Source organism: Trachurus trachurus (assembly GCF_905171665.1).
Source record: "Trachurus trachurus genome assembly, chromosome: 5".
NCBI classification, from domain to species: Eukaryota; Metazoa; Chordata; class Actinopteri; order Carangiformes; family Carangidae; genus Trachurus; species Trachurus trachurus.
In genome coordinates this window covers 8,488,167-8,560,255 of record NC_139896.1, presented here as the reverse complement: position 1 = coordinate 8,560,255, position 72,089 = coordinate 8,488,167, and the positions used below count along the sequence as shown (strand labels likewise).

Genomic DNA, 72,089 nt, shown 5'->3' with positions numbered 1-72,089 from the left:
ACTGAATGCTGTTTTGAATGCCTCCATAGAGGAAGTGACTTGATGTTTTTTGACACTTGATTATTTGTAGATGGTGATTCAGAGGATTATTGACAGGGATTTAGACCAGAGAATGACAATACTGTCCAGTTTGTTGACCATATTTCAAAATAAAGATATGCAAATAGCATAATTGAGTTCAAGTGGAGCATGTGTTTGGTGTTTGTGTGATAAAAATTCTGGTCCGACCAGTGGCTGACCTTTTCCTGAGGATCTGACATATTCAACAGGAGATCGGAACTAGATGTGAAAAACCTACTACTGCACACAAACCCAAAAGCTTTACACATAATATAGAAAAATACTATATAAACACACAGGATAACTGTAACTGGGAAATGGATGAATTTGGATTTGCCAAAGACGACTCTGCTGGGAAAACCAGCACCAGCTGCCAGTTCATTCTCTGAACGGTCTGTTATGTATTATAAATATATAGGCTACAATGCATCTGTTCTGCACTAGTGCATTAATACATTATTCAGGCCTACAAGGCATTGGAAACAGTTGGTACATTCATGCAAAGTGTCTCTATGCCTTTTTTTTTGCTACAGAATATATAAAGATGAAGAAGATGTGAAACTGTAGATATTTTATTCCAAGTGACTCTCAGGGTGGATTTTCTAATGATTTATTAAAAGCCTAAGAATAACAATTTGAAGGCAAAGTGCTGCAGGGATATCTAATAAATGTAAAACAACATGTCATGTCATGTCATACCAAACACGGTGCTAAGGTATAGCATGACATGTCTGTTATCATGTCACCGACATCATGCATGACCTTGCATGTGTTAATAAGCTTGGACATATGCCATGTTCGGCAACGCTTAATCACCCTCACACACACACACACGCAATCTTGTACCACTGAGGACATTGTGTAGGACTTACAGGAAGTCCCTTCAGGCTGGAGCTGAGGTGGTCGCTGAGCGCACAGGGTTCATGTCATGTTCATGTTCTCCGCCAGTCCACAAGTTTGTGTCGTCTTATGCAAGAAGCTGAAATGCAAGAACAGTGCAAAAGTTTTTATTTTTTTTTAAAGAAATATCCAAATTTAAGTTGCTTTGGAAACTTTGGAAAACAGCATCTGCCACATAAATGTAATGCAATCAGTATCTTAGCACAAACTGCAACTTGTAAACAACTCTGAGCAGATTTCTACCCTCAATGAAAAGAAGCTGCAAGTATAACATATGGTTCAGGCTGCAGATGGAGATGATGCGACTTTTAATAACAAACTCTCTCCATATGAAATATTTCTTTTGATTTACATCCGATTCAGAAGGAAAAATGAAAATGACATACTGTAAGGACTATTTGTTTTCCTCACTGACACCTGATTAAATAGCAGATTAACAGCATTGTAGTGAATGAATATGGTCCATGTGATGTTGGTGATATTACTGAGCTCAATGGGACTGTCTCTTCGAGTCTGTGTGGGATCCCAGCAGAAGTTTTAAACATACTCATTACATAACATGTCTGTGCTGGATTAGCTTCTGAGGTTTGTGCTTTTCATGTTTGTGCCAACTTGATATCCTTTAATGTTGTGCGAAACAGAGTCTGTGTTTGTGTCGATATGTGTGTGTGTGTGCATATACTATGCTTGTGTAGCTCTGTGTCTTTATCTTTCCATCTCTCCTCAGGCATCCTTTCCTCTGTTTTTTTACAAAATGTTGAAAGCTGCTGTATCCCTGAGGGTTTCCCCAACTGTGCGTCTAATGCAAATGAGCCAAATCCAGTTAAAGTGAAATAACCACATTAACAGTGAGAATCAAAACTCTTAAGAGACAATTACTTTTTACTTTTTTTTTTTGCTTTATGTTCTCACAGCGACAACATTTACTACAACTTCTTTTATACTAAAATCCCCATCCTGCTTTTGCAGTGTTGTGTATCTGTATCTGTTTGTTACTTTGCCTGTATGGGAGAACTAACACCAGAGGGACTGTGATTATCACTGAGGACCGAACCTTGGACTCTTGTCTCTCACATTCATAAACACAGACACTCTTTCTCCGAAACACCTACATACAAAACAAGCCAAAGCCTGACTAGAAACCAACACTTTCCTCTGTCAAAAACAAACTATCGAATAATTCTGCAGCTCATATTTTGTTTTTATGTAATTCATGTTAATTCCCAGATATCTGTCCTTCACAATGACAGAAGACATACAGACACACAATCTGTTTTAGTCTCTTTTTCCATGTGTGTGTCACAACAGAAACATGGAGGGGTCAAGAGATTAAGGAAAACAGGATTAAACAAACACACTTGTGGTTCACTATTGTTACAAGGAGATTTTTCTGACTTTATTTGGATATGGGGGGGGGAAAATGCAACTTAGAAAATCAATTTCCATTGTGTAACAAAGGGAGTAAGAAATGTGTAAATGTCAACTCAAAACAGTGTGGGTTTTTTGTGCTGCTGGAATGAATTTGCAGTTTCCTTCATTCCTGTTTTTTTTTTTTTTTGTTTTGTTTTTTTGTATGATACAAGGTCTCTGGTAAAACTCAAGACTTTCACATTTTTTACCACAGTAAAAAAGAGAAAAAAAATAGGCCCCATTCAATTTTGTTGTATGCTAACGAGTGACTAACAAGTACACACCCACACACCCACACACACGCACACACCGCTCACCCATTCATCTTAGTAAACTATCTTTTAATGAGAGGAAAGGCTTCTGTTGAAGAGCTAACCATGCTAACTTAATTAGCATTTTTACTGTCAAATGCTTGTGTATCTTTGTCAGTACTGGGAGTTGGTTTCACCTGGTTTAGTGTTTCCAGTCACCCTATCGTGTTTTGTTTTAACCATTTTTAGCTTATGGTTAGCTAGTATAATGATAATGATATTTATTGGATAGTTTTTCTCTGCTTGTCCTCAAACAGGCTAGCAGGCATGTAGGCTACTGTAATTATGACAGAAACATTGCACAATTCAACATCTGAGGGTAATTTTGGAAATTAAAATGTCTATTTCATGAGTGGCAAAATACTTTTTACAACCTGCAAAATAAAAGGCTTAATCAATATTTCATTTTGAGGATATGATTAGGTTGCTGTAGCTAATTAATGAACATGTGCCTTCTTCTGTTTTAATCTGACCACTGAAGAAAACACACACGATTTTTACAACCAAGACATTTTAACCACAACCAAACCAAACCACCGTGCTCTTCACTGTCATCTTCACCCCGAGTAAAACTCACGGGCAATATTCTCAGTATGAAGTGATAACACGCGACTCTCTCTTACTACAATCTGCATAATGAGGGTTTTTACCCCGTCGCCTGCTGGCAGGTGAAGTGTACAAGCTTCTGAGAATAACATGAACTGTGTTTGATTGATCCTTTGTGTGTGTGTGTGTGTGTGTGTGTGTTGGTTTGACTTTGATGCGAGTCTGAATAAATGGGTTTCTGTAAAAAGATCCTCTGGTGAAGCACAAATAATACACGTTGATTTGACAAACTTATTTGCATAATAGAAAATGTGGGCTTTTATATAATGAGGGGGGGCTTTTTTGTCCCAACCAGGTAGGTGGATGCCACTGTCTGAGAAGATCACGTCTAACAATTAACTTGTGATCGTCTCTGTCTAATTAAGGCCCACATATTGATGACTTGGTGTCCCAATTTAGCTTCTTTTCTACCCAGGGACTCAATTATCAATGTAATTCTATCTCTTGTTTTCCTTTTCTTCTCATGAGGTCACGTCTTCATTTTAAGGTGACATATTGTTATGATATTCGAATAGAAGTGAAGTTACATAACTTTTATAAAAACTTTCAATAAGTGTGATCTTACACTATATTGTTTTATTTATATAGTCTGTGGGTTATACTCAGTTTTGCTGCTGTTATAGATGCAACACAGTGTTACAGCTCTGTGCAACACTTATGAAGCCAAGCGTATATAAACATGAACATCCTCATCCACGTGTCTATTTTAAAGCTACTGTAGTTAGTTAGTTACGCTAACAATATCCCTCTGTACTTTTTATTGTTTTTGTTTTTTTTCTCCTGAGCCCAGACCTTCTCTTCTTGACATATCTGGGGTGAAGAACTGGCAACCAAAACGATCTGAGACAGCAACACCCCATCGTCCCCGACCTCAGTGACCCCTTAAAATAACGCAATATCTTCTCGTGGACCCTTATCACAGTTTACAGCCTGAGCCTGAGCCATGAGTTGTGAGCAATTCAACCAAAGAGGGACTTCCTTTAGTTTACACAATGTCTCTTAGATTGTTTTTTTTTTCTTACTGTCACAATGATGTCTGCAAATGCATTCAGCCTTGTGATTAATTACACCGTGTGTTTGTATTTGTGCTTTTGTTGTTGCAGTGGATTGTTGTATTTTCTTGAGATCATGACATCATCCAACTCTCCGCTGTCTCTGCTGCAGAACTGCAATGATCAAACACACACACACACACACACAACGTGACATACTGTACAGCAGCATACTGGAGTGGAGAATGCAGATTTTTTTTTTGACATCTTCATTTGTAAATGGCAGAAACGGTAATTAACGCTGCGTCTGCTGAGAAAAACCTCGAGCTCACATCTGAAGCTTGGCTGTTGTGTATTTACGCCGTTTGAGAGGCGTTGATGGTACGACACTTCACCACCACCACCGTGCATCAGCATCTTCTTTTCTGTAGACTGTAAATGGAAATCAAATACATTCAAATTTTATTCTGAAACACAGCAAGACACACTCACACACGCTCACATGTGCTCACACACACACACACATAGAGTGAGTGTCTTCGCTTGCAGCCACATTTCTGTGTTTAAAAACTTTTTGAGCTCTGGGGGCACACACCCACACTTCTACAGTATGTGCAGACTTCACAATAAAATTCATGTCTGAACACCCACATACTCTCACTCTCTCTTCCCTCTGTCTTACTCACACACACACACACACACACACACACACATACAGAGTCTTCAACATCTCCATCACAGTGTTTCCATCAAGTTTCTACCCACCCACCCAGACTCTGAGCTCCACTAGAGGTTGCTATTGCTCATGTATTATAGCTACACCTTTGCAGCGTCCTAGATTTCACTGTCATTTTAGCGTTTCTTATTTTTCTTTCAGCCTGATGTGATTTCTTCACCTGCCCTCCCTCCTTTGCAATCACACCAGAATAATACTCGACCTCCGAAAAACAACTTTTCAGCACTTTTTGTGTTTTCCCACACAACTGGAACAGAAGTGTAGCTGAAGCAACGGAGGCAGCTTCACAGTGGCTGAATATCAAAAACAAGCATCCGTTTAAAATTTCATACTATTGTTTAGGTTATTGAAGTGGTACAAGTACAGACAAAGTACAGGGTCATTCAGGGCTGCATAAGGGTGTGTGTGTGTATGTGTTTACGGGGATGAATGTGTGTGTGTGTTGGTATTTTTTCATATTTTAGAAGCTTAGGATCAACTGTTTCAATTTGCAGTAAGAGTGCTTATGTGAAACCGAGTGCTGAAGTTTGCTCGATTCATTTTTGCAAAAGCCAAATCAGCTTTTCAATTTGCATAAATTACCCCCCCAACGACAACGAAGTAACATCATCAAATATGAAGAGTTTCATTTTTGGAAAATAAACAAATTAAATATTTAATGATTTGATACTAAATCTATTTACTGGGATCTGTCACAACTTGGAAGGATTAGTAATTAGTTTCATTGCCAGCAGGGTGTGTATTTCATGTCATAATAGTTTTATAGTTTTAGATAAACCCCTTCAAATTTCATCTCCAGTCACTATTTGTTCTCGCACTACTGTTCTGTGGAGGTTTTCTTTATCTGAATCGAGGCTCGGAGAACAGAAGCGTAGTGTCATGTTGTAGAGATTGTGAAGCCTTCTGAGGTAAATTCTGTGATTTGTGGTTTTGGGGGTTACATAAATAAAAATAAAAATCAAACTGACTTGACATGTAGAGAGATAGTGCTTGTCCGGATGCATTATTTTGTGCAAGTTTCTCGTTTTGGAACATAAAAGTGGCACATAAAAGTTTTATGTTTGAACTCTCCACAAAAAACAGTGTAGTAGAAGTTACTGTTTCTGATGTGGTTGGGTCTTTTTCTTTTTAAGAGTAGTGGCACTGCAGGATGATTATATGAGGAAGTGCATCGCTATACAAGAAGATGGAGTTAATGCTCTTGTTAATTATACATGTAAATCTGGTTCTGGTTTGGTCTGTTGTATCTGGGTTTTTTTTTAATCTATAATGATGTATTTATGAATTATTGGTGAGATGCCGACAGTGTCAAGGTGAGCAGCAACTGATGAGCCGGTCCTCTCACTGGCTAATTTGTATGTGTTTGGCATCAGGGGATTAAGTGAGATGACTGGAGTTATTGATCATCCAGCTCACCATATTGCACCAGTTATTTTTCTCAACCGTGGCACAGAGCACAGCAGGACTGTCTGCATTGATTGGGCCTGTGGTGAGGCTTTTAATAACATCTAAGACACTGGTGGTCGGACTTCATGCAAACACTGAAATTTCTCATGTGAAGCGGCTCAGATGTTAAGAGGGATTGCAGTACTGTAGGATTGGAGCAAGGAGTACTCTCTTGAAATGCTTTGCTATAAAAAGGTGCACATTTTAAACATTATGTGGAACATCAGGATGATTTTTTACTGAATGCAAAACTATAAATATTTTGTGGTTTTTCCTACAAAAAGGCCCAGGATTCGTTTTTCATTCATACAACACACAAAAGTATTCCTGCCTCAGACAACATGCCTGTTTGAATGTACTGTATGCCCCTGTGCCGACAGGAGGAAATGAGTCATATTAACCAAAAATACACATCTTTGAAGTCGGAGTTAGCCTAAGGAAGGAGTAGTATTCCTACGGAGGAGTGCAGTCATGTGTGGGTAAGCACACACAGTGTATCTCATCAATAAGATCTGAAGGGCAACACAAAGAAACGCTGAATTCCTAATATTTCACTTGGGTCTGGGAGAACCATACAGCTCCTGCAGCAGCAGCAGCAGCAGCAGCAGCAGATCAAGACCAAGACCTAGCCTCATTAGGGTTTCTGTTTATGCTACATGCAGATTTGAATCAGCGTCCTTATTTTCAGCACCTCAAATCTCGGGCTTTCATTAGTTGTTTTGCTAGAAATCTCCAAACGCCTCGAGCAAGTTCTTCTCTATCTGGGAGGAAAAAGGTAGCAAGAGTAAATTTAGCTGAGAACACTGAGCTGTCAGATTGACTGTGATCACCACCAGCTGCTTGTCACTGCATTTTACACTGCGAAACATGCTATAAATAAAATGGAAGCAGAGTGGTTGTCTAGAAACACAGGAAACGAAAAACAGGTGATTTAGTATTTACTTATTTACTTGTGTGTGGTTCAACCCTTTTTTTTGTCATTATAAAGAGAATCATCACAACAATGCATCTCATTATGGGACAAAATCTTACATAAGATTTAATTATTATAATTAAAATATGGGGGAAAATCCTTTTCAAAGAAGATATAAACAGAAAATCTAACTTCGCTTGCGTAACTCTACATCATTCCTGTTGTTTTACAAACAAGCAATTTGACAAAAGCAATTCAGAATTCGCATTGCAGTACAACAGACTCTGACTATTGATTATACATAATTGTCTGGATGTAACAAAGGCCTCACTTTGGTGAAAACACATCAGGTTCGTGGCCGGCCACTGAACCACTGTCAATAATTAAAGACTTGCAGAGTGACGGATTAGTGCTGAGACTTAAACTGGCCTACATCTCTGCATGAACAGCACAGCAGGGAGCTGGTGATAACATCTTCTCCATAGGAGCAGGCACAGTCCTGCTGAGGCAGACTTGGAAGTGAAAGGCATTGACTGCATGGAGTGCACTCTACACTTCACACAATAAACTGTGATCAGTGTATAGTGGATGGTTGGGCATGTGAAGTCACAGTCAGGAAATCCACATCTGAATATGTAATCTCCATCCAAAGAAAACAATTTGTGTTGAAGTCCATCTCTGCCTGAAATAAAATAAATATTCCAGTATGATGATTCATTTTTATAATCTATTTAACCTTATGCATACAGTTATTTCTCTTATAAGCTCTCCTGGGCTTTTCTATTCATCTCGCCTGCGAAATCTGTTTTTAAATTCCAGTTTGTTGCCTGGTATTTCTTTAATTGTGCAAATAAATAAGTCCATTAAAAAAATGAATTATTCAAAATCAAGTAAAACACATTAGAAAACACTAAGGCAAGGGTAATAGTTGAAATTTTCAAAATGATTCAGTTCAAATTTGCCTTTTTGATCCAAAATGTTAAAATACATAACAATTCTGAGATTAGTCATTCAGAGATTTTCACTTTACCTTACTTAGAAACGAACCGTAGCATTAGCGGTAGCAACAAGCTGCGCCGCACGGCGGTCGGAGATGATATGATCCAGGTCAGAGGTATAGGTCAACCTACTAGGTAGTAGTAACCTAGACCCCGGATGTTGATAACAGGTCACCCAGGACTCAGAGGGGAATAGCACTAGCATATCATAACAAAATATTAGTGAAATGAACGAGTTTCACGGCGGATAATGTGTTATTTAGAGGCTGCATTGCACTGCCCCATACTCGCATTATACGGATATACGTGGCTCTCGGCTGGATCTAATTTCGTCCGAACAACTTAATGACACCAAAGTTATCTGGGTGAGTAAATTATCGTATTTTATGCTAGAAATAAGGTCCAGATTGTAAAAAACGGTAATTATCCTTTAAGAAATATAAAGTGAAACTATTTGTTTTTCTACATCAGAGTTTGAGTTTGCCCCTTTCAAGCTTTAAAAAGGATGTAACAGTGATAAACAAAGCAAATTCCAGTTAGGCCAAACACAACATGCGAGAGTCTGGGAGAAAAAAACAAAATACATCTTTCAAAGTGAAAGAAAACATGGAAATTAGTTGGAAGCATTCAAGATATAATGATGCATCTGGAGGCCAAGTGTCTCTTACACACTCATCTTTGTTAGATAAAAAGCACTTAAATCGTGTTTATGGTCCCTCTTGCAACAGCTCCACTGCGACCTGTACGGTTCCTCTCTCATACTTAACACGGCAGCACGTTCAATCTACGTGACGTCGTTATCAAAGCGCGTGAGCCCACAGCGGTGTAAAGAGAAACTTGTGATCATGAGAAATGTTGCAGAACACATACTATAATCCATGCAATGATGATGCAGTCTGAACAAGACAGCCTTGTAACTCCTGGGGCTGCTTGACCCAAATTCAGAGCTCCATTTTGTGTGTGACGGGTGGAAGGCAGGCACACTGGGCACACAGCGAGAACAGGGTCGGGCTGTGCATGAGATAGTACACAGCTATATTTATTCAAAAGAGGTGACCTCGAGCAACCTCTATCACCAGCCGATCTCTTATGAAGGCGAGAGCGCTCTCTGCGGAGCCTCCAATGAGGGCAGTCACTTGTTTCTGGTGTTGCACAGATTTAAGTTTGTTTTACTGTTTTTCTTGATTTCATCATTCTAAAAAGGAGCTCAAACTTATTTGTTGATGCACCCAAACTCTTTTTTTCCCCACCGATAGTGATAACCAATAACATCTCTAATAGTTTATATACACACCTGAAGTTAGGAAAGAGTAAGATGTAGTGAATAAAGATGAATTTAAAGGGATAGTTAAACATTTTTGGCAAATTGGCCCATTGCCATAATCTCTATAGTTTTAGCAGTAGGTTCGTTAAAGTACCTACCTTTAATTGTCGGTGCAAGCTATTTTTAGAACGGCGGAGCAGAGCCGTGAGCTGCTCAGAGCTACGCTACGGAGGCTAATGGGATTTCTTGGTTTCCCTCATCAAATTCGTCAAAAACACAATCCAACAACTCCAAAACGCTTGCCGAAAAACTGCACTCGACGGGAACGCGCATCAGCAGTTTTGCATGAATTTACCTCAAAAACAACTCTGTCTCGTAACGTTCTGTTATTATCTCATAGCGTGGTGAATGTGCAGGTCACAACTTGTCCACGAGAGCGTTTTGGAGTTGTTGGATTGTGTATTTGATGAGTTTGATGACGGAAACCAAGAAATCCCATGAGCCTCCGTAGCGTAGCTCTGAGCAGCTCGCAGCTCTGCTCCGCCGTTCTAAAAATAGCTTGCACCGACAAATAAAGGTAACGAACCTACTGCTATGACTGTAGGGATTATGGCAATGGGCCAATTTGCCAAAAATGTTGAACTATCCCATTATAGCTCTGCCTCTGACTTAAAACAATATAACCGACATCACTACTGTAATCACAACAAAAACAAGAACGGTAATGACTCTTCAAAAATTAGGATTAGTTTTTGTTTCAAACCAAACAGACTGACGGACTGAAAATGTGCAAAATATAATTGGCTCTAGTCTTGTCATTATCAGACTCAACTGTGTGAATTTTGGTCGATAATTATCAGCCAATATCGAGCCGATAATTATCTGTACTGATAGTTATCCTGCATCCCTACTTACCTGCAGCAGCTGCCTCATAAACAATGACTGGAGGTTTCATAGTTAATTAGGGCACACAGTTGTTTTTTTGGACCATGGCCTTTGTTCCACTCCTGTCACAATAACATCGCAGAGTGTTCTGAAAAAGGGGCACACAGAATAAAAAGCCTATGAATAAATGGTTCACACAAAAACAAGACTTGCTGTAGCATGGCCGCAGTTTCCCACTAGAACAGGTCTATAGATGGACTCCACCCCCCTCCCTCTCCAAAACACATGTCCAGCCCACCCTCTTTCTTTTTCTTCCACCCTTCCTCCAAGGCTACACCTGTTGCACAGGACATGGCATGTTGCTGCAGCGTGTCCTTCAACGTCCTGCCTGCTGACAATGAGCAGATTTCACACGGCAGCGCAAGGATGAATCTCCTTTGATAGCTGAATGTGTAAACGGAAAACTGTTATCAAGTGACATTACGAGGTAGGTTCAAACCACGTTTCTTTTTCTTCTTCTTTTAAATTTTGCTGTAAAACCTGTTGCAATTAAGATTTTACAACATAGACTGCAGGGGTTGGACAGTAATTTGGGGTTTGATGAGGCGGTTCGGATCAGCTCGGAGAACTTTCTGTCTGTTTCGGCCTCCAGGTGTGAAAAGCAACAGTTTGGGAGTGTGCTAAAGCCTGTGCCTCCAGGCCGGTCTGCACGGATGAGGCTCACACCTTCCTGTACTTTAAGCCCAGAGGGGTTGTGTTAATATTTGATGCACACCTCAGCTGCGAGGTGCTGTTAAGGTCACAGGAAATTTGCAGATTTGCCTTTTCACCATATGAACACCTTCCAGGAGCACGAACCCTCCATGGTGGTTACTGAAAGCAATAATATGCAACACCCTTTAGTGCAGCGGCTTTGATGGGAGGAGGAGGTGATAGACAGAATGTGTTCATTGGTGTTAATTTAATGATTATTGATTGTTTGCTTTTATAAAAATATTAATAAACTATTCAAGATGCCAATGAAAACACGTCACACCCTCAGTGAACAAAGTCTAGCGCCACAAAAAAGCTTTTCTTCTCATGCTTTGAGTTAGAATTAGTATATTATTAAAAAAGTGAATCTTGTGATATTGGATTTTACTTTTGAGTTTATCTTCAATGGCAGCGAAGGATGGCGGGTGAAGCTAATTGGGGTATAACTTTTAACTAAGGCCTCGCTTTGAAGCTTGTATCTGCTCAGTTGTCTCAGCGCAGGTTTCAAATCTTTTCCAAATCCTGTGGAGGAATCACGGCCATCTGTTTTTATCTTCTTTCTTTCTTTCTTTTTACTTTTATGTTTTCCTTCTTTTTACTTTTATGTTTCATTTGTCTGTGCGTGTCTGTGTGTGTACGTGTCTGGGACATTGTTTGAGAGATTTGCATCATCTAAGAAACGTATATACGCAATATTGTGTGAGTGAGAAATTTGATACCGGAGCTTTTGTATGAGAGACCTCGCTGTAAGATATGACATTGAGCTGTTTCTGCTGGATTTGCGTGGACAAAAGCCAGTGGGAAAAAAAAAAAAGTAGGTCGATGTATTTGTTATGGAGGTGAAATCCATTCATTTGATCCCAGAGGTCACGTTTCCTACCTGTGGGCCTCTCAGCCTGCACAAAGACACATGGAGTTTCACTGGCTTTCCTGTTTGGGAATCTTTTCCTCCTCCATCAAGGAATCCCACCTGTTGGTCACTGTGAGTGTGTGTGTGAGAGAGAATCTGTTGTTTTCTTTCTAGACTATGTTGAGTCATGGAGACTAAAAGGTCATGACCTTTAAATAGCTTCCTGTGGCCACTGTGGGGGTCAGCTGCCTCTGGCCGGTCTAACGATGCCCGAGTCTAGATTTTTTTAGTGCTTTAGTTGGTAAATACGATTTTCAGAAGCAGGATTCGTTTCTAAAGTGCAGAAAAATATACAGACATTAAAATCTAATCTGAACCCAAACAGCAACAACAGAAAATCATGAATTAAAAAAGCTTCACCTTTGCCAGTGTGGATAAATATAACTCACTGGATTGTGCAGTTTGCTTCATGTTTAATGCAATAACGATATTCATCCTGAAATTTCTATTAATAGCTTGTTTTCTTTTATTTGTTTGTTTTTTCTTCATTTCCACAGATGCACAGTCACATTTCCCACATAAAAGCTTTTAAAGGCTTTTGAACGGAAAGCCTTACAATCCTGAACAAACACAGGCACAGACAGACAGGTGTGTCCGTAAACCCATAAAAAAAAAAAACACATGCATGCACACATGTGGTGGTTAGAAACCTGTGGTTGTTCGATCCTTTCAGACATGTAAAACCCAGAGAGATATAAAAAAAATAATTAAAAAAACAGTTAAGTAACAATAGTGTGTGAGGATAACTTCACTCAGACTAATTTCCCTGCAGGGACATTAAAATCTATTGGATACATTAAGTAATCATCAAATAAATCAGTGAGAAACAGTTCTTCATCTGTTTATTGTCTATTTTCTTGTTTTTTTTTGTTGCTTTTAGCATCTGTCAGGAATTGAGTGGGTGGCTGTTCTTGACTTTTCGACATTTTGAGAATTGAGCTTTCAATCATTATCTTAAAAGGTTAGATGATGTACGCTGCATAATGGATTGACTGCAGACTATTACACTTAGCATAAAGTGTATACATCTTATATGTCCCCTTAAGAGCACATCTGCTCCTTTGTGTGTCTTTGTGCATGTGTGTGTGTGTGTGTGCGCAATCTAAACAAGTGCTTATAGACTAGGCTCTTTTCCACTAATGTCCCTGTCAGGTGGTTTGCTTACACAGCTGCTAACTTGAGTATCCACACACACACACACACACACGCATGCACACACACACAATGCATCATGTGTGTCGACTTCAATGTGTGTAATGTTTTTATATCTACAGACCGTAATCTGTTTGATCGTAGTTTCATTGTTGACTTGAAGCTCACACACTGTAACACTTCACCACACCAGCTTGGTGTATATATCACGTCCCTTTGCGACAACGTGCCACCGCCAGAGACGCTGCTGGAGTAAATACAGATCTTATCAAACTTGGAAAAATCCTCCTAGTAAAGACGGATGCGATAACCTTGAAGTCAGCCAGATGCGTTCTGGTCCTGTGATGATGATAATAATGCCTTACAAGGAAGCAGGTGAGGAGGAGGCCGTAAGGCCGTAACTGCTGAGTCCACATGCCATCTGGATCAATTTACCCTGCCAGGGTTAAAAACTGCCTTCACCTGGCAGCAGAGGGGAAACACTTATCATTAGTCCTCCTTGTTTGGTTCAGTCTCGTTTCACTGCATCATCTTGTCCTTTTAAGGGGAGGTTTTCCTGTCAGCTCTTTTTTTTCATTTTAGATACTTTGAAGTCAGGTTATGATATGCAGATGTAAAACAGAGCGCTGAGAGCATATACTGCTGAGAAACAGTGACTTTACATCTTTGCTTCTCAAATTACAGGCACAAAACAATTTAGACAGTTGACGAAAGCTGACACCTAGTGGTCAAACATTTACACTGCAGGTTCACACAGCCCATTCAGAAAGTATTCAGACCCCTTACTTATTGGTTTGGTTGAATTACAGCACCAGGGCTGAAATAAAGGCAAAAGTCTAAGAATTAACTTGGATAAGTGGAATAAAGATAGTTTCATTTTGCTTTCCTGTCTTTCTCTCAGTTTGTTTATTTGTAAATTAAAGCAGAAGTAAGCAGAATAGTTGTGTTAATATAAGTCTTAAATAGTTATATCTTCCGACAGCAATCACTTATATAGAGTGTTTGGTCTGAAACACGGGTCTGTCAGTCACTCTGCTCTGCTCTGAGCCGAGGAGAAAACTTTCCTTGTATCCTACAACCTTTATCCAATGAGGAGAGAGAACGGCATAAAGGGGCAGTCCTCTCTGTGTGTGCAGCCAAGGGATGCGCGTGAATGTGGTGACGTAGGGACGAGGGCGGGGACTGTTAACTCCATCGGCTGACAGGAAGTTAGCCAAAACGACCGGATCGCTTACTTCTGCTTTAAACTGAAATCATTTTTCTGTTTGGTGATTTTGTCATTTAGGTGGTCTAGCAGAGAACTCAGTTTCGAGACATTTTGTCATGTTGAAGCTATATGTTTAAATTGTTTGACCTCCCCTCATCTCAAATAAATAACTCATGATTACAAAGTAAGATTTTGCAAATCCATCAAAAAGGAAAAATTGAAATATCATAAATATTCAAAATCTTTCCTCTGTACTTAGTTGAAGCACCATTGGCAGTGATTACGCGACAAGATGTGCATGTCTCAGTTTGGAGATTTTCTGCCATTGTTCTCTGCAGCTCCTCTTCAGATCTGTCTGGTCAAGGACTGTCAGATGACACCGATTTCCAGGGATGTTTGATTGGGTTCAAGTCCGGACAGTGGCTGCTGGTTCCACTCAAGGACGTTCAGAGATTTCCCCTTCATCCACTCCTGTGTTGTCTTGGCTGTGAGATTAAGGTCATTGTCCTGATTGAAGGGGAATTTCTGGCCCCAGTCTGATGTCCTCAGTGGCCTGGATCAGGCTTCTACTTCTGTACTTTCCTCTGTTCCCTGCTGCTGAAAACCACCTCCACCGCATGATGCTGCCACCACCGTGCTTCATCATAGGCATGCTATTCAGCAGGTGATGCCTGGTGCTTGATTTTCACAACATGACGCCGGGCATTTCAGCCAGAGAATCTTGTTTCTCACAGTCCGAGGGTCCTTAAGGTGCTTTAATGTGTCTTTCTCTGAGGAGAGGTTTCCGTCTGGCCTCTCTGCTGTGATGGATCTCTGAAGCCGAGCCAGTGCGACTATAACAGGATCATGGTCACCTCTCTCCTTGATTTCTCAGTTTGGCCGGGCAGCCAGCTCCACAAAGAGTCCCGTTTGTTCTGAACTCCTTACATCTTACAAGACTTATGGAGGCCGCTCTGCTCTTGGGAACCTTCAATGCACCAGAATGTTTTTGTAGCCTTCCCCCAGAACCTGTGCCTCGACGAAATGCTTTCCCCGAGCTCTGCAGGCAGCTCCTTTGATCTTATGGCTTGGTTTTTGCTCTTATGCGAATTGTCAGCTGTGAGACCTTACATAAACAGGGTTGTGCGTTTTCAAATCATGTCCAATCAGTTTTATTTACCACAGGCGGACCCCGATTTAGAAACATCTCAAAGATGATCAAGCGAAATTGGAGGCAGTGGAGCTAAATTTCAAGTGTCATTGCAAACAGTCTGAGTATTTCCACAATGTCATTGTGATATTATTTTTCTTTTTTTAATAGATTTTGTCATTATGGGGTGTTGGGTGTAGATTTACTGTATGTGGACAACATAAGGCTGCAACAAAACTCGCTGCAGTGTGTAGAGAAGGAAAGTATTGGTGCCACTTAATCAAACAACAGCAATCTAAACCTCATTTTGTCTTTTTAAAAGTCCTAATGTGAAGGAAAATAACAAATCCTGATGTGGTTTTATGTTAAAAATGGTCTCTTCAACTTGAGCGTCCAGTAACTATCAACTCTTTTCCAAGGAAATCATTTCTGCCTGCCTCTCCCCTTCTAATAATTTTCGTACAGTCCCTTAGCGCTGGCCTTTGTTCCTTGATCTCTATCACAGGAAGAGTAAATCATGTTGCTGTTGTGCATTGGGCTGGTCCTTTAGGTCGTCAGTCCAGCACAGCGCGGCTTTATGGTTAGCCAAAACATCTGCTGCACCCACAGCCATGACCCAAAGAAAGCAAAGGAAGCAGGCACAGCTGAGACTTGGAGAAATTAAGCGAAACTACCGTAAACACTTTATATAAGACGTCGAGGAAAAAACAATTTAGGGTTTGGGTACTTGAATTAAAAGTGCTTTTGAAGTACAAACAGAGAAGAAATGACAAGAAAGAGACCCAAAAAACAGAGGGGAAAGGTTAAAGTAATGATACACAAATAGGAATTTTTCATGCTCAGCGTCTCAGAAAAGGATTAACAACTTTGTCCAGTTCAAGTTCCAGTTACTAAGTGATAAATCAGGAAGATTAGCTCCAGTCAAAAAAGGCAGCCACCTCCCAACAGCTGCTTCTGGAGTGCTTACTGCTGAAAAAAGAAAACTGCAAGAACAGGGGGAGAAAAGAGCAGGGACAAGAGAGCTAAAAAACACTGAGTTCATCTGGGTTAAAGAATGGACTAAGCAAAGGGTGAGGGACGGAGAAGAGGGAAGGCAAGAAAAGGAAAGGAGGAAAGAATGGAGACAGAGGAAATAGCTGATTGAGAAGAGTGCTGAGAGATCAGTGTCAGCGAAGGTGAAGCAGTTAGAGGAAGTCTGAGAGAAATGATCCCGAGAGACACCGAGGAGACCTTTGATGAGACAGATACCGGGAAAGAGAGAGGAAGAGAGGGTGGGGACAGCTGACGGATCAGATTTACACTGTCTGGTGGTGACTCAGTGGTATTTAATAAAGCTCACACATTGTTGTGTTGTTGTCTCGGGCTTTCCCAACTAAATTAACACCCATGTTTACTCACATGTCAGACTCTGTGAATTACACCATAAATCTGCTGATGATACTGGTCACTGTGGCCTTCTTCCATCTTATTAATGGATCTTGTGAGAGCCAAACATTGCATCTCAGTAGTAAAACAGTATTTGTACAGTAAGCTCTTTAGTCAGAGGAAAGAAGCATGAGGACATCTTTCCTCCAAGCTCCTCTTTTCCCACACATACGCACACACACCTGTTGTCCTCCGCTTCACCTGAAATAACATTGTGTGTGAGCACAGCAGTCTATCTGTGACTCAGCTGCATGTTTGGGTCTCCCTGTTTCTCATGGTTGCAGCAGCAGGCGTTGTTTTCATATACCACTCTTCCAAAACACCACTGTGTCGACAGCTTTGCTTACACAGGCAAACAGAGTTGAGAGTTAACCATTAAACACTGTCTTAGTGCCGACTTCCTGGGCATCTTAATCACTACCCCAGTCCAGTGACTTCCCATGCAGGAAAAGCTTTATGTGATTATTACACAGAATGACTGGTTAGCATTTAAACAGGCAGTGTATTACTTAATGTATTGTATATTACTTAAAGCAGATATCAGCTTCACGGCCGTTTCGGCTAATGCTGCGTTCAAGGCAGGCTTTTGAAACCGTAAGTTACAGCTTCAAGTCACAACTACGACTTGGTAGCGTTCCAGGTAACCCGTAGCTCGTGTTTTTACCATCCTGTTGTCTGTGAAAGTTCCCTATAACGGCCACTCGTAACTTCCGACCCGTGAACTCGTACCAGATCGAACTGGTATGACTTCACAGGAAGGAAAAACACAAAGTACGAGTTTCTTTGAACGCACCATGAGTTAGCAGCCCCCGCCCTTGTCAGGCATCAATTGGTCCTCGTGCTACGTCACCACATTCACGCGCATCCCTTGGCTGCACACACAGCCCTTCATGCCGTTCTCTCTCCTCATTGGATAACACTTGTATCCCACAAGGAAAATTTTCTCCTCGGGTTACAGCAGAGCAGAGTGACGGAGAGACTCGTGTTTAGGCTGAAATGCTTCATGTAAGTGATTGCTGACGGAAAATAGGACTATTTAGGACTTATATTAACAAAAACATTCCACTGATATCTGCTTTAACATGAAGCTAACCTTGACCACTAGTACTACTCATGTACGTTCATGTTTTGAAATCATTTCTGCAATGGCCAGTGTGTAGAAAATAATTCAGACACATAGGCTAAAAGTAAAGTCAAAACTTAAGTAAAACTTTAGCCTTTATCGTACTTTCAGATCAAAGCTAATCGCATGCTAGCATGTTTACTTTTACATTCACATGCATAACTAACAGGAGCAATTACACTAAGCTAAAATAAAACTCAGGTAAAGCTATTGTTACTTTTTAGTCAACAAAGCAATTACTGTATTTGTGTTAAGCTAGCTGCCACATGTGTGATCAGCAACCTCATAAGATGAAACATTTTTACAAATGTCATAATGAAAGGTATGCTAACATGTTAATATTCTTTAAAAAGAATTAGGCCTACTATAGCATCATAACGTTCAGGTCAAGAGGTCATCAACGTTAAATCAAACATTTTCATCCGAAAAGCGAACCGAGTTCTGCTTGGCTATCACTATAGCGTATTAGTTTCCTCCTCTAAAGATGAAGGTCTAGTGGAACCATAGTGTGAATAAAATTGCTATTACTTACCATTAGTTCAACAAAATTCTAAAATGTTTAGAATTCACATACCCAAAGTTAGCCAGTCGAGAAATTGAGTATGAGACAACGAAAAGGTCCGGAGTGTGTCGCAATTTACTCTACCCATTGCCACATGGGCCAGTTGCATGCCAACTGTAGCCCAAAAGTCAACACTATCATCTGGGCAAGTGCTTCAATTACAGAAATGTCCCACAAGAGAAATTCCCTCAACAATTTCTAAGGTATGGCCAAACCGAAGTGGTTATGATGTGGCCCTCATGTGTTTTGCCACATCACATTTGTCAGTGTCATACCACATGTGGTCAAAAGTATATTCTATTATCTGGGCCAAGTACTATACCTCAATAAAAGAAGTTTACCAGAAGAGAAATTCCCTCCAATGTTGAATATATGGCAACATGTATATGGTTACGATTTGGCCCTCGTACAGTACGTTTTGCCATACCACATCTCAGCCAGAGGTGCCAGCTAAATGCCACATGTGTGGCCCAAAAGTCAAAGAGTTTTTTTTTTTTTCTGGACTGACTTGTTAAGAAAACTATTTTTAAAAAGGCAGCAAAAAGAGCTAATTTATTTACTAAACTGGAATTGGAAGCATCTTGTGAACAGCTGGAATGGCTGGAGGTTTTACTTTACTGTCTGCCAGGATTGCATGACGACAGCTCTAGAGCTGGGCCTGATAAAATATCAAAACGTCCTGACTTATTCATTTGTTTGTTTGGGTGACAATGTGGTTTTCCCTTTGGCAGTACCCCTCCAGTGAAATTTATCATTTTTTGCTCCACTAGCGGAGAGGAACTGAGAACAACTGTCTGGTTTTCATCTACAATATAGCAGTGTTGTTTTCTGCTGGGTAATGAGCGTTACATCCTCAGAAGACTAGTGACACTTTCATTCTGAATCATTTGTTGGGGAAAAAGTGGGAAACAAAAGTTTTTAAAACAAATGTCTCACGCTTCCCACATAGTGTCTCAGCTTGCAGCCATTTCTTTTCTCCTCTGGCTTGTCTGCTGTTGTTCACACCTGCTTCCTACGCTGGACCAGCACCCAGCGGTGGCCAGCTGGGGTTGAAGCCTCTCAGCGCTGTGACTCGCAGGAAAACACTTCAAGACAGACAGGGACCAACCAAAACATGTGGGATAGCTCAGTGGGTCCACCATGAGAGTTTCACATATGATAATAATCCCTGCAACATCTAAATGCTTACTTCTTTATGTGAACCAAAGCTTTTGTACACAGAGCCGGAAAAGTCTTTGATTTAATTGGATCAAACTCTCCCAGAAGAAACAATCGATCTTTAGAAGATCATTGCACAGTCCTCAATTACTTTACTGTAAATTGATGTGATATCTGCAAACCACTGAATTACCTACTAGAATGTCCACTCAAACCCTAAGGAAAAAAAAAAGTATATAAAACATATGCTTTGTTCTTTCCGGCTATGGCAAATATGTTTCCAGTTTGGGAAGTCTTTAATGCATCATTCCTCTCCTGCAGTGTATGCACGGTCCATTTGCCTTCAACATTTGATCTTCAAAGCTCTCACACAGACACATCCAGGCTATATCCATAGATTGCAGTTGAGTGGGATTCATTGGCAAAGCACATTGTTTTCCAACAGGGGGATTGAAGTTCATATTGTGGATTTGCCCCCAACAGGATTTCATGATATAATAACAACATGATGTGAAGAGTATTATCTGTGGTGGTGAGAGCAAGACCACAGGGGAATCTGAGTCTCTGCAAACAGGGATTATAATGTATCTTACTATACTGTATACAGATCACTGGCTGCTGGGAGAGTGGTGTGCTCTGTTTGTTTGTGCTAACGTTTTTTTTAAATTACACTTTGCATATCAAATGTGCGACTATCTCTGAAAAGACTTTCTGTAGTGAATGTTATTTTTTCTCTTCTAAAAAGCAAGATACCTTTTTTTTTGTCCTTTTGTCTACACTGACAAAAGGACGTGTTTGTGTCCCAGCGAGACCTTCTCTCACTATTAAACTGCGATGTCTCATTATAAAATCTCAGTGGGAACAAAAGCTATTAAATTGGGACAGATGGAAAGCAATTTAAAGTGTTGAAGGCGTCTCTGTCCTGTCTTTTATTAGCTGTAAAAATGGAGCGTGATATATAGAACTCGATAGACCGATGGATTTACAATTACAGGGGAAACGAACATTTGGGAACATTTAGTGTGACAGTGCATCACTCAGCAGCACCTGAACTAACGGTGAGAGACAAGCACACACATGCAAAGAGTCCCACTGACCCTGAAGGAATGCTCTTGTGTAGGTAACATCTTCACAAGACCCTTATTTTCGTTCTTATGCTCAAGCACCACGCAGAGTGACATGCTACTCCAAACATGCCCTAAATCCTGTCTTTAACAAGCGAGCCAGAAATACCTGACACATACACAAAAAACACATCTGTGGTGTAGACAGATACTAACAGGGAAGAAGCCTGGACTTCTATCCCTTCTGTTTGTTGAAAGAACAAACCAAAAGGTCTAAAGCACGAGCCTGAGGGCCCCCTAATCTTGACAGGCCGGGGTCAGGCAGGAAATGATGTCACAGTCACAGCAGCAGATCTCTGCTGATAAGGTCACTCTCCCTGGGAAAGAGGACGAAGCGCGAGACAGATAACCCCTTTGTCTCCTCCTTCCTGCCTTCATCTCGTCCCATCAAGACGTGACTGACTGCGTCTGACTGAGAGCTGTTCAGACGTTCGTCACCGAGACAGTAGACTTCATATAATAATGTCCCACAGGAAGTGTTTGGGCCTGATCCAAGAAGCGGACACACTCGACGGATCACCAGCGCTGAGGCTGCTGCTGCTCCTCTCTTTTCTCTCGCGTTAAATGAAAAACAACCCGCGACACATAAACCTAATGAATATGGGCTTGGAGAGCAAATGGAGTTAGATAATTGATCCAAGAAGTGATGCAGGAGGTAGATTGCCCCGAGGAAGAGCTGGTGCTTTCTAATCCTTTAATGACAATTAGTGTGTTGTACGCTCACTGTGAGTCATGCTTTATAGACTGTAGGCTGCTGTGTCTAAGTGTACATGGGAGGCCAGCGCTGCTTGAAGTAAACACTAAAAGGGGTCCTTGCTCACTCGCCTCAGGAGTCTCTCCCACTCACTGGGAAGAATTTAGAAATGCGGGGTGGAGGGGGAAGGCGCAGTTGTCGGGGGGGGTATTGTGTTATTTATTGCTTGCGTGCAAGTATGTGTGAGAATTATGTGTTTATGTCTACAGTATATTGAAGTAAAATTGCAGCGTTCGTACGTATGTGTTTATACGGCTGCTTAATGAAGCGATGTGGGCGTGTGCTCCAAAACTTCCTGGCTTTGGCAGCATCTCCGGAGCACTCGCCCCTCTATCCTCTATCTCTGTGTACATTTCCCCCGTCTAGGTTTGTCTGGTTCACCGTCTGTGTTCCTATGAGTGTTTATGTCTGCATTTTTAACAGCACCCTATCAAATCTCCGACCGTTCTGTGACTCACAGAGCGCAGAGCAAGAGCAGACCATACCCACCACCACCACCACCACCACCGCCGCCGCCCGCCCGCCGCCCCCACTTCAACCCCATTCCTCCGTCCCCTCTGTTAGTTTAGATGGACAGCCCATCTGGTTTTCATGAAGGAAAGGGATCAAAACTCAGTGTCAGCCCGCTGCGGCCCACTTTCATCCCGGCCGACCTCAGCTTCACCGTCACGTTTCTGGAGGGGGGAGAGGAGGGGAGGGGGGACGACCTGGACTGGTCTAGACCTTGACAATGAGTGAAAAGAAAAAAAGGAAGAAAGAAAGAAAGAAAAGAAAAGTCGACTGCCCCACATTCTCATAAATCAGCTGTAGTCACAGATAAAGAGTGCAAATGATACGCATGAGAAAAATGGTCGATTTGAGCCAAACATTGTTTTTGCGAAATAGAAACGACACGATACGACTGTAAAAAGCTAACGTTCCTCCACATCTGCTGAGTGTTTGTGATAGCTGCTTTATGCCGTGATAAAATGTCAGTGATATTTATATTTTGTCATAATGCAAGCTAAGGCATAAATATACACCATAAGTAAACTGTTGATGAACTAATGAGCTCTTTGGCTTCACTATGCTCTTTTCTCTCTTGCCAAAATGTAATAAGATCTCTAATATTGAGTGTTTCAGACGAAGACCAAAGCAGAGGCTTCATGAAGGACCTGCTGTTTTTCTTACTGTTCTCTTAATCCCCTCTGAAAACAACTGTACACATTAAAGCCACAAGTTATGATCCTTTGTCAAGGAGGCATGGAAGAAAGGAAATGATGGAGAAGGCGAGAACGACACAAAGAGGAGAAATGGAGGGGGTTTGGAGTAGTGTAACACATGTGAAGAAAGTCACCTACATATTTTCGTGGTTTAGGGTGAAAGACAAATTAGCATGGCTGTCTTGCCGTGAAAGAAAAACATGTGAGGAATGTTCAAGAGACTGCAGTTTTCTGCAGAGTGGGAAACCGCAGCGTTGGGAGACCGAGGGAGGCTTAGAGTTTATGTCTCCAGCTGCTGCAACTTTCACCTGCTGGATAAAAACTTTGGATTCAAAGAAAAATATATTCTGTCATTCTTTTTCTAAATGAAGCGATGAACCTCTCTCGTGCCATTTCTGGAATTTGAGTGAAGAAACAGACCGAGGGTGTCGAACCCGCCTCGCTCACGCTCATTCTCTGGCCTCCAGCCGACAGAAATAAACGACGGCCTGTCAGTCTTTCTCCTGGAGGAATTCCTCAACCTCGCTTCTTCATCTTCTTCTTCAGGTCTTGAGTTTCCTATTCTATACATCTTCAAACTCCAGATGTAAAAATGTAAGTCCAGAGGGGTGTAACCCTGCATTCCTCTGGCCTAATGTGGAGGTATATAGCGGCACTTCTTCTCATGCCTGCTGCTTGGCTTGGTCCTCTGCAGGGAAGCCCTTCCGCTTTGATACGAGTCAAAGACTGGGCAGTCTGCCGGAAGACAATTGCTGAAGAAAGGAAATGAGAAAGCCTGGAGCAGACAGTGGAAGTCTACGAGGGGAAAAAAGGAGAGAGAGAGGAGAAAAGAGTGACTTAGCCTTCTAAAAAGCTCCCTGTGATTAAAATAGAAAGAAAGGGGCCACAAACGAGGGGCTGGATTTCTGCAGCTCTCTGATGCCGGGCCAGAGAGGAGAGGAGAGAGGAGTGTGTATGCATGCATCCATGCGCATGTATGTGTGTGTGTGTGTTTACATGCATGGCTGTTTGAGGTCGTACCTTGCATAGAATAACACATACACAATCGGTGAGTGTGTCTGCACCGGCGGCCAGCATGCTTTTGTGTATCCATTTGTGGAATAGTGTGACTGTGACCGTGGGTGTGGTCGGGTGTGTGATAAAGCCCGAGTGTTAGAGAGAACGGGTGAGAGAGAGAGAGCGAGCGAAGAAACTCTGAAAAGCCTTGAGGGGGATTTCCTCTGAAAGGGAAAGCTTTTCTCCTCCCCCTCTCAGACACTCTTCCCTTCCCTCCTTCCCTTCCTCCCTTCCTCCCTCCCTCCCTTCCTCTCTCTCTTACCCCCAAACACTCCAGAGAAGCGAAAGAGAAGTGAAAGAGGAGAATCAACAGGCAGCTTGACAATCTGCAGCCCAAATGCTCAGGCTTGTGAGAAAGTCCACGAGGAATGCAGATTGCTCTTCGCCCGACGCAACTCACTGTCATGTGGACGTACTTCGGCCGCCTCCTGTTGTTGATGCGCTGAACATGGCAAGTCTGTCGGCGGCTCGGAGCCCAGGGAAGAGGCTGTCTGCAGAGGATTATCAGGAGCCAAGAATGAAACAACTTTGTGTCTGATAAGAGGAGCAAACTCCTGCAAAGATGGTAAAGTAACATCAGGTTGTTTTGTCTTTACTCCTGGTTGTCGTTGGTGTTGTTATCTGCTGCTGCTCGTCTCTGGTTGAGGAGTTAAAGTGCTCCACTGACCCACTAACTGGGAGCATGAGTTTCTGACTTTGTTTCTCTCTCTGTGGTTTTGGCAGTCATGTGTCACTCAACTTTTACAAGCCTCGTCTGTTCCAAGTCTGGTTTAGAGAAGAAAAGAAATCTATTTCAAACGCTTTAAGTCTTTTTTTCCTCCCCTCTTTATCACTGGTGCATATCTTTTGTGCTCTCTTTTTTTTTATATGAAACCTTGTCTTTATAGCACAAAGCTAATGTCACAGCACTCTCCAAACCTTTTTTTTGTTATCCTGAGCACAGTCGGTGGGACTGTTTCACTTCCACAGCCCAAAGCATCTCAAGCTTTCCAAGTGTGCGCACGTTGACAAAGAGAGCGACGGAGAGAGGCACATTGTCTTTTGTTTTGCTTCTTGGAGCCCTTTGATCAGGACTTAATTGATGCGGATGGCAGACATACTTCAGCGAGTGGAGAGTGTTTTGGTGTATAAATTATTTGGCTGCTTTGCATCTGCTGCACATAATGGAAATTCTCCAGTTCAGTGTTTTTTTTTTTCGGCTCTTTAAGAAGTTCAAACTGCAGGTCTCTAATGACTGGAGAGGAACTAGTCACAACAGAAACTAATTAATGACAGTGAGTGTGTGTGTGAGCCGCAAGATGGGAACATTTTAACCTCGTTTGAACTTGTATTTACCGGTCCCTGCTGCTGTTGCTGCTGCTGTTTTCCAATCTGCCAAATATTTACAGATTAAGATCAGACTGATGCAAGACTGTGAACTTTTTTTTGGCAAACTCAGATCTATTCATCGAATCTCCACAATGGGCCAATTTGGATCATTTTATTCATTGAAGCTTTCTCCTTTTACAGAGCGAAGCAGTCAGACCTGTAATATCTGTCTAGGTCTGCCAGTCAAATAAATGATAGTTTTACAGAGAGCAGGAAGGAAGGATGTTTAAAGAAGAAGTCCAAACTTGGCTGCTGCTCATCATGGCCACCACTGCGCTCTGTCCTCCGCTCACAGCCACTGCAGCACTTGTTTGACCAGCTTTTACAGCTTCCATCTGTTTGTTTTACTTATTGCATGACTGATGCTGTCCTATTGCATGACTGATGCTGGTTACTACCCCACCAACGTACCGTCACGAGCCCGCAGAGTCTCTCTAGTCTACATCATTGAATTACTGTTGAGGTTGCGTGACCAGGAGTTTGTATCTTGGATAAACACTCAACAAACAAACGAAATCCAGAACACTAGCATGCTGGTGGGTTCTGTATTTGCATTTTAGTTACTGTGTGACAGGGGCAACCGAGAGTCATTCATTCACCAGCAAGGTCAAGCACTTTCTTCTTAAGACCTCACAACAGCATGTGGTGTTTTTTTTTTCCCCCCATCGAGTGTACAGTAAACATGGTGATCTGGCTCAGGGCAGATAGTATGTGTGTAGTGCAGCAGTGCTGTTTGTCTGTTGAAGTATTCAAAGTTTATTCAAAGCTCATGCAAAGCCAGTTTAGAGTTGCTTAAAAAAAATGTGCTTTGCATGAGCTTTCAGCAGGTCTTTCACCGATTCATGCAAAACGGAGAAAATGCCAACCAGCTGTGATTAGCAAAAGTTCATTTCTTGGACTTTGCTTTTCTTAATCCACAGCAGAGAGACAAGCCTGTAAAAAAAAACAGCATTCACTAGTTTTTCTGCTGCTACTTGGGTGAAATAGCGAAACAGAAAGTGAACATTAACAGATTATAACACTTAACAGTTTGTTTGTAACTAATGTGCGACCAAAATTTACAATACTTTATATGGAAGTAGTTCTTTAGCCTCGAAATACTCCTTTATATTCACTATTTTTTACCTCTTTATCTATTCATTCATTGATTTGCTGGGCTGGAAACAGACTTTTAAAAATGAGCTGCTGGCTGCTTCTATGATTGTTGTTTATATAAGAGACTGAGAGACTAAACCAAAACCTCAGCTGATAAACCTCGGTAGGTTTTTTCACATGCACAAATGTAGTCCATTGTCATAAAGATAGGGAATATTGCTTTTATCATCTTTTACCCTGCAGCTAACTGACAGCAACAGGCACAAGCTGTCATAGACTATAACATACATGCTGCATGCATTACAGGGTCACAGCTGTATCTCTCTCTCCCTCTCTAAAAAGAGTGCTGGGATAGTCATCAGTAGCTCCCTCCCCTGCCTGCAACAAGTCAGCACATCTTTACAATGCTGTCATCTGTGTTCAAGTCTGGCAGACGAATAATACTCCATGCCCATTGCATTGCTTCACTTGCTGTGATTTTGCCAAATCCCCACCAAAGGAGTCAGACAGAGAAAATTAAAACAATAAACTGCTGTGATTTATGGAGAAAAAGATGAATAATTGCAGACATCTGCCCTGTGTAGCTGTGTGAGGCGAATTATTTCTAATTTGCCTAAGTCACAGAGTCAGGGGTTTGGAGAGCTGTCACGGAGCTCTGAACTGGATTTTTCAGTGTGTTTGTTATCTATGTATCACAAAAAGTGGGTCAAACCCAACAGAGGCTGTGCGGTGCATTTTCACAAAAACACACGCATTTGCCAAGTGTTCAGGGGGAATCAGCTATAGGCTGTGTGCGACTCTGTTTTCAGACTGCATTGTCTCTAGAAACTCAGTTGCAGCAACACTGTCATCATTTCCTTCCCAGACTTTGTTTGAGTGTTGCTGCTGTTGTGGCCTCTGGTGCCTTGGTTTTGTTTTGTTTTTAGGAGGAAAACTGTTGTATTTGAGCTACTTCAGCGGTCATGTCACACCACCCTAACCCAGACTAAAGAATAGGTTTCTGCTTGCCTGTATTTAAAACCAGCTGAACAACTTCAATCTTATCTGTGAGAGCCTGAGGTGGCACTTAGGGTGGAAATTTCACATCGTCACCCAAGGTGCACAGAGTAAACCTTCCAATTACATATTTTTAAAGCACAGTTTGTTTGTGTTAGTGGTTCAAAACAAATTTTTCTCTCTCACATTTTTTTGTGCTCTGTTTGTGGTCTTGCACTTGTTTGCAGACTGAAGACTGAAGAGCAACAGATGTCAGTGTGCAGCTCACTCCTTATAAACACAATTGCACGCTGACCGACTTAAATTCCTTGTGCTATGGATTTCACAATGCCTTCCTTGTATTTTTTTAATGATGTTCAATTTCTTGGCCATTTTAACATTATTGAGTAGAACAATGGGAGCTATTATGGGCTGTTTTGCGCTATTCAAAAACAAACTATTTCAGAAGTGCATGTCTGGTCGTTTGCCAAAGTGCAAGCTCTGAGCGACGACCTTTGTTTTGTCATGTTACATGTGAGAGAGAGTTTGTGAATCAATCACAGAGGGGGGAAAAGAAAATCTACATGAGATGTTTTGAAATATTGCACGCTAGTTTCTTTTTTATTTGCATGAGGGAATTTCATCCTTCAGTGTTTTTGGCGTAACCGCATCGAGCCCTGTGCAAACACTGTACTTCCTTGGCGATCACCTCATCAGTCATTGAGCAACTCCATTAACTTTACACCTGTTGTGCATTTAAAAAATACGCTGAACTGTAAGTAGTAAGAGGAAAGAAGAGTTTCGAATCAGCTTCTTTGTTCAGTGTTTCACGGCATCGTCAAATCAGAGAACAATAAGGGAATCGATTTTAAAGCACCGTGCTTCAATGTTACATCTTCATAACATGCGGTTGCCATGAGTGGCAGCTGTTGAGTCAGCGTCTGTGATCTCCAAAGAGATGAGAGCAGAGATTTATGTTGGATTTACGCACACTCGCCTCATTGTCCTGCATAGGCAAATATTTCCAGGATGACTGTCTACAGTGTTGTTCTGAGACTTTCAGGTTAGATTGCAGATTATAACGAGATAGACGTTTCATTGTTCATTATTCAGATGACTAAACACCAAAGTAGAAACCTGACACAGGATTTATTTGCTCTCTTCGCTTTACAAACATGGCTCCAGTTCTGCTGAGCTACAAAATGAGTAATAATAGGATCCCCTGCCAGACTAAGTGTCTGTTAGTGAGAACGCACCAAGTTTACTCCTGGCAGAAATGACTCTTATAGCAAAGTCGTGGGAGTTTTGTCTCGTAAGGGGCTTTTTCTTCATCTTTTTTTTTTTTTTACTGGTTAAAAGGATTTTGAATGGTTTAGCTGAATGGAGTGGCCCTCTGCTGAGTTTAACAAGAGTGGATCTCACACAAAGACGCTACTGTCTTAGCGCCAAACAGAAGATACCGAATGTTTCAGGAGGAAAGAGGGGAGAAGATTGGGAGAGGATGAAAATCTGCATATTATGGACACGACTCATCTTTTCATGATACCATTTCTTGTGGTTAAGTGTCCTCTGTGTCCACAATGTGATTTTCTTTTTGTTATGGCCAAGTCGGTGGTGTGTCATCGTCTTCAGGCTCTGACTGGGACACATCTGCATGTCTGTACCTGCAGAACTCACCGAGTCAGTGATGTGGATTTACTGGCAGGTCTTAACGCAAACTGTCACTTCTGCTTATAGTTTTTTTTTTTAGTTTTAGGCCCAATGTGGGAGTGACAGTCAATTTGGATTTCAGATAAATGTGATAGGACCAGGGAGAGAATTAGCAAATCCTTTGAGCATGTCACATCGAGAGCTGTGTCCATTTAGTCGAGGTTAATCTCCTTTACCTTCGCTTATCTTTCGACTCTTTGTGGCTGATGACACACTATGCGTTACAACACATGACAGTTTGTTTATACTGTGGCTCAGATCTGACTTTCTTTAGCCAGAGCCCGAGGCAATACAGAAAAACCTGTAATTACCTGCTTAATGCTCTCTTTTGAAAAAACCTCTCTCTGCCTGACTAAATGGCAGACGAGACAAAGAGAGAGTGAACCTTTATAACAGATGCCTGTTGTTCGCGCTTACAACTCGGGTCAAACAATGATCTGGAGCTTCTTTCTAGAATTAAATCATTGGCTCCAGTGGACAATAGAGAGGGAATCCCCTTGTCCTGAATGTGTAGAGGAGGAGGCGGCGGTGGAATGAGGTCATCAGCTGGACATCGATCAAAACCTCATAATCTCCGCAGGCCGAGATAAAGGCTCAGGATTTAAGCTTGATTGAACGCACCTCGCTGGGTCCGACTGTGGGGGTCACGTACCGCGGGAAAAAGAAGCAGCAACTATGTTTGTGTCAACGAGAGGCAGATTTCATAGAGAGATATACAGTAAAAAAATATATATATATATCGTGTTATTGTGTTATCATTGTGATGGAGGGAAGTGATTGTGTCTGGGTGCTCGCTTGGGACTGAATAAATTGCTGTTGACCAGGAGTTTATTATAGGGGTGGGGAGGTGACACATCGCACTGCAGACAAAACAGCAGAGAGACTAAACACCAGCACCAGACGCTGCAGAAAAACCCTGGGAATGTGAGAATATTGATAAAGAAAATGTAGACTGTCTATTTTCTTACTGTATATCCCTCAGCAACAGGTTCACTACTGTAGCAGAGTTCCTATAGTTAACCAGCTAAAGCTTATGAATCCCTCTCAAAGATTTAAACATGCTTATATACGTATAAGCTATAAGTCGCACTAGTATTCACAAACAGGAAGTTATACTGTATCTGTTGCTTCAGTCAAATAGAGACTTTGAGAAATGACCAGGAAAGTCCAGCATCATATCCAGTGTGTTCTTCCTTTCACAACAGCCTGCCATTGCTATTATAAACTGAGATACTGAAGTGAAAAGAAAAGAAAAAAAACTCAGTACTGGTCCATAAAATGCGGAATGTGAGTTTTTAATATGAGATGCAGATGCTGTGAATGTATTGCATGTCAGGTATCCTGTCTTGTCCTGTTTAATAGTCATAAATATTTCTACAGGTCTGAGTTTGCTTTCTCATTGAACTATAGAAGAACTTAGCCAACATGTTTTAACCAGAATACATTTGCTTCCAATTCAAAAGGCCGACTATCATCTTTTTTTGTATGATTAGGCTATATGACCATCATTTTGATTAGAGTGATGATTAAAGTCAGTGTTTTTCAAAAAGCCAAAAACCGAAAGTGCCTCCTCAGGTCACGATTTTTGCTTTGTCTGAGAAGAATTCATGCTGAACCTCTTGCAGCTCAGGCCTGTTTGGCATGTTGTCTGGCAGTTTGTCAGATGTAATGAGATACAGAAGGACTCGCAACACCGGCAGCCACCCTCCCTCCCTCCCTGCCCTCAGTTCATTTGGCTGGCCAGCCTGTCTGAGCCGGGTCCAGCTGAGCTATGCTTAGGAAAGTCTCAAGAGGGTCTCACTCATATGAATATCACTCGCCAAACCACCCACAGAGAGAGAGAACCTCCAGTCGGGAAGAGGGGGGGCGAAATGCTTCATACTTTTAAACGTCTTTGTTTTGAGAGTTTATCCAGGCACTCAGCCTTTGTCCATTTCAAACCACAGCGATAACAAAAAAAAAGAGGCTTCAATCTCCAATGGTTTTGGAGTAATGTTGTGATAATAAATCACTGTAATCTTAGGTGAAGGTTGAATTGCAGTGAGGGGACTGACTGGAAGTTACAAAAAAGTAAGTCAGTGGATTTAGTAGTGAAATCTACAAGTCTGCAGTCGGGGGGCACATGCCAAGCTGTGCTGTGTTGGTTTAAATAAAACTTGCTGCTCAGAAATTGTTTTGTTTTTTTTCTTTCTTGTGTGCGTATGGCAACTTCACAGCGCTGTGCTTCATGAGAAATGACCTCAGGTTTTTACAGTAAGCTATGAGAGAAATTCAGGAGAACCGAAAGTTGAATGGCTGCAGTCAGTCTTTAAACAGCTGTGATGCATTACGAGTCAAGAGCACAGCCTCAAAGGTATTCTGTTGTCCATTTCCTAATCTGTTGTGACAGATGTGGACAATCAGAAAAAAGGAAGCATTCCTTTCGGCTGAGGGCATGCAACATCTACCGGAGATACAGAGATGCAGAAAGGTGGTCAAATACTTCAACAGCGATTGACATCCATCACTCTGCTTGTTAACTATAAGCTTATTTAAAAACAAAACATCACAGACACTGAGCACCACCTCCTTCTGTCCAAACAATATTAAAGATATAACTCAGAACAGAAATCATTATAAACAGTTGGAATTTCAAGACCTTTGCTCCCGATGTTTGATGTCCAAGTCGCTCGCATATTTATCAGTTAGCCAAACGCTTAGCACAGTCCCAGTGCTAACCAGTGTGGGGTCTTTGAAGCCGCTACACTTGTGTTTACCCTGGGCCGGTCTCTGGGCTTGGCCAGGCCATCAAGCTAAATGAGGAAGGGGATAAAAACAGAGGCCTTTGTGGAGCTGGGAGATTTGCTCAGCAGGATACTGTGAACTGATTGTATGAATAGCCTGCCTGCTGTGGTTAACTTCTAAGACCTGTCCAGATCAAAAAAATAAATATGCAAGTGTCAAGTCCTTATTTTCACCTGTTGACTCAGCATGAATATTATTGTTTTTCTTTTCATTGCGAAGAATTATTTATTTAACTCTACACACTAAGTGAGACAAAAGGAAACATGAGTACGGGAAATGAAGATCTCTATCTAACACTAGGCAAGACTGTGATTTTAAGTATGATACTGTAATTAAATACATTAGGTATATAGCCTACACTAAGGAACCTGTTTATTTGGAGAGGTGAATATGGGTAGAAGCCTACATTAGTGTATCAGCGCATTAATGCACAGTGAGTGTTTCATCTGATACTATACAGCCAACTGACAGGCAAAGCCCCAAAGTCATATTACTGTGGAAGTCCGATTATACAGTCAAATGTGCTTGCAAAGCTCAACATATTGTAAAAATGCTTGGATGTTATACTAATCCATGTTGACAACCCTCACATCTCAAGACATCAACACCTCTGATTCTCACTCACAGCCCCGCTGGTTCACCAATAAAGGTGCCCCCCTCTTTTCATCTCCCTAGTTTCCATGTGTTTAGCTGGACTTCACCCATAGCTGATGCCAGTGGCTTCATCCAATGCAGATGTTCAGATGGTTACCAAAAGCAGATTTGTACTACAGGCAGTAAAACACTGGCATCAAGTGTGACGGCAAATGGTGTCATTTTACACAGTTGCATCTCTGAAGGCAGTTGTGATGAAAACATATGCTTTTCTACGCATTTTCCTCCTCATGTCACTTTGAGTCAGAAGAGATGCTTACCCTGCCTGGTCTGTTATAAATATATCATCTTAAATGAAGTGTATCCTGGCCAGACATGAAGCAAGTTGCACAAAGTCACGCAGGACAGACTTAATCATCACCAGAACCAGTTGAGATGCTTTTGATTAAGCTGAGAAACACCCCCCGCTGAAATATGACAGTGTTTAATTTAGGCTCAAACTCCTCTGTTGAGTTCATTCATAGACATCTTTATTGCAATTTTGTTGAATATGAACTTTTGCATAAGGTTTTTTTTGGGGTAGGCTCAGGCTGAGATGATATTGTTGTGTAAGAATTCAGTGATCCCAGATTGTACTGTCGTCAAACAGAAAAACAAACAACTTATTTTCCTGATCCTAAAACCAAAAAAATTGAAACCAGGATACTCTAAATGAGTGCAACATGAGGAAAGGGCTAAAGAAAACATCTCCAGTCTTTTTGCATTTGCAGAGGATTTGTTCTGCACATAGCTTGGCCATGTGGACTTTCTTCAAAGAAATTGGTTTAACAACCAGTCCAAATAGACATTTATTTTTAAAATTCACAACAACTTATTTTCGCACACAGAGAATTTCTATTAGGGCAGTGCACTGCAGATAGAGTAGTCACAACTGACCAGAGCTAAAATCCAAAGACAAGCATAGTGCATAGTACTGTCTGAATCTCGCATTAACCACAAATTAACATAAGTATGGGTCTTAAAGGTGACAACATAAATGGCAGGAAATGACTGGACCCCTTTTAGTGTAGTTGATGTGATGCTGTAAGCGCTATGAAATTCAGTGGGCCTTATTTAAAGGATATTTTATGTAATTTTTTTCAAACTTGCACTCCTCCAACTATGACCAAATGATTTTTCCAGTCTTAACAGATTGCTGCCAGGTTGTTTCACCTTTTTCATACGCATATTTCCAGTCAAATAAAAAATATTTGGTGGAAATGATAATTGCAGATGTCCATCAAGTCATTGGATGAAAAAGACTAAAAAAAACTAGGATTTTGGTTTGAGGGCAGTCGTTTTAAAATAAACACAATTGCTATTAAAAAGATTAATTTTGCCTAAATTAAATATTTTTGCTCTTGATGTGCTATTTGGTTGAGAGGTCAACTGAGTTCTCATTTGAAAAGAATGTGCAGATCACATCACTGCTTTAATGTACCGACACTGATCACACATTGGTCATTAGGTGTAAATTGTTTTTAAATTTGATTTCTGCAGTCACTGTAACACAGTTTAGTTCAGCTGCTGGGAGTTTTACACACAAGCCCTTGATAAAATGAGGTCCAACATTAGGATATGAGGGGAGGGGGCAAATATCACTAGACGCCGTGCTGAGCCACTACCATTTCCGACCAATACAAAACACTTTGCCACAACTCACTGCTCCCCTCCCTTAAAACTAGCAGTCAGCAAGGTAAGCCCCCACTTAACACACAACAACAAGACCAAGTTAAAAAAAGTTACACAGGAGCCAACAAAAACAAATATACAAACACAATCCAGCTACAACCAGCGCCATTATATCTATCGCTCTGGCAACAACCATTAGCCCGGGCTAGGTTCCATAGAAACCATGGTAACGCAGGCCTGCTAGAGCTAGCAACAGTCAGCTAGCAACACGATTATAATACCGCGCTAACACCGAGCCAGTTTATGTTACAAAAATGACTGTTTTGTTGCAGTCAGTTTAATATAAACATGATCGAGGCGTGAAGGTACTCACCCGTAGAGAAGAATAGCAAGCTGGAGCAGCTCACAATGGTTCTGCATCTCCATAAAGGTAACGTTACACCGGCGTTGGCTGAGGCTCCACCATGGTCGGACCGGAAAATACATTCAGCCGTTGGGACCGCGATTATAATCGTTGTGGTTGTTTTGATGGGCAGCCGATTCACTGCGGTTTGAGCCATTAGTCCCCATGTCCAGTGTTTTATCTCTGTCTCTGTTGTTGCTTTATTTTGACAAAAAAAACGTGGTTTCTTTAGTAAAGTGACTGGGCACCTGGCGGCACCTGGGCACTGCCACTATGAGGTTGCTGCTCACTGCACTGGGCCCCCCTAGTGTGTGGGCGGTCTCTGTGTTTATGCAGGTATGGAGCCAAGGGTCAGTGCACTCACATGCACTAACATGCACATGTGCGTGCCATCAGACCTGATACCAAAAAAAAAGAGTAGAGAGTATAAATATTTTGTCTTGTTTAGACACATTCTGGAGAGTCTCAGAATAAATGTGTTTTTCATTCTCAACTGCATAAACCTCATTTCACAGTTTCATTTTCCCTTTCTTGTCGTCTAGAACCCGGAATCTCTGGACTCATCCATCCAGAGCGCCCTTTCCGCTCTCTTCCCACCTTTCGAGGCCACAGCACCCATAGTCCTCAGCCAGCTGTTTCGCACCATTGAGGAGCGTTACCACGGTGATGCATTGCAGTGCCTGCTGGATTTCCTCATCCCCTCCAAACACCTGTTGGAGAGTGTCCAACAGGCAGCATGTGTGAGTATCATACTTTTGAAGTTACACATTTGTTCCCCCCTCTCTCTTTGAGTATGCACACATCTTTTGAAGTTACATACTGTAAGATGCACCAATACAAACAGCACATTCCTCAGAGCCAAAATTTAATGCAATAATGTATTCGGTTAGACTTGGCAGAAAAGCCTCTGCTCTTGGAGGGAGAGACTTAGACACTTTAAAGTAGAATGAAAAATAAGAGGTGGTTGGAGTAGAAATAGACTTATTATTTTTATATGACATGTTGGAGAGATTTGGAGTAGACCATGTAGGTTTTTAAACTTGGAGGAATACTTTCCTAGGGTTTGAAAAGATGTGGAGCAAGGACACTGCCTGAGATGAGTAGCTATCTTTTATTATAAAAATGTCAGACTCATTAATCAGTCACATCTTAAAACACAGACATAAAGCATATCGTTTAAGATTCGGTGTAAGATACACCTTTGAAATATCACTGCTTCAGATCATTACAAAACTCATCTGACATTATGAAGTTTAATCCGATACCAAGGTGCTTCAGTGATATTAGTGCAAAAATCAACACATAATGTATAAAAAACTAATAATGTCCTATCAACATTTTTCTTTTAAAAAATAGCACTGACACTTCTTCTGCCGTTTCATGTACTGTTTTTTGGATGGTGGTGGGGATTTCCACTGTCTGTGCATTCCATAAATAATGTTTATATAAAACCATGTTGAATCTATAAGCCACAGATTAGCTAGTGTACACTGTAAGAGCAGTATTTGTACAACAGTGTGAGATAACTCGGATATTGATATCTTATGTGCATTACATGTCCTTGAAAATCATAAATATTTCATATTATACTCATAATAAATTCCATTTAAAAGTATACTGACAAACAATTCACTGCAGATGGTTAAGATGAGGAAGTTGGAAAACTACATAGAAATACGGGAAGAAATACATCAACTACAGCAACTCTGAGAAAACTGAATTATGTAGAGCAAATGAAAGCAATATGTACTGTGAAATGATGCTCATTTTTGTTTTGTTTTTTTCTAGGCTGGATACTCTGATGTGGTTTTCCGCTGCGAGGGCTGGCCTCTTTGTCTCCACGACAAAACTGTCATCCAGTTAGCACCCGTAAACCCTTTGCTTCTGCGTCCTGGAGATTTCTATCTTCAGGTGGAACCTTTCGGGGACCAAGCGGCTCGCATTGTCCTCAAAAGTCTTCTGGAACAGGGATGTCGAGAAGTGGAGGAGACCCCAGTGCCGGAGACTTCGTACCCCTGCATCTTCACTGAAGAGTGGCTGCAGGACATCAATGAAGGACGCCATGGGACTCCTCTGTCACGCTGCTTGCTTTGCACAGATCAAGGAGTGATCAAGTTGCCCTGGGCCAAAATAGCGATCCCAGAATTTCTGGACAAACCTAAGATCATGCCCAGTTACCGGGAAGCTCCTCCTGAGCCAAAGCTGATCTCAGTTCCCTCCCATTACAACTCCTGCACTCTCCCGATGGAAGCTGCGATTTTTTCTGCAAAAGACAGGATGTCGGCGTCTTTGAGGCCCGCGGACAGCTCATCCAAACTTGTCAAAGTAGAACATGATAGAAGAACACCAAAATCATGCGCCAAACCTTTAATCAAACCTGTGGGTTGGGTTTCTCCTAACACCTGGGACAGTCGTAACTATCGAGAGATCGAGGGGGATTATGTGGACCTGGTGGATGTCGCCAAAGGGAAAGACTTTGTAGATAAACAGAGAGACAGCCACCAAAATCCTGCCAATTCAGCTTTGTACAAACCCGTCAGTCCACCCACACCTGCACCACTTGGGCGTAATATTCCCTGTGGGCGCACAGAGGAGCCCTGTACACCATGCAGCCAGAGGAAGCTGGGGCAGGAGCTCACCGAACACGACTTGAAGTGTCGGTACAGAGACTCTTACCTGGCAGCACTGAGAAACCCAGTCCCTTTTGAGAGGGGGAGTGTAGACCTCCTCTCTGCTCTGGAGGAGGTTGGCCTTTGTGAAGAGGGGGAGTTAAGATCCAAGGCTATGTTTGAAGCTCCAAGAGATGAACTTGGAAGGGTTTGCAACCACTCTAAAGAGGCTGTGATACGTCATGATCTCTGCCAACATAAACACTGCTGTGAACCAGCACCAGAAAACTTTGTCTCCCTCCTTAAAGACCATCCTGCCAGTTCAGAATCATCTGAAAACCTTATGAAGGAATCACCCACAATCTTGAAATCATTCCCTGGTTTGAGCCACAGTCAGAGAGTTCCTACTAAACTTCTCTCCCACCCATCGGGACTCAGTGCAGCAGGCGCGCATCCAGCATCAGACATGTGTCTTGGCGATGGCGTCATGAAACCACAGCAGAAGGTGGAGGTCATAAAACCATCGGGGAAACACAAAGTTAAGATGAGGTCACTGTCCACTGTGTCAGAGTCACCCAAGGGGAGTCCACTTCTCTATAAACTCAACAACAGGAGCCACAGTGATATTTGCCCTGAAACAATCTCCAGCGTGATCCAGTGTAAAAAAGGGGAAGTGTTGGATCAGGTGACTCTGAAGCTGACTGGAAAGAGTCCGAAAAGAGGCAAGTAGATAGAAATTTAAGACAAAATCGTCATATTTCTTTTGAATTCCCTTTTGAAACCCCCCACCCACATACACACACACAGTTTGGACATTGCTGTTATTGCACACAAAGCTATTTATTATAATCTGTTGCTCAATGCTCGAAGGGCGTCTGAACATTCGCTCCAAACAGACTTTGACCTTGCGTGCTCAAGGGAACACGCTCCACTGAAGGTCACAGTTCATAGAGGCTCTTTAGAAAGAGAGGGTTCAGAGGTAAAAGGTCGGGCTCTAATACGATCTTCCTCCAAGGATTCTCCCACTGCTGTCTGGGCTCTGTGGCGGCACGGCTCTACTCACGTCATCCCCATTACCGAGGGAGTGAACGGAAATAGCAAGCTGCACCCGGATGAAAGAGAGGGCCTGATACCACTGGGTAAAAAGCGAGAGCAGAGCCGTTCCTCTAATGAAGAGAGACAGCATAACATGCAAGAAGGAGGTTTCTGTGTGCCCTGCACCCGCTGGCATGCGCCATCCTGCCCTCAGAGGGGGGCATGATGAGATCTTGACTGGAGACATGCTTGTCATGGGCTATTAAAGCAGAAACAGAGAGAGCGCACACACAGGCGAGGCTTTGTTGGCTCCAAGGAGAGTTCAGTTGGGATGTCTGAAATCAAAGCCAGGCTTAGTCGCCACTGCAGGGTTTTGTTACAGAGTCACTATGTCCAATGTTTACATTCTGTCTGCGTACAGCTGTGCAGCGATGTAGGGTAGGTCCATGTTGACAGAGAGATATGAAGAGTTATGGCTGAAGAAAGGAATTATTTCTGTTCATATGAAAGGGCAAATGTCACTGGATAAGTTTAGATGTTAACATGGTCATATACTTCCCTCAAACAGTCTGATGTACAGTATATAACTTAATTAAGTGATGACAAACAGAATATGCACAGACACAGGCTTATTTTTCCCCTCGCTTGTCAGTGAACATGTATATTTGTATCTACTGACAGACGCGCACTCAAGCAGGTGTGAAGCTTCCTCCACCGCAGATGGAGCCGACTCCAGACTCCACAACTCAAAGACAGAAAAGCCATCGTCTCCGCAAGTCCAGACTCCAGCTAAACCACCTCAGGCTCCACAAACAGAAGAATCCATTTTCAGACGTGTCAGTGGTCTCCTTGAACTGGGCATTATTTGTTTGCCAGGTACTTTGCACTATACCCGAGTCGATACATACATCTATATCTCAAAATCTCACATTTAAGTCACTGTAAGAAAATCTATAATTTATATATCCCTAAAGCTTGTAGTATTCATTAAGAAAATCCAATACACAACTCTTAATGTGTCTTTATTTATCTCCTTTTTTGTGACATATCACTAACTTTTCTCTGCCCTGCTTGTCCCCAGGCAGCAGGGACAGGACGGGCAGAGCAGTTGTGGAGGTTCATGGCGACAGAAAGGGGTGGACATCCCCCCTTGTGTCAGCTCAGAGTCTCTGCGAGTTGCTGCTCTACCTGCACTCCATACCAAGGTACTGGAAACAGTAGGCTACTTTATGTTTCTGTGTATTAATAGTCCATTTTTCAGGAGGGAGGCTTGACCCATGCTGATTGTGGGATGGGGATTTCCTCACTGCTCGGGCAGAGATTTTGTTATTGTTGGCTTTAGTGGGGGAGCTCAGTGTCGTGGTGTGTAATAACGGGTCGGACCACTAGATGGCAGCAGAGTGTTATTGAAATTATAGACCGTAGCCTATAAAAAAACATTGAAACATATTTGCTGACTTTTAATATGATGCATGCTCCCACATCAAACTAAAAGATTCATGATGACTCATCCCCTGAATAGTTTTACAACCATTACAACAACAAGACAAATATGCAGGCCAGGCACACAGCTCAGTGAATAATTCTGCCTCATCAAGTTGTGCCTTTAGACCTGCTTGTAGTTAACACTGACCTGTGCCGACCCTTTGCCAAAACTGTTTCAGCATCACCCTCAGAGGTCTAGTGAGCACTTTAACAGTCTCATTTGTTTACACTAGGTTTCATTGTGTCTTTGAACTTCAAAAAAATGTATTTCTACCACATAGCCTGGCCTTCCCCTGTCCCCAGTAAAAGAGCCGTACTCCAACAGTCTTTTGCCAGGCCGGCTGCCAACTGTCTGGTATGCAGCGCCTTGCTAGAATTAGCAGCCCTGTCTCATGTGGGTTCACACAACAGTAACCCAAGAAGAGGGCATTAAGAGGGCGGGTGTGTGTGAGTGTGTTAAAGAAATGGAATAGGATATGCGAAGAGGTGTGTGCGTGTTTGTGTTTGTGTGGATGTCAGATGGTGAAAAAAGATAAATACAAAATTCGAGAGGTGGAAGAATTGAAGCATGAAAGAATTTGAATGATGTAATGACATCACATCAAGACCACTGCGATCAAATTAACGTGTCCTCATCCACCCCTGACATGAGTGATTGTTTTCGTAGGAAGGATGTTCGAGAGCTGGGAATGACTTTGGTCGTCAATGCCAGGAAAAAGCCTCCTCCGCTTCACCTCTACAAAGCTCTGCTGATGGCCCAGGTTGGAACAAGACAGCTGCCTACACATGCCAGAGTGAACAGTCAAACAGAGCCCTCACCCAGAACACAAACACATGTCATCATAAAATACTGCCCCAGTTAACACATGACAGCCTCACCTGATCTTTATTGTGTTAAATGTATTGACCCCCTTTTCCCTCCTGCAGGAGCAAGCTCTTCATGCTGTGCACAGTATCGTGATGCTGCTGGACAAAGACACTTCTCCACGCCCTGAGAAACAGCCCGGGCTGCAGGTCAGGAATTAAAACACCTTTTTATTTTGTGAGTGCTACTTCTACTTCCTTCCTCACCAAGCCGCTGTCTTTGTGTCGTTACCAGATGGACATGCTGACTTCCATGAAAGCCTTAAACAAAACAGTTGAAGCTTCCCAGCTGACATCTGACCTGGGCGGGAGCTTTACTTACAGCCATACAGACTGGCTGCAGTTCCACCAGGTACTGACTATTCACCATGTGTCAGAACATAGTGGAGGCATAGAGTTTTATCCCAAGCCTTATTAACACCCAGGAGGAGCCAACATTGTCAAAATATTGTGCAAATGTTATTTTTACTGCCCTATAAGATATGCAGTTTGTTAACGTATTCCTACTTTCCGTTTAGACACACTTAAGCCAAACATACTTCATAACTGCTGCTGTTGTTTATAATGCCACGTGTACGTTTAGACTTTGAGTGGAGGAAGGAAATGGTCAAGAGTGGAGATCAGGGTCATTACACTGCAAGTCGGAGCTGAGAAGCTGAAGTTTGTTTTGTTGCCTCTAAGTGGTTGTTCTATAATCATGTAATGTAATTCTGCAACACTGAAATTGTGTTGTCTGATAATTTTCTCATGCATTTTTGGTAGTTAATTTTACATCTCCAGGCCTCTAAATAAATCTAAGAGGGAAAAGTTCTTCTTTGGTTTATTAACTACTTGTACAGTAGTAGCCTCGTTGTAAAGAGTCTCAATCCAAACTTCAAACTGCCAGAGAGAAAAACCACTGATGCATAAGATAGAAACACTCCTCAGGAACAGCTTAATGCAGTAGATGTTTAGCACACAAAGCAGAAAGATGAACAAGTTTTCATTAACACAGGATGTTAAAGTAGTGGGTTAGATCCAAGAAACTAATGAGACATTGTTTATGTCGAAAGCAACTGGACTTAGTTATTTGTCTAGGAAGACGTTTCACCTCTCATCCAAGAGGCTTCATCAGTTCATGTACGCAGCTGACCAGGCTGGGACTGGTCCAACTATCTGGTGTGGAGACTCACTATTTAACCTCTTGTGTGGGCGTTTCACAAGGGTTCCCTTTTGTGCTCCAAGTGCCAACGACAGTAGTTGGAGTGACAGTCGACTGTCACTCCAACTACTGTCGTTGGCACTTGGAGCACAAAAGGGAACCAGTGACAGCATCACCCTTGTGAAACGCCCACACAAGAGGTTAAATAGTGAGTCTCCACACCAGATAGTTGGACCAGTCCCAGCCTGGTCAGCTGCGTACATGAACTGATGAAGCCTCTTGGATGAGAGGTGAAACGTCTTCCTAGACAAATAACTAAGTCCAGTTGCTTTCGATTTAACCTCCTTTGAAATACTATGACCTGGACAAATGAGAATATGCACCGGCTTATTGAGACATTGTTTAGTTCCCCTGAGGTCTTTCTTTCCTGCCATAGTTAGCTGCACTGAGAGCAGTCTCCTGTAATAAGCACACCTCAGTACATCTGTACAGGCCGCAGGATGATACTGTCCATTGTGCTCTCTGTATGTAGCTGATGGCAGATTTGTAGCTGCTGTTTGCAACAAGATTACAGTAACTTCTGAACTTAATTCATTTCAGAGACTGGTTTCCTTCATGACCGACCTGCAAGGGGCCGACTGCCTGTTGCAGAAGGCCATCAGAAAAGTGGACGGCAGCAAAAAGATGGACACTGCCCAGGTAAAAAAAAAAATGCGTACAGTCATAGTATGATATGATTTATTTTTTGGACGGGTGCATAAATGCTGACTGTGCTTGTGCTTCAGGAGGTGCAGCAGTGCATTCAGGAACAGAGGGCTTCAATGAGGGAGGTGCTGGAGGACACTCGACTGGTCGGCCTGCAGAGAGAGGGAGGGGCTGTACTGGCCAGGATGAGGAGAGAGGAGTTCAGATTTCCACAGTCTGAAGACTACAGGTACCAGATAAATATTTGTCATACAGTACATACCATTCAGTGTAGTAGAAACTGAGAAACAGTATATCCTCATCCTCTGTAGCACATAAATCCTCCACCAGAGGCCGCCAACATGCATACATCAGAACAGCACAATCGTTACAATCTACCACATTCTCTACACTGATAAGTTCTTTTTTCTTACAAATTTGAGGTACTTTTCCCTTGATTTTAGTATTCCCACGATATGGAACATTTGACTTTATCATTATAACTACATCTGTCAAGTCACTACTTTCATTCCAAGTCAAATACTCTGCACACCCTCGTACTGTAGCTGCGTCCAGTTTTTCAGGCAGATTAGACCTTTAGTCAGAGGTAAACTGGGTGGAGCTATTATGGGAATAACATTACAAAATATATCACCAAATTTGAAATACAGTGCTAATATAAATAACTTAGGCTGTCCTGCTCTCACAGTTGTAATGATAACTGTGAGAAATGTGTGAGGGAGTTATACTGTAAATCAAGCCCAGGTTTACTCACCCACTCAGGCCTGACGAGGTCTAATTAAGGAAAATAAGTGAAAACACCTGTGTGTGTGTGTGTGTGTGCACTACAGGTTGCAGAGACAGTTAATACTAATGATATGATGCACTCTACTTCTTCCATCACTGTTTTGTTTTTTTATAGCTGTTTTAAATCATCAGTTGAAGCCTTTTTTCAAAAATCAATGCACAGCAAATGGATGGTACTGCATTTTACTGGATCTATGGTCATTTGTTTAGATTAAAATATGAATTTTAATATTGAAATAATTGTTAATTTGCATTATATACTAATACAGCAGCACATCATTTATGTTGGATCTATTTGTAGTTACAGTTTTATCAAAGCAGCAAGCTTGTGAAGGCCAATCATAGATTAAAATGCACTCCATTCAGCAGCCTTAATTAACTTATTGCTTTAACTACATATTCCCCTACAGAGATGCCCTGGAGTCAGTAACAAGCCTTTATAACCAGGTGGAGGAGAAGCTCCACATGCTGGTGATGAGATCGAATGAGTCACTGCAGCACCTCGAGTTTCTCTTCAGACTCAGAGAGATGGAGGCCAAAATCAGCACGGTACTATCAGCTCTCTATTAAGTCTATAAATGTTTTAAATGCACTGAAGTTGTATCTAAATGTCATTAATATGGTGAGAGGGGGATATGAAAGTTGGTCACTCTTTGTCCAGATTTTCATTAGTGTTCCCATAAACCAACATTGTATAATTTTTCATTGCAGATTGGGACCTGGTTCAATTCAGAAGGGGAACAGAGACTGACTGACTCTTATACAACAGATAATACCCTGGTGTGCACTGAAGAGGCTTTGCAGCACTTTGAACATTTTTTCATTCAGTGCAAGGTATTTCTCCAATATATCAAAGGGATGTAAAAATGTTTCCGTATTTGGCTTTTATTTTGGGTTGTCTTTCTGTTCCCGTACCGACATTTGTCTCTTATTTTTCCCAAAGATGGAAACGGAAATATTTAAATGTCTGCAGTGATAAGAGTAAATAACAGATAAAGAACTCACAGGCAGAGAATTCAACCTGACATCTCATGGTTTTCTTCAGGAGAAACAACAACATGCTTTGAACCTGGTGACAGAGGCCGAGGGACTCGTTGGCACCAGTGACTCCACTCCTGCAACAGACATTTTTCGTACTCTGGTCGGCACTTTCAAATCCAATATGGATGATTTTATGTTGCGGGCAGAGAAGAGGTCCAAAGAGCTGGACGCACTGATGTATGTGTACCGCTTCTGCCATGAGGTTTGTGTGTGTGTTTTTTTTATTTCCCCATTTGACACTTGTGATTCAAGTCTCCTCTGTTTTCCTTCTTCACACAAAATCTGTTTGAAATATGCAGACAAAGGACAAGTGTCCTTTGTCTGCATATTTCAAACTGATTTGTGTTAACCTTTAAATCTGAAAAATGCTGAATTAATCATTCAAATTTCTTCCTGCCTCCCGCTCTCCTTCTCTCTCTTTCTCTAGGCGTCTACTATGGCCAAGGAATGCAGTCATTTTTTGGAGCAGGTAGAGCAAGGGTGTTACTCAGCTCAAACCCTAAGCACACTCCAGATGTATGAAGAGAGATTAGGTGGCGAATTCTCCACCCAACACTTCCAGGCTCTGAAAGTTAAGGCCTGTGCTGCGGGATCAGGGGTCTCTGGGGTTATGAAGGTGTGGAATGCAACTTTGGTTCATTGCCAAGAAGTAAGGCAACGTCTTGAGGAGACGCAGAAGAAGAGAGCAGAAGATAAGAACCAGATCCAACAAGCCACAGCTGCAAACTCTCAAGAGGAAGGTGGAGGAATGAAGAAGAAGGAGCAAGGGAGTGAGGTGGGGGAGGATGAATCCTCCCCGACACAGCTGCCAGCCTCTCCTAAAGAGGTGGCCAATAGCTCAGAAAGCATCGCTGCTGCAAGCTCCGACCACAACTTAAAACCTGAGTTGAAAGGAGAACAGGGATTACCCGATGCAGCAGTTGAAAATGAGAAAACGACTCCTGTTTTCTCACCAAATATTGACTGTTATCCAAAAACCAAATGGAGGCTAAGAGAGCACCACAGCGAGGCAGATCTTAGGGGCGCAGACTCTTCTGGAGCGGGCGCTGATTTCCCGTTGCACAAAGCACTGAGTCGGTCCCTGAGCGAGGGATCGCGCGTTAACTCTCATTTGTCCAACATCTCTGGCTTTTCACCGTTGAACATAAGACACAAACACTGTCAGAGCTGGGCGCAGCCACCGGGACAAAATCTGCAGCCCGTCCAAAATCTGCCCATTTCCCATAACGAGAGTTTACGCCCAGGAAACCTGAACTGCAAGTCAAGAGGAGACAGTAATGAAGAGGAGGGAGAAGGATGCACGGGCTCCACCAAACATTTAAGGACCCCAGAGACATTACTCACACCAGCAGAAAACAACAGCAGCAATGTATTGTAAGTACTGTAATGCATCCCTCCCTCCCTCCTCCCACCTACAGCTGTAACCTAAAGTTCACCGATCTCTTCATGAATAGCACAGCTGTTCACCAGTTAAAAATAATCTTATATAACATAGATTCTCTTCTACTTTCAAACAAGTAACATAAAACTGAGTGTAATCCCCCCCAGATCAACTGGGTTTACTTATGAGCTTTAGCAAGAAATCACTTGATTTTACATTTTTCATTTCCTACATGTGGAACAGGAAACTGCGGAGGATAATGGAGGAGCTGCTGTCCACAGAGAGGGAGTATGTGAAGGCTCTGGGTTATGTTCGAGAACACTACTTCCCCGAGCTGGAGAGGGCCGACGTCCCTCAGGACCTCAGGGGCCAGAGGGGGAGCATCTTCGGCAACCTGGAAAAACTCCACGACTTCCACCGGCATCATTTCCTCAACGAGCTGGAGAGCTGCGTGAATGAACCGTTCAGAGTGGGACGCTGCTTCCTACGACATGTATGTGGCACACACGAGAGAGACTGGGACTGTTTACTCGGGAAGTGTGATGCATTTTGTTTAGGAAACATTCACATTCTGAATTTGATTATTGTTTTTACAATATTTTTTGTAGTCTTTTTATTGATATACAGTATATAGAGAGAGAAACAGAGTGTATAAAGTACATACATTCAGAAGCATAGGTGAATAGAAATAATACAAATGTAAACATAATACCCCCCCCCCCATCCCTACAACAATATTACTGTACCATTCAACAACCTAGTATTGACTGATCTTGCGTACAACCACACATTTACATATATTACATGCATCACTTACATATAACATATAAAAAATAAATTTTAAACAAAACAGATGAATCATTTAAACAGTAATGGTGCATGATGGATTTGGGGGAAAAAAGCTATAATACATACAGAAAATAAATAAGAAATTAAAACTGGTCCTTATAGGTTTCAAATGATATACAATACAGTCAGTCGTATAAAATACCAATATTAGTGGCGTCTAATTTGTCTATATATTTTAGCGTAGCATAAAATATTTGAGCACATCCTCTTGTAGAATAGTGAATCTTCTTTAATACCAAATGCTAGTGTAGAAGGTCATTGATCCGCTCTTACAATCTCAATGAGAAGAACATATTAAAAACACTCACAGCGTGTGATTGTTATTTTAATGCCACGACCACGGGCAGACGGGAGCCTGTGTCCCCTGTGTTTCCTGTTTTGAACCAATAGTTCTGAATAATCGATAATAATAATAATAGCTGCTCCAGATGTGTCCTGACTGTGAACCGGTGCCATGTCAGTAGCTTCCAGGAATCTTTTCTTCCACCAGCTGAGATGCCGATATCACTGACACATTCTTTGGAAGTGGTGGTGGTGCTGGTGGGGGGGGGGTGTATTAGCTTACGCAATCCTCCTGTGGTAAACTAACGCCCCACATTTCACAGTCACGTACACATGGACTTTTGGTGGTGGTGGTGACGATGATGGGGGGAATAACAATGGTATTTATTCTATTTGTGTTTTTAGAGGGAGAGCTTCGGTTTGTACGCCCTTTACAGTAAGAACAAACCGCAGTCTGACACTCTTCTCATCAATCATGGAAAGGCTTTCTTCAAGGTGAGACCCACTGAGCCTCCCCTTTCTCTCCCTTCTCTGATAAAACTACATTTTTCAGAAACAAGAGAAGAAAAACTCTGGTGTGTTTGAACAAGATGAAGAAGTCCTGTTAGCAACTCTGGAAAGATGCACTGACTAATGCACAGCTGGGCTAAAAGCTAAACACGAACATCAGCATGTTAAGATGCTCACAAACATAAACACTATCATGCAGGTGTTTACCAGATTATATTCCTTATGTCCTTCATTTTAGTTGAATGTATTAGCATGTTAACAAGTCCTAATTAATACTAAAAACACAGAGTTTTTTGTCATTAGTTTTGCAGGGATCTGACCATAAATGAACGTTTTGGACAATGTTGTCATATTGTCACCGTATAGCATGGCTCATAAAGAGAAATGACTACAGACAAATTGTCTTCTTTCCAAATAAAAGTGTGAAGTTAGAGGTGTCATGGTGTAGCATACAGTACAGTATCTAGAGCTTTTGTTTTGCAGTTTCTCTGGTTGGATTTTCACAGTTCATAAAGTGTCTTTTTGCACCTTTGGGTACAGCTACAGACTCTTCTCCTCTCTGACTATAATTACTTTTCCAAAACAGAGACAAAACTAACAAATAACAAAGATGAATTCGTCTGAAAGCATTTTTATTAATGTGATTATTTAAAATGTCTTGGTTATTGTGATATTATTATTTTGAGTTATTTTATTTACAATATTGTGATGATGTCATACACTATCTCAGTCCTGATTTGATCAATTCAACACTGAGCTGTCCTCCAACACAGTTTTAACCTTATCCTAACAGCTGTAACTTTTTTAACCTATATCTGTAGGAAATTTGCTCTTGGTATCTTTTATTATTTTAATTATTTGTTTTATTTCATGCTTTTATTTCATGGATTGCAGCACTTTCTGTCCAAATTTGTTTCTTGTTTTATGTTTTATGTCTTGTTTCGAATTGTGTTGGTTGTTTTGACTCTTGACTGTGAAACTAGTTTACCCTTGGGTATCAATAAAGTAACCTGAACCTGAACCTGAACCTGAACCTGACTCCTCTTCTCCTCCACCAGCAAAAGCAGCTTAATCTGGGGGATAAAATGGACCTGTGGTCGTATCTGCTGAAGCCCGTGCAGCGAATCAGTAAGTACAGCCTTCTGCTGCAGGACATGATGAGAGAGTGCGGCCCGGGACAGACCAGAGAGCTGGCTGAGGTCAAGGCCGCCCTGGAGGTCGTGCACTTCCAACTTCGCCACGGCAACAACCTTCTGGCTATGGATGCAATCCACAACTGTGATGTAAGTGATGTGAGATTGGGCAAGATAATAAGACAGGAAGATTGCATGTTTTACAGTATATACACTGCTGCTAGTGTTCTCTAGATAAGAATGATTTATGACTTTAATTCATCACAAAAAAATGCAAAAGGGAGAAGGGAGACAGGTACAGGCAAATGACGGTATACTTCCAGGGAAAGTGTTGTTGAAAGTATCAATCATATTTGGCTCTTTACGATACTATTGATTCAACCTGATTAATGGGGTTGAATAAGTTCAGCAGTGAAAACTGTGGAGTCATCATTTCTAGAGATGAGTGAGGCGATTCCCTGGAGCGCCATAAACTGTGAAGTGGAAATAGAGGGAATTCAGTGAGATTCATAGCAATTTTGTGCATTGGTCCACACATTTTGTCTATTTCTATTGAAGCTTTCCACTGTTTCTGAGGAACTGCAAAGACTCTGACTTTCGTTTTGTGTCCTGCAGGTTAATCTGAAGGAGCAGGGGCAGCTTATTCGCCAAGATGAGTTTGCGGTGACGTTCAGAAAGAAGAAATGTTACCGCCACATTTTCCTCTTCCAAGAACTCGTCCTCTTTAGCAAGACCCGGAAGACCGATGTAGGAAATGACACATACATCTACAAGCAGTCATTCAAGGTACACATTGCATACGTAAACCCACAAATGTGCACACCCAAACACATACATCCTCTTTTACTATATTCATGAACACCCTTCATGAATATAAATTGTTAAAGAGAGAGAGTAAAACAGAGTTTGATCTCAATGGGTTTTACCTGGGTGAATAAAGATTAAATAAAATAAAAAAATCCCTAGGACTTTAACCTAACAACTGTAACTCTAACCTCCTGACATTAAACCTTTACCCTCAAACAGCCATTTTGACCCACAGTGACGCTACACACAGCGAAATACCAGTGAATCCAATACGCAACACTAGATCTCGGCACTGTTACTACTTCCTCTTTATGACAAGTCAGTGCAATGTGTATTTTTCCTTCAGGCCGAGAACATGCTGCCACCTCTGCCGTGGAATTACTTTAGTCATCACTTACAGAGAAATTAAATTAACTACAACATGGCAAAACATCTTCATCACTCACTGGCAGAGGAGAGAAAATTGACTCAAGGCTTTTAACCAGATGTCAGCATAAGAAATAATATCTGACATAATGTAATAGTAATAGTAGGATTGCACGAAAGAAAATGGAAAAGCAGTGTAAAATGGTCTACTGCAGAATCAGGTTTACTAAAAACTTTAGAATTTTTTTTTGTAACTTTTCTCTATTTTTTTAAATGAAGATAGGCAATTTCTATTTATTTATTTATTTATTTATTTATTTATTTATTTTAATAGAGATCCAACTTAAACTGATGCTGTAGCATTCAGCGGGGTCCCCATGAAATATACAAAAGGATACAAACATATACATGTAATAATAGTCAGAATTGAATCCATCAACCATAAAACAACAAAACGAACAAAAGAACAAAAAAACACAAAACAATTAAAGAGAAAAGCAAAAAACTACTACTAACAGTTCCCTACCAATGTTGCAATCAATTTACATTTTCAAATAAAGTTTAAGTTTCTTTTTGAAGACCAATTTGTTTGAGATATGGAGGTTGGTCGCTCCATAATGATGCGGCCCTATAAATAAAAAATCTCTGTAGAGACTTGGCTCTTGGCTCTTCACTAAGATCATGAACCTACAACTACAACTGCGACCACCAGGCCAGACTCACTGTACCGTGCTCCAGATGACCGGTCAGCACTTACAGTATTTCACTCTCCTTTTCCAGCAGTTTATTAGCTCTCGGACACACTTCATAACTCTCCACTGGCCCAATCATTTTTAAATATCCCCCTGACACTAGTCCTGGAGTCGAATCTCTCCGTGTTTGGCCACGTTTGCAAAACTCGCTTGCTGTATTTGAAACTACTACTGTAAAAAAAACGCAATTACTTTTAACTTTGTCTTTGTTTTTATTCAGACGTCAGACATAGGCATGACCCAGAACAGCGGAGAAAGTGGCCTGTGTTTTGAGATCTGGTTCAGGAAAAGGAAAACTCAGGATACGTACATGCTCCAGGCCGTTAGCCGGGAAGTGAAGGAGGCTTGGACCAGAGACCTGGAGCGGATCCTCTGGGAGCAGGCAGTGCACAACAGAGGTACTACCAGCACAGATGTTTCAGGTTTTTTCTTTTCTTTTCATTTGAAATGTGTTTCTTAAGGAGGTGATCTCATGTCGTGTGTTGTTTGTCAGAGGTCCGTATGCAGGAGAGAGTGTTCATGGGTATCGGGAACAAGCCTTTCATGGATATCCAACCCAGTGAAGCAGCGATCAACGACAGAGCCATCAACTGTGCACTGATGGGAAGAGGTGAGCAAATGCTTCCTGTAACACAGATTCATTCTCATTTTATATCAAGCTTCCTTTAATAAAAACCTATTTTTAACACAGTGTCTGGAGAAAACAGGGTGCTGTCTTCCGTGAGACGACAAGACGGCCTCCCGGGGGGTCGCCCAAAATCTCTCGGCTCTCAAAGCTGCTCCTCTTCCTCCTCTTCTTCTGGGGGAGGGTCCCTGTCCCCGGTGGGATACGGTGGGTGTGGGCCGAAACGGAGGGTGGTCATGGGGGTGCTTGCAGGATATGTGTCACCCCCCGGAGCGATGGAGGAAGACGACCTGGACCACGAGAGCGGGAATCAGAACTTATTATGTAAGTGGTCACTCTGAAGCACAACTTTACAGTAGTTACATTAGTGGGTTGGGTTTCCTCCATAACTGTCCATTCATCTATTCTGCCCTACAAAGGCAAAGTGCAGTATCTGCATTTTTTCAATTTTTCAAAAAAATTTTTTTTGACAAATCAAAAGGGTGGCCTATTCTCTTCCATCTGGTAGAATTTGATATTGGTACTGCTAAAAATTTCCAGAGTTATTGGGCTTTTTATTTTGCTGTCCATCCAAAAAAGCACTGTGAAACCAAGGCAAAGTGCAATATCTGCAACGAGTACTGTACTCCCTACATTCTATAATAATTCCATTGGAGTAAAACTAAGGCAAAGTGCAGTATCTGTAGCTAATACCAAGCCAAAGTGCAGTATCTGCACCAAAACCAAGCCAAAGTGCAGTATCTGCCATAAAACTGTCAAAATTGGTCACAAAATATGCCATAAAATGGTCAAAATTGGTCAGAAAGACAAACTACAAAATACATTTAATTCAGTCCACCTTTATCTAATCAATTAGAGACTTGGTAGTTATTCACAATTTGATGCTTAAACCTGACAATGAAAAACACAAAAAGCTGTTTTTCTCAGTTTGGCATTTATACAGATACTGCACTTTGCCTTTGTAGGGCAGTGTTCATCTGTCATGTTTATAATCAAATCTTCTCCGTCTTCCAGTGGACAGCTCCGAGTCATCAGGAGAGAGTATAAGCGGCTTCAGCAGCTGCAGTCACAGCTACCAGGCGGAGGACGCCTCCTCCGTCTGCGCCTCTGTCACCACCGTCAAAGACGCTGCGGCCGCTCAGCGAGCCGAAGCCTCTGCAGCAGCTTCCCACAAACCGAGCGCTCTGGCAGGATCCCCAGAGAAAACCCAGACACCAGAAGTTGCACCAAAGCCCAAACCCAAACCCAAAACCAAACCCAAACCACAATTCTTGGCAAAGGATCTCCCCTGTGGCAAGGTGCGGCACAAATCTCACAACCAGTAACCGGCTAATCTTTTGGTTTTATGGGTTAAAAGCATCGGAAAAACTCTGAGCACATAATTCAGGCTGGAAGTGAATTACTCCCAGAATCACTCATCATCTCTCTCAATGAACTGTCTCTGCCCTCCATTCCTCTGCATGCATGCTTGGTGCATTTCCTCATGTCTGTTATCGATGAAATTATATTAAATAATCACAATGCTTTTATGGATTCCTCAGGTTCAGAGCACGAGTGCTGGAAAATCCACTGAGGTTTGACCTGAGAGAGATGGTACAAGGTGAGTGTAGTCCAACAGCAGTGTTCACTAATAATAAACTCTGCTACTGAGATAAGGAAAAGTTAAAAATGTATCACTTTTTTATTCTGCAGATCTGAGGCGAACCAAGAAAATCCGAGAGATTGTCGTCTGTGTGAAAAAGGAAACTATTTAAACACACGCCTGTTACCACTCTGTAAATGCATAATGTTTAATGTCACCACTAAGAGGGAGGGAGAGAAAAAAAATGTCTATATATGTACATGTCTTTGCATAGTATATTTTAACACAGCCTGATTTCATAGATCATTTGAAAGGATGATAGAAGTTACTACAGTCTTTACATGTCATAACCAAATGCTACACGGCACTGCAGTTTGAAAATGTGGCTAATTTCATTGTGATAAAAAAAAGATAAAAATAAAAATAATGCCCTACATTTAATGTATTGCCTTTTGTACAGATTATCAAACTTAATTACCCCAAACACATCTACTGTCTCTATAACAACAGTTAACTTACTGCTATGAAGATATTGATCTGTGTAACAGTTTTATGGCTTTCTATTTGAAATACAGAATATTTGCAGTAATGATGTATGTTTGTCCTTATCTGTATTTCTATTTGCACCACAATGTATATTTTTTTTATACAATAAACTTCACCTACATACAGATTTAGATTTGTGAATATTTGTCTATATTTTCACATTAGCACGATCTGCAGCTTAAATACAGCTTAGAAATGAACATAATTCATAATACAGATGCTGCTGTACGTATGAACATTATTAGGGTCCGGGCAGCTAAGCTGCCGGGAACCTATTGTATTCCGAGGAATTCTTCTTCTTCTTTCTTCTTCCAAGGAAGTCATACTTCCCATGGGTGAAAACTCACCAAACTTCACAGAAACATCCAACCCCATGCCAGATTCACTCAACTCCAAGGACATGTGCCCCCCCCTCCTTGGGGGGGCACAATAAGCGTTTAAATTTAAAAACTTTAAAAATTCCTACCAAACCAACGGTAGATGCTACAGTGTTGAAACTTCACCACAATGTAGCCTCAATACTGCTGAAACTTTTGTCCACTTAAACTTATAACAAATTATGAAGTCCATCACTCTGTTTTTTTCAATAACTGTAAAACTTTTAAAATGTATCTCCTCCCACAATTTTTGCTCAATTAACACCAAACTTGCTACAGAGCATCTCCAGACCGTCCTCCACAAAACTTGTTTCTCAGATTTTTGATTAAGCAAAAATTGAGCCTACAGTGCATGAAAACGTTTGACTGTAAACAGTACTGTAAACATATACCATCAAATTCTTGATAAATACATTTTCAATCTTCCTGAAAAAAAATGTCAATATTCTGGAGTCATGGTTGATGAAGTTTGGCAAATATCAAAATTTTATCTCAAAAACTGAATTTTTGAGAACATTTTGAATTCTGCTCTCATGGGAACAACTGCAGTCAATGTGAGAGTGGAATTTATAAACATCATATTTTCTCTTATGAAGCAAAACACTTATCATTAAAAACAAATCACCAACATTTCCATGCTGTCAAGATGTAATTTATGTATTATCAGATTTTTGTTTAGATGACTGAATTTCTGAAATTTTGACCATTTCATCACAACAGCTGCCCGGGCACTGACTCACCTGAGTGGATAAATCAAGCTACACAGCAGGTCTCACTACCAGCTAATTAGCTCAGCGAGTTAGGAGCTGGTTCTTGGTGTCAGAGGTTGAGAGTTCGAGACCCAGCAAGGGTGATGATGATGATGATGATGACAGATCAAAATGTCAGTTGTCCTCAACAAGAAACACAAGACAGTTGTCCTAATGGTGGCATCACAGCAAGCCTCTAAATTTAAAAGTCCAAATAGCTTGGACTGGACCATGTGCGAAGGCTCCTAACATCTTAGACTCATAGTAGATGTTTGACAAATACATATCATTATTTTACCTCAAAAACGGATTTTTCTTTTTACTGTGGTTTCAAATCTGCCTACACGACAGTGAATGTCTTACTCAATTTGTGAAGCTACTGTTGATCTGCCACTTGTCAATTCGCTCAGTGCGATAGACAACGGTCTTCGGTTCCCGAGGTTGTGGGTTCAATCCTCAGCTGATGCAAATTGAACATTATAAGGTCAACTGTCTTGTCTTCCTATTCTCCTGTTTGTTGCTCAGAATTGCCTAAATTTGCCCAAAAGTAGCCCGGACCCGACCCATTGCTGCGCAGCAGCTATAATCATCCATGTTTTCCTTGAGTATTTCATCCGAGGTTGTGTTGACTTGTTCTGGCCTCAGTACAAAACATAAAATATACCAAACAGACATTTACAGGAACTAATGTAATTGGTATTTCAAAGGAAATCTTTGATTTATGTAAAATGCTGCAATATAAAATTAAAAAAACACTTCCCGTTAATGATCTTATGAACTCTTCTTTGGAACTAACATACCCAGCTGTACATGTGAGTCAGTCAGATACCGAGTTCAGCTTGGAAAAACACATTAATCTGGAAACTAAATTAAACATAAAATTCTCTATAATTAAGACGCAATAAATGACAACTTTAATCACACCCTGGTGTTGAAGAAGCTGCATTCGCCAGACGCAACCGTAGACAATACAATGTGTATTTTCTCTATTTAAATGCATGGTCCTGTGTTTGTGTTTAAGATTTTTTAATTGTATTTTAGAGAATGTATTTTCAGAGGATTTTACTCTAAAAAACTTTGTGTTTCACTCTTTTTTCTGTCTTTTCATTTCGATTTTGTTCGTTTGCCATCATCATAACTTGCACACTCCCAGTCTGACTTAATTTTTTTTTCTTTTTAAATGTCTGTCTTTTTAAATGACCAAACATTTATTATTTAACCTGGAAGTGAGTTGGGGTTATGGATGCCACAGCCACAGTCACTCTGATGCCAGATCCCAAAGCCATTGGCAGCCACAGACACACACACAGTCGTTTCCACTCTGCGGCTTTGGACACATGCAGCTCTGGCTTCGGTTTCACTTCTGTTAATCACTGAATTCACTTCTCTGGTGACGTAATGCACCGACCCTGCAGCCAGGAGGACTCATGTTTGTGATTAAAAGGGCACTGACTTCTTCGGTGGAACTGGAAGCACATGGCATCACTGACATAGGTTTAATTACAAAATCCATATTGACTTAACTAAGCATTTCTCCGGTACAAATCTGGTGCATGTCGTTGTTGTAGCTGTAAGTTTTTCCACAGAAATAGAAGGAAATGATCTGCTCTGAAAGTCATGCTCTGACCGTCAATGTCAGACTTACACTAAACAAAACTTTTCTCATGAATTCTCAGTGGGAAGTCCATTGCTTCACACTGTGGAGCGTTAACTCAAAATAGCCTCCTTCTATGGTTAATTCTGTTTATCATAATTAAAGGACTCAAGCTGTGGTTTGTTTGCCTCTTCTTCTTCTTCTTCTTTTTAAGCACTGGCATGTGTGGTTTACCAGGGGCCCACATCATAATGTTTTGTTTTTATCATTTATTTTGAAGTCTGACACTATAAAGATTAAAAAAACACCAGCATTAAGTGAATCAATACTGTTATACTTTCATACTTTGTGCCTTATATTCCAGTAAATAGAATAAAATACTTGACAATCAACCAATCAAACACATGAGGATGATTTGTCAGTTTTAATTGTCAGTATATCACATTTATCACAAGTTTTACTTTGCTTCTTTGTTTTTTATATATATTAACTATGTTACGTCTATGTTGCAACAGACTCGACTGCACTTGATGGAAATTAATTCACTTCAGTTCTGCAAATCATACAGTGAGTTTGTCCTCTTTATCATGAGATACAACCTTTTGTAAAGTTCTTAAAACTTTAAGTAAAATCTTCTGAAAAGGGGGCTAAAATAAAACATAAGAAGGAGAAAGAGGTTTTAGATTTCCCAGGAGGGAACAGAAAAACTGACTGCATTTCTCCAGAACCGCTCCCCCCTCCATAACTTTGTGATAATTTTGTAGCAGATCTATTCTGTTTTATTTATTTAACCTTTATTGAACTATCTCTTTTCCCAGTGGGAACTCAGCTCAGCTGGCCAAAAGGGCGACAGTACACACTGTGATGAATAAAATAATAATAAAAATAAAATAACAAACAGGTTAGATCAAAGAGATCAAAGGAGGTGAGATCTGACCGTTTTAACTCATTCCCTAAAGAAGTTTCTACATTAAATGCTCTTTTTTTCCCTCCAGCTCAGTGAAAACACAAGGAACAGACAGTTAAGGGAAAATCACACGAACAAAGGGCAGAGTGAGGATTTATGGAGAAACAAGATGAAGTACCAAGGAAAGTCTTTTATACATAAAATCCAGTCCGTGTTTTTACCTGTGGATTTTGTTTTTGCACAAGGTTCAGTGATGAGTAAGTTGTCTACAATGATGATGATGATGATGCACAGTCTGAAATTACTTCAGGTCCATTTGAGCCTTAAAAGATCAATCACTATCAATAATTAAATTATTTCTATTTACTATCTGCTGTAAATGACTTATTGTTTTAGTTTCATTCATAATTAGGATCTACTGTAGGACTGAGGCTGAATATGCACCAGCTCATGATTTGGCTGCAGCTCTTTTGTCCATAATAAGTTTTAAACACAATAGCCTATAGTATATCACGTGGAAAATAATGTGAGTGAGTAATAATACAACAGTAGTAGGCAGGTTTGATATTAGGCAACTTAGGTTTTCTGCTTTTGCTTTAGGCTACATCTTTTTTGACTCATTAAACCATGCACACCTTTGGAAATGTACCACCAGCTCCACTTTTCCACAGTCAACACTGTTTTAATCATTCAAAAGGGGGAAAAAAAGAAAAAGAAACATTGCACTGATGATGACACGTTTGTTCACTTCGCAACAGCTGATGAATCACGCGCGGACAGGGGAGGCTTTAACATAACGCAACGTACAGTATTGGCTTGTTGTGTGTGCGTGAGTACAGTACATGGACGTATAAGGGAGGAGGGTCTCGTCTCGTCGTCACGCCCACTCCCACCCAGACCCAGACTGACTGGCACGAGGAGGAGGAGGAGGACGATGACTATATTAACCAGAGGCAGAGCGCGATAAGGACGCAGACAGACAGACAGGGCGAGACATCAAGTTATCGTCTGATCCGAAGATTCACTGAAGAAAAAACAGTTTATTCACAGAAAAGAAAAGAAAAGAAGAAGCAGCAGACATGGCACAAGGTGAGTTACACATTGATTCATGTTTTTTTGTGTGTTAAATCAGACCAGAAATCACCTGTGTTGTTTAAATAAGTCATGGAAACTCTTTGCTTCTTAATTAAAAGTTTATAATAGGGTTAAATACCTAAAATGCATTTTTAATTGAGTTCCCTGTGGGTTTAACTTTGGTATTTTCTTCAAAGCATGTCCTAATATAGTTATTAGTGTTAATGACTGACTTTAAATGCTCACTGTGTTTTAATGATGCAGTTCAGCTTCTCTGTCACTGACCGAGCAGCGAGTGAAAGTCCAGACTTTTCACTGGAGCAAATTGTTGTCACAGTCACAGTCCACACTGATCACCATCACCCTCTGCTGCTGCTGCTGCTGCTGCTGCTGCTGCTGGGACTCAGACTCAGACTGAAGGCGCTTTTGTTTTTTCACTCAGACATCTGAAGTCCAGTGCATTTGAAAAATGTTACACCCTCAGTGTTTGAACTGATAATTGTCTCTGTGGGACCTGAACATTTATAACAACAGCTGACAGCAGCTGCAGCCTTCACTGTTTAACTGCTGCTGTCTTTATTGGCACACACACACACACACATGCACACATGACCTGCACCCTACAAATAGTTAAAACTCTTGTAAAGGCATTCAAACAAACACTCCCGGGCAGGAAACTGGTCAAACCTTTTAAAGTTTGCTATAAATCACCTTTAAAAAGTCAAAACTGCAGTTTACTGATGAGTGAAACATACCACGGATACTTAAGGACGACACTTCACTACAACAGGAGTGTCTGTATTCAGTGTGTGTGTGCGTGTGTGTGTGATTGCGACCTGGCACCGCCTAGTCTTGACTCTTTCAAGAAATATTCACTTTATGCCAGTTTAATCTTCTTATTTACAGGAAAAATCAGTCATTCTTAGTACAAATATGAACCAGAGCTTGTTGTTGGCCACGTTGGTTTTTAGAATAAACAGCACATCGATGAATCAGCAGCGTCACCTGTTTACCCTCCTGTAAAACACACGCACAACGTTTTCATTTTTACATAGAAAGTGTTTGTGATGCAGCATGGGTGTCAACTCAGCTGCAAGACTGAAACCCTTTTCTTTCTTCAAATGGGAGTTTGTATGCATATTTACTTTTCCACGGTTAAAATAGGCAACCCAGTTTGACACTAGTTGACATTTTGCTTTGAGTTGCCTTATTAGGCTTAATGCCGGGGCTGAGTGCAGCCACAGCACAGAGAGACGGTCCCTCTGCGGGTCATGGATGGTAGAGTTGGGAGAGCTCAGCGTGGGAGTGTGCAATATGTAAAGCTGCAAAGAGAAGACGGCAGAGGAATGTCTGCATTCATGTTAGACCAATTGGGCTGTTAGAAGTTACGTCACCCTATAGAAGAGGCTGTGGGACAATGAGATGTATTCAGTTTGGCACCTCACATGCATAGCATCTGGAAAAGAGTTACATCATTGCACCGTTATTCTGTTGTTTCTGAAGGATTTTGGGGTCTCAGACTTTTAATAGTTTTCACATTAGATCTGTTTTATAGGACTCTCTTGGTGGGATTTCAGCAAAAGCTTTCAACAAAGACTTCAGAATTCCTTGGAAACATGTTTGGTATTTCTTGCCTGCTTTCTTTCTTTCTCCTGGTGGTTTTCAGTAAATTCTTCAATAGCATCTGTGCCCCGAATGCACTTGATATCAAACGGCAGGAGAGTCTGCACAGACTAAACAATCCCTTGCCTACAAATCTCCAGCTGTCCCAAGAACAGTCACAGCATCATGATCTTTGAGGCATTTGCCCCAATTAGATACACTAACATGCCTCCAATTACGAACCTTGCAAAGGTCAAGAAAGATCAGTAAAACATCAGAGCCCTGAGAGGAAGAACCGAGGAACGAGGTCATGCAAAAACAGCAGGAAGTCTTTACAACTCGGTCTGTTTGTTTTAGTCCAGCTTTAGTCCTTGACTCCATCACTTCATGCTTTATATATGTGCAGCTTTGCAGCAACAGAAAGACCTCGAAGGAAATTATATAGAAAGACCTTAAGTTTTCCTACAAACAGGAAATCAAAGGGTGGGATTCTGTTAGTCACCACACACACAGCGGAGAGAGAGGAGGTGGTGGTTGTGTGTTTGCACACCTCACAGGGAGTGACAGACTCTCTTGTGTTTTCACCTCTTGTTAAACTCTGTGACACTAAATTATCTTAGCATGAATGAGTGCGAGTGTCCTGAAGTGTCACAGGTTTGTTTGTTTTTTTTATTCCAAAGTCCACAGACGGGATGGGTCTCGGCTTTGAAGATAAAATAATGAGCTTTTTGACAAACATTCAAACACATAAAGTTGTTATAAAAACTGAATTTGTAGGGGAGGAAAGAAGAAAACACATACATTCACAGCCACAACATGAAGAAATCTGGGATCTAATTAACCATAAAGCTGCTTTAACAGTGCATTTGTATATGTTGCACCTTGTAAAACATCCTTCATTCTACAGCAGCTTTACATTTAACAACCAGCGCCTCATCAAGAACTCCTTGTGGTATTTTACATGCTTCATAAACACACACATACATCACACTGTTAGATTCAAGAGCAGTGACGGTAGAGCAATAATCTTTGACTCATAGGTGTGTTGTGAAACTAAAATCATTTATCTATCATTTTCTACTTGAATCATTTATTCACACTGCACCTACGGCGAGTGTACTGGTATGTGAGAAGAAAGGGAAACATTAGACCTAATGCCGTCCAGATGTTCTGCTTGCTTCTTTTTCTTGGCATCTGGAATCAGAGCCCGATGTTCGGCTTGTTCGTGACTTCTTTTTTTCTGTTGGTTGATATTCTGTTGTTTTTGGGCCTCGGGCCTTTGTTTTTTAAAGAAAACTAAACCAGCTGAAAGTTACTGTAACATACTGAATGACAGAATCAATATTTCTCCCATCACAGTCACAGTTAACTCATTATTCATTGATCTGCAAACAATGTATGTTTTCAGTAACATCAGCTGCTTTTATTGGGTTTTATTTATTTATTTTCTTCTTTTAAGCTCTGGACATCGAACGCTGGAACCTGGAGTGTCTTTTCAACAACACCGACCATCGCACTGATCTGAACGGTGTCGAACGTCTGATCGTGAGGAGAGGACAAGCCTTCACCATCAGCCTGTACCTCCGCTCCTCAACCTACCAACCAGGACTCAGCTCTCTGGACTTTGTCGCAGAAACAGGTGCTACACTTTTTTTTAATAACGCAACAGAACAAATCAATGCATTTGAGGATTATTTTTTTCAATTTAACAGGAATTTTCCTTATTGATACCGATTCCTGAACATGTGCATCAATTAGTTCCAGGCAGCGACCCAATACCAATGGGTTAAAATGTCTTTAACAACATTGGCTACTGTTTTAAACCCTTAAAGAAAAATGGATTAACAAGAAACCTGCCATTTTATCTGGATGTAAAGCTGTAAAGTGCATGGACATATTACATAGGAAAGTGCATAGATTTGCATATTCAGTATTTGTGGAAGTACCGGTGGTGTTTCTGATATTTATGCCAGTTTTAAAAGGACCTATGTGGAGGACTTTTGATAAATTCTTAGGGGGCATCTGGAATTGAACCAGAGACCTCTTGATCTGCAGTCAAATGCTCTACCACTGAGCTATACCCCCTTTGTTCCAGTGAAGATATCTTTTGCAGTTTCTGTCCACTGGTCTTGATTAAACTCTTCAGAAAAGGAAGTGATCTGCACTTTCGCATTATGAAAAATATCTTATAATGATCCTATAATGACCAGAGGATGCAGGAAAAACCTCTGCAGTTAAAGTATGTCCTCTCACTGAGAGGAAGGAAGGAAACATGGGGCACTTTCCTCTGTTCTTTGTATTTGCTACTGCTTTTTTACATTAAACTTCACTGCATGGAGCTGTAAAATGTTCCGTTGTTGTTTCCATTGTCAACTTGAGCCTCTCCCCTCTCCCGTTTTGCTGCCTGTTATTGTTGGGAGCCTCCAGATTGCTACTGCGTCTGCCCTCAGAAAACCTTAGAGAAACAGTGGAAACGATCAGCCTCTTCTCCTCTTTTCATATTTGGATAAACTCCTCATGTAGAGTGTGATAAGACAGCTGCTGGACCAGACCCTTTAAACAGGAAGTGATGGTTGCCAACAGGAAAGCATGTGCACAATCATAGATAACAATATCAATCTTTGAAAGTGAAGTACTGTACGTTTGACTTCATCCCACCCAGTGAGGAAAAACCATCAAACAACCTGCCATTAGTTTACATGATGATTATTTAATGTTTACATATAACTCAGAGGTATTCAAATATGAACTGAAGTGGCTCAGTGCGACTGGACTCCCAGCTGGTTTGGGTCTTAATTTAATGCCATTACACTGATTATGCATGATAAGATTCCTACTTTGAACTAAATGTTGCATGGGAGGTTGCGAAAACAGTAAAAAAAAAAGGGCTTTATCCTGTGAGTTTTCACTTCCCAGACACAAATGTTTCACTGACGGCTTCTTCTCTTCTCATACAGGTCCTCAGCCACATGAGCAGTACGGCACCAGAGCCTCCTTCGGTCTGTCCCCCAACATCGACACTTCCCGCTGGAGCGCGGCGGTCACCAGCCCCCCCGGCGGGGACATGGTCGCCCTGTCCATCTGCTCCGCCCCCGATGCACCGATAGGCCGCTACACCCTGACGCTGGGCCGGTCGGCGCGGATCGAGTTCATCCTGCTCTTTAACCCCTGGTGCAAAGGTGGGTAAAGAGCCCATATGTCAAACTGTCAGCGAAGTGGATCCTGTGTTTAAGGATCTCCGACTCCGAAGCGCTTTCATGATCATGTTTCATAGCAGAGTGGGATTATTAGGAGTTAAATAAGAAGATCTGTACCTGTATAATGTCTCACACCATGTGACCAGTGATTAGTTGAGTGAAGCATAAAGACTGGTAAACAGAAGGAGAGGAGAGGCCTGACTGGCTCTGTCTAAATATGACAATAATCCCTCACCAGGCTAAAGCTAATTAATAAACATGTCAAATCTCGTTTTATTGGAAAATATGTGACTGATTCTTGGCCAGGGAAAAACCAAAACTTCCCAAGTCTTGTCTGTGCAAATGCCAGGCAACGTGCAAATTAAAATCGAACAGGGAAGTCAATCTCAGTCTTTACACCGAGCTAAGATTACCAGATTCTGTTTAAGGTTAAATGAAAGCTTCAAATTCAGTCAAATGAACTATTTAATAGAAAAATAGAAAATATAACCCTTCATTGGGCAAGTAACCACATTCAGTAACTTATTTTTGATGATTTAAATAAATTATTTAAGTTTAAGTACTTGCGTTTTAGAATAAGACATTTTTAAAACTTTTCTCAGATATTTTTATGGACTGATAACTGTTCCTTTAATTTTACTGGTGTGTTTTTATATTCGATTTTTATACTAACTATATACAAACTTCAGATAACTTATTTGCAGTAAAATGTTATGTTACTGTATGTAAAATGTTAAAGACAGGCAATACAAAAACAGACAACACAATACATATAATGAATGATGATGTAAGATAAAAGTTCATATTTAATAACATTCATCTAAAAAAAATGCTAAAAGGATAAAAAAAGAGGCATCTGTACCAATGTTTCCAGCACAGTGACTAGTGTCATTAATGTTAGTCAAACTTAAAATGAGTTTGTTCTTTGTGGCGTCAAGTCTAGTTACACATGAATACATCAAGTTTCCTAACACAAATTTAAGAGTATTATGTGCGTTTATTATCATTATTACAAATGAATGAATAAATAAATAAAACAACACTTCCAGTATCCTCCAATAACGAGTGTCCTACTGTATAAAGGGTTAAGCCCAACACTCTGCTGTTATGTCTCCTCCTGGCTGCAGGCGATGCCGTGTACATGGAGGACGAGCGGAGTTTGGCAGAATACGTCTTGTCTCAGGACGGGATCATCTTCCGTGGCAGCGCCAGCCATCCTGTCCCCATGGGCTGGAACTTTGGCCAGGTACCAACACCAACAGTGGCGCTGTCGGCTTCACTCAATCACGCGTGAAAAGTTTCTCCGAGCTCCGAGCCAGCCAACACTGTGTCAGCGTCAGCGATCATCCTAAGATGATAAGAGGGGGAAAACAACCACTTATCCTGTGATAAATGATGCGTTACGTAACTCGAGACTCGCCGTGATTTCCCAACATTTGTCACGGAAATGAACTGAGATGTTTTTTTATCAGTGTTGTTATCTTTTCTTCAATAACTGATACAGTTTGATAAGACTGGAGTGTTTATTTGTAAAGTATATCAAGCACTAAGAATAGTTTTAATGTTCCCCTGTTTTTGTTTTTTTGTGTTTTCTTTCATGTTTAAAGCCCCTGTACGGAGCTTTTAACTGGATACGCAAAAGTCTCTGGTTTCTGCTGATGTGTCTCTGTTACCTCTCTGTAACAGCAAATGAGCCCATCAGGGTGAAGATACGCTATTTCTAAGTAGTCTAATTCTATACCTCTGGAAGGCATGGTCGGGTCGGACCATTGACGAAATGATACGAATAGATACATTACGCTGCTAAAAATAAATAAATAAATCAAGTCCCGTCTTCTTTCCGACGTTTCCAAAATAAATCTACACGCGCTGTCTTCATGACAGTGGGAAATGCAGTCTTCATTCCGCCGCTTTCGTCCACAGGGGCCGCCAAAATCAACACTAAATGAAAAGTCTGTACAGGGGCTTTACTGTAACGCTGTAATCCTGTTTTTGTTCAGTTTGAAGACGGGATCCTTGACGTCTGTCTGAGGATTTTGGACATGAATCCAAAATGTCAGAGGAATCCTGGCAAGGACTGTTCAGGGCGGAGAAATCCCATCTATGTGTCCAGAGTGCTGAGTGCTATGGTGAGTTCAAGTTCATTCATTCAGAAGAAACTTCCAGGCTCTTTCCTGTTTTAAAAACGACATACTTGCTGATAAACGTGTATTTTAAGCTCTTTTTTCCTTTTGCTCCATCAGGTGAACTGTAACGATGACAAAGGCGTGTTGCTGGGGAACTGGACGGACAGCTATGACGGAGGCGTGAGCCCCATGTTTTGGAGGGGCAGCGTGGAGATCCTGCGCAACTGGGACACGCAGGCCTGTCAGCCTGTGCGCTACGGACAGTGCTGGGTGTTCGCTGCAGTGGCCTGCTCTGGTAAGATATGACAGAGCCGGCGCTATCACTGCAAAACACACTTCATTCGTCTCAAACAGACAACACAACCACCATATATGTCCACATACTGTATGCATTTATGATATAGACTGTGCTCCTCCTCCTCCGCTACACACATGTAATTTTATTTTCACATCTGTAACTGTCAGTTGCCAGAGCCCTCGGCATCCCCTGTCGAGTCATCACCAACTTCCTGTCGGCCCACGACAACAACAGCAACCTGGTGATCGAACGCTACGTCGACGAAAATGGACAACCCCTTCGGTCCAACGAGATGATCTGGTGAGAGCTCGTGTGTTTTTAACGTATGTTATTCTACAGTAACTTCACATATAGTGAAGAAAAAAGGTTGAAACACTCCAAGGAGACGAGACAAAGTCGAATATTAAACTAAATAAACTGAACTATGTTTAATCAGATGAACCTGATAAAAGAAAAGGTATGCCCACGCACTTACGAGTTGCCATTTTTGGATATTTCGCACAATGTTTCGACCACAGGTCTTCTTCAGGTGCTACTTTTAGGAACAATGGGGCCGCACCAATAGGCTTGCAGGTATATTGATGGTAGGTTGTGATCCAATAAAACAAAGGGAGAAAACCTGAAGGCAAAGGGCACATAATAATAAATATAAAGAAAGTGTTTTATATCAAATTCCTGATTTAGGCCTCTAGGGGTTAGAGTCTGGAGGGTAACTACTGTATATAAAAACTCTCTCTTTTTAGTAGAAGGCTGTTGAACCTCCCACTAGTTAGTAAGAAACTCAAACTATTAATTATTATTATTATTATTATTATTATTATTAATAACTATTAATTTTCAGAATAAATAATCACACTGCAATAAATAATACAGGTGCAAAACAGAACTATCACAGTAAGGCTCATCTTCAATGAGATAAACATCGCAGGGCAGTTAGCATGTGTTATTTTGCACAGTCAATAACGTAAATCATCCTTTAACTCCCTTAGAGAAAAGCATTTCAAATAAAACAAAGCAAAAAAACAAACAGACGTATAATAGATACATGGCAATTTCATTTGTTGATGGTTTACATACAGTACAGGGGGGACATGCCTCCAATGCTTTCCTCCCCTCTAAGAACACCATAAATAATCTCCATATACTGTCAAAAATGAGGTATTTACCCTTTAACGTGAAGGTGAGTTTTTCCACTGCCAGAGAATCTGACAGACACTAACACACAGAAGAGGTTTAGTTTAGTTCTGACTTGATGATGTTGTTGTACCTGCAGGAACTATCACTGCTGGGTGGAGAGCTGGATGACCAGACCCGACCTCAGACCAGAGTATAACGGCTGGCAGGCCAGTGACCCCACGCCCCAGGAGAGAAGTGAAGGTACCAACCCGCTGATGATGTTTCTGTATTCAGGAAAAATCCTCCCCGATGTGGATCTAGATCTGGATCAATCACATCATCTATATCCATATCTGTTTCTCACCGTTTCTTTCTCTCAGGAGTGTTCTGCTGCGGCCCCGTCCCGGTCAAAGCCATCAAGCAGGGCGAGCTGACGATCAAGTACGACGCCCCGTTCGTCTTCGCCGAGGTCAACGCCGACGTCATCACCTTCAAGAGGGAGAAAGACGGCAGCACGTCGAGAGTCACTTACACTCAGGCGGTCGGCCGAAACATCAGCACCAAGAGCGTGGGCAACGACGACAGAGAGGACATCACTCACCTCTACAAGTATCCTGAAGGTAGAAAACGCCGAACTGCACTGAACTGTACATTGTTCGTTCATTCAGACTTTGTCCACAAGGTTACTCGCTGTGTAAATTCCTACACTCCTTATCAGCAATGTTGTTAATCTTAATGTACATAAACTCAAGTCTCAACTGCCTCTGTTTAAGAATGAATGTCAGGTTTACTTACACAGGTCGTTTCCCTGCTTGTTCATTTCTCTGAATGACAAAACATAGACTTAGTTTTAGTTTAGTTTATTATAAAAATAAGAGAAACAACCACAACAAAAGAAAAATGCACAGATGGGAAGAAGAAACCCGCAAGGGCTTGTAAAGAGAACCCAACCAACAATTAAAAACCTGCTGTACACAGTACATTTGCCAAATAAATCTGTCTTAAATTGATTAGACAGATTATAATAATTTACAGCCAAAAATATAATGAAAATGTTTGGAAGAAAAAGAAACGTGATTAATGAACAGAAAACAAAAGAGAGAAAAATAAATAGTTAAATAAATTACAGTAACACATTTGCACTTGTTTCACATTTGTGCTGCTTTAATACTGAGAAGAGACAAACTGTTTAAGATGTTTTTTGAGAGACTGAAATGAGGAGTGAGAGTGCAGAGTGAGGCAAAAAAAAACAGTTCCATATGATTAGAGCTCTTTGCCTTAAAGGGATAGTTCAACATTTTGGCAAATTGGCCCATCCCTATAGTCCAAACTCATCAAATACACAATCCAACAACTCCAAAACGCTCTGGTGGACAAGTTGTGACCTGCACATTCACCAGGCTATGAGATAATAACAGAACGTTACGAGACAGAGTTGTTTTAGAGGTAAATTCATGCAAAACCGGTGATGCGCGTTCCTGCCAGGGACAGTTTTTCAGCAAGCAGTCTCTGTATTTACCTCGAAAACGATAATGTTCTGTTATTATCTCATAGTGTGGTGAATGTGCAGGTCACAACTTGTCCACCAGGGCTGTTTGGAGTTGTTGGATTGTGTATTTGATGAGTTTAATGAGGGAAACCAAGAAATCCCACTAGCCTACGTAGCGTAGCTCTGAGCAGCTCACAGCTCTGCTCCACCGTTTACCAAAATGTTGAACTATCCCTTTAATGAGAACTGTCCGAGGCTAGTTCTGTAAAACTGACAGCAGATCAGGTTGAATAGCAGAGAGTCTGAGCTCTCAGAGACTTAACTCTTATTCTGGTCTTCAGGTTCTGCTGAGGAGCGCGAGGCGTTCAAGAGGGCCAACCACCAGAACAAGCTGCTCCAGCAGCAGCCGGACCAGGGCCTGCACATCGCCATCAAGGTGTCGCCCGACATGAGGAAGGGCTGCGACTTTGACGTGTTTGCTGTGGTGACCAACAACACGCAGAGCGAGAAGAAGTGCCGCCTGGTGTTCGGGTCCTGCGCCGTGTCCTACAACGGGGTCACGGGAGGAAACTGTGGCTTCAAAGATCTGCTCAACGTCGAACTGGCACCGGGAGGAGGTGAGTGTCCACATGCATGACGCTTTATAACATGCTACCTGCTCATTTTCTTTGTTTTTTTAAATATATTGTGTTTGTTCCTCCAGAGAGACGAGTTCCACTGAGGTTGAACTACTCAAAGTACGGCGGCCTGGTCACTGAGGACAACTTGATCCGCCTGGCTGTTCTGTTGCTGGACTACACCACCAGAGAGACGTTACTGACAGTGAGAAACATCGTGCTGGACAATCCTGAAATCAAAGTCAGAGTGAGTAAAAAAAAAAAAAGACCTGCAATAAGAGATTTGAACAGTAAAAACTTTTCTTCTGGGATAATACAGTTGCAAAGGATTAGATACACAGAAGGCAGATTGATTAGAAATTGGAAAAGTGCAAGAATTTGGCCCAAGATAAAACTGTGTTGTAATTCTTGGTGAAACTTGATGATGTGGTTTTGTTCTGCAGATCCTGGGAGAACCCAAGGAGAACCGTAAACTGGCTGCAGAGATCACCGTCCAGAACCCGCTGCCGGAGCCGCTGAAGGACTGCTGCTTCTGCATCGAGGGGGCCAACCTCACCGGGGGCCGCGTCATCTCTGAGAGGTACTGGAGGAGTTACCAGCTGCTTTTTTATTTTGTTTTTCTTCTCTCACACAGAGCAACAACTGACCAGACATAAATCAGAGCCTGTAACACGGTACAAGTGTAAATTTAAATATTTTAAGAGCAGGAAACAAACAAAATATGCACAGGGACCTTTTGGCCTCTGTAATTCTTGTGTGGAAACGTTTCTTCTGCATTTGAATTCCAAACTATGAGATATGTGTTTTTTGGTTTTATGATTTCATGTTCTGGTCACGGTCTCGTCCAGATGTCTGACTGCTGCTGCTGCTGCTGTTTAGTCAGGACGTTTCAGCCCACTGAAAGTAAAGAAAAGCATGCAGCAGTTCATTTTAGACAGAGCACCAACCTGTTATTACGTGAAGAGCCAATCAAGCTCTTCATGCAAAAATGCAGCTGTGGACGTCCGACTGCATGAACATGATGAATTTTTCATGCTCTGGTGGATCAAAACCCTCATAGTCTCCTCTGTGCCGACTCCATAAATAGTCATAACCGTCGTTGTCAGCGATAATCGATTGTCTAAATATTTATGCGAGGGGTCTGTGATAAAGCCTTCACCATAACTAATGTTTAAATATTTACCCCACAGACTGTCCTCCACGGTGGGGCCGGGGGAAGACGCCAAGGTGAAAATTTACTTCACCCCCTCCCACTCGGGGCTGAGGAAGCTGGTGGTCGACTTCGACAGCAACAAGCTGTGTCACGTCAAAGGCTACAGGAACGTCATCATCGGGAAATAGACCCACCCCCCCACCAGCCTTCACTTCCTTTTTTATCATCATAGTCTTTGTTTCTCGACTATTCTGCAAAGCATGCTGTTGCACTGACACAAAATGCTTTTTTATTCATATGCTCTAGAATGTATTTCTGAACCTTTTGACATGTAAATCTGTTCTTATTTAGAAATATAAAGATATTTAAACAGGACCTGAGAACATGTTGTACTCATAAAGGAAAATTAAATATGTGCATGCAAAAGTTTTTAAGAGAATCTGAACGATTTCTTCTCACACGCTGAGGTGATGAGTAGTATTTTAAGTACCATGTACTATTTTTATACTTTCAAGGTGCTACACTTAAATGAGCTGCTGCACACGTCTCAATGATATTTCAACCAGTTAATTTGCATTTGCAACAATCTGTATTATTTGCACAACAAAACTGATTGATAAGATGTTTTCGTTTTCCCTCTCCTGTCCAGTATAAATCCTTCACCACTGATCACACTCACTGAGGAGGAAACTAATCTGTTATGGAATATTCTGTCTTGTTATTTTTCTGCCAAGTAGCTCAATAAATCTTTCCTTCTTGTGCTCCATTTTTCATTTTCTTTTTTTTTGTCTGTAGTTCACTGTCAACAGGACATATTTTTTAACATGGCACCTTCTCTATTCCAGTTCCCCCTCTCTGCTGTGACCCCCTGACCTCTGAGACCTTTCACCACCTCCAAAAGCCTCTAAAATGACTTAATAACTAAATACAAACATGTTCGATGTTGGATATTCACTGTCCTGCAGGACACTGACCACTGACATAAACAGTGTCTCAACTATCACACAGTTGTTCTTAGGAATTATGATCCTAAAGCCAAAGAAACTGATCATGGCAGCTTTTCGATTAAGCTCTTAGTAATTTTGGTATTGACCACTACAAAGCTGCAGTTGGTCCTATGACCTAAAATAAGTCCCTAACTAGGTAAAAAAAAAAAAGTGTGTATGTGTATGTGTGTGATTTAGTTTGAAAGATCGAGGACGAATGCTGCCCTCTGCTGGTCAGAAACCAAACCTGAACAGAACAGGAAGTCAGAGCTTCGGCATGATGCGTTGTCGGAGTTGCACAGTAGTTGGCAGCAACACACAGCTGTTTCACAGGTGTTGAGGTTTAATATGGACAATTAAAACTGAATCATCCCATAATGATAAAAAATGAACTGTTTGACTTTGCATGTTGCATGTTGGCATCCACAGCAGGTGTTTGTTTGAAAAATGGGATTTTACTGCACAGTTTAAATTAAGGAAACAAAGATCCACGAGCCAATAAATGAAAAAGGTTTTCTACTTCTAATACACAATAAAGATGAATAAGACATTAAGTAAAGATGCAAATGAAAACAAAGATTGCTTTTACCACTTTTGCATATTACAAATGTTTTTTCAGGTATCTTGTCTCATCCTCTAGCCCCTTTGTGAAATATTAACAAACAATAAATATATATTAGTTCCTTGCAAGGCTTTAATACACCGTAGAAGACAAAAGCAGAATCAAAGACACAAAAATAAAGCACACATATTCATTTCAAATGAATGTATTTAACAGAGCAGATACCAAACATCAGCACTTAGAACAAACACAGTTAAGGAGGGATGAAAAACATGTGAAAAACTTTATATTGTGGTTGAGAAAAACGAGGAGAAAGTGTGATTATAACATATCATAGTTGTGTTTCTTGAGTCATTTGGTTAAGTAGCACATAGTAAACTTCATTTCAGCCACAAACAGTGAAAAGTCTACAGTGCCAAGTGTGAACATACATGAGAATTTATATATTTATATAATCTTAGTGAGATGAAGGCATACATTTGTGTTTTTAACAAACATTTTAGTTGTGGTTAAGAAAGCTAAATACATACAGGTTTCTCTCTCTCTCCGAGTGTTTAAACAAAAATTACAGAAATGCACTTTGAAAAGTTTTCCTTGAAAAGCATCGACACTGAAAATACTGCAGCTTGGCGTGTTGTAATAAAGGACACAGGGTTCGTTCTGTGTCTGCAGCTGTGAACCCCAACTTTGCTCTATGTATTATTCATGTAAGCCATATTAATTCTGACTCTACTGCTGTTTACTGCAACTTTATGAGGAAAGGGTTCTGGGCGAGGGAGTTTTGTCTACAAACAAGATGACAAAATAAATAAAAGCGCCTATTTTGCTGTTGTAGCCTTGTAAGAAGACAGAAACTAGATGCAATAGGAGGAAGAAGAAAAACAAAAGCACAGAGACAAGAAAAACAAAGCAACGCCAAAAAAAAAAGAACATAATAATATATTCGGTAACACTTTACTTGAATAGGTATTCATAAGATTGACATAAAACTGTCATAACCATGACATAACAGCTGTCATAAACATCAATGAATACTTATGACAGCTGTCGTCAAGTGTCATTCGGTA

General features: G+C 41.3%; 2 protein-coding genes across 2 annotated transcripts; both read left to right on the top strand.

Moving 5' to 3' along the window:
• Window positions 1-24,384: 24,384 nt before the first annotated feature.
• Window positions 24,385-53,103, top strand: quob (quattro b). The gene is made up of 24 exons (XM_083972502.1): window positions 24,385-24,641; window positions 35,219-35,416; window positions 36,465-38,007; window positions 39,002-39,196; window positions 39,402-39,525; window positions 40,473-40,566; window positions 40,733-40,819; window positions 40,905-41,021; window positions 42,411-42,509; window positions 42,596-42,744; window positions 43,712-43,850; window positions 44,013-44,135; window positions 44,347-44,544; window positions 44,770-45,716; window positions 45,967-46,216; window positions 47,260-47,349; window positions 48,423-48,647; window positions 49,113-49,283; window positions 50,643-50,820; window positions 50,916-51,032; window positions 51,114-51,371; window positions 52,062-52,345; window positions 52,589-52,647; window positions 52,740-53,103. The coding sequence occupies exons 1-23, from the start codon at window positions 24,639-24,641 to the stop codon at window positions 52,625-52,627; spliced, it is 5,628 nt and encodes a 1,875-aa protein (XP_083828628.1). The 5' UTR covers window positions 24,385-24,638; the 3' UTR covers window positions 52,628-52,647; window positions 52,740-53,103.
• Window positions 53,104-57,771: 4,668 nt separating this feature from the next.
• tgm2b (transglutaminase 2b) lies at window positions 57,772-70,235 on the top strand. The gene is made up of 13 exons (XM_083972489.1): window positions 57,772-57,891; window positions 60,938-61,117; window positions 62,436-62,657; window positions 63,803-63,921; window positions 64,676-64,804; window positions 64,919-65,096; window positions 65,267-65,399; window positions 66,373-66,476; window positions 66,596-66,835; window positions 68,046-68,321; window positions 68,408-68,568; window positions 68,765-68,901; window positions 69,512-70,235. Exons 1-13 carry the CDS (start codon window positions 57,882-57,884, stop codon window positions 69,660-69,662), a joined length of 2,040 nt encoding a protein of 679 aa, XP_083828615.1. The 5' UTR covers window positions 57,772-57,881; the 3' UTR covers window positions 69,663-70,235.
• The last annotated feature ends 1,854 nt before the right edge of the window (window positions 70,236-72,089 follow it).

Bases quoted from the DNA above. Each gene is read 5' to 3' on its own strand.
- quob (XM_083972502.1), top strand. The intron at 39,197-39,401 runs GTACTTTGCACT...GCTTGTCCCCAG, and splicing joins GGGCATTATTTGTTTGCCAG to GCAGCAGGGACAGGACGGGC. The intron at 42,510-42,595 runs GTAAAAAAAAAA...CTTGTGCTTCAG, and splicing joins AAAAGATGGACACTGCCCAG to GAGGTGCAGCAGTGCATTCA.
- tgm2b (XM_083972489.1), top strand. The intron at 61,118-62,435 runs GTGCTACACTTT...CTTCTCATACAG, and splicing joins GGACTTTGTCGCAGAAACAG to GTCCTCAGCCACATGAGCAG. The intron at 63,922-64,675 runs GTACCAACACCA...GTTTTTGTTCAG, and splicing joins TGGGCTGGAACTTTGGCCAG to TTTGAAGACGGGATCCTTGA.